Source organism: Lactuca saligna, chromosome 4, assembly GCF_052625555.1.
Source record: "Lactuca saligna cultivar CGN05327 chromosome 4, ASM5262555v1, whole genome shotgun sequence".
NCBI classification, from domain to species: Eukaryota; Viridiplantae; Streptophyta; class Magnoliopsida; order Asterales; family Asteraceae; genus Lactuca; species Lactuca saligna.
In genome coordinates, this window is record NC_136420.1 from 32,621,461 (window position 1) to 32,692,765 (window position 71,305).

Consider the following 71,305-nt stretch of genomic DNA (forward strand, 5'->3'; position numbering starts at 1 on the left):
GGTAGCCTAATGCAAACTCGCCTCACAAATGCTAACCTAACCGATCAACTTAGCAGGGCAGCATCCAAGAGTGGGGAGCAAAAAATGTGGATCGAGAAGAAGGAGTTAGAGTCAATTAGGATGAGAGATGAGTTGGTTTATTTACAGCGAAACAATTTAAAGCTTTTAAAACAACGAAATATTTTTTGTTTAATAGCTAAACGTCTTTACACTAATATTACTCAGTTACACTTAAATTGTGATATTGGCAAAAAGGTTCACAAAATGATTTTTCAGTTTCTTGAATTTAAGGAAGATGAAGTGGATGTAGATTGTTACAATTGTGAATCAATTGTATCATCAGATGAGGTTTCACATGCTTAGGAATTTGTTGGAAGAAAATGACAAGTTGGAAATTAAGACCGAAACCCTGCAAAAATTTCACTCATTGAACACCAAGTTAAATTCAGAACACAAGATAAATGTGGAAAATTCTTCTGAATTTGATAAGGATACTGATATGAGTGAAATTTCTGAAGAAGATGAGGTTGACTATTCTGAATTCCTCAAAAGCGAGCCCGAACCAGCAAAGCCACTCATATCTGAAAATTTTGTTGAGTTCACTCGAGTGTCCAAAGATAAGTCCAAAGTCCTTAGAGAAAAGGCTGTTGTATATCAAAAGGTGCTGACAATACCGAATCAATTGCATACTGTTACCAGAGTTACCAAAAAGCAAACAAGCTAAAAAGCCCCAAATCAACCACCATGGGTGAATCTAGAAGGAAATAACTTAAGGTAATGGGATATTACCTCAGAGATGTACCCAAAACGATGTAGATCCTAGATCTATACGATTTCCTTGATGATAGCCTGACAAACTACAAGCTCTTTTCACCAAATTCCTCTTCCAACCTCTAATTTCATCAACAATGGAAACTCATACGTATCTAGGGTTTGCTGGAACTCACAGGGGGAATAGGGGGCCGAAATGAGGACATAAAGTCCTTTAAATAGGATGCAAACCCTAAAATTTAGGGTTTCTCTTCCCATCACCGACTCGTCAAGTCCAGCCGCCGACTCGGCGAGTCGGGTCACTTATCACATGCCCGACACCCACTTTGACTCGATGAGTCAGGAGTCCTACTCGTCGAGTACTTTCCTTTATTTTCACATAAAACCCTTCAACTTTTTGCTTTTGAACTTGGGATGCTACAATAATGATTACAAACTCGGCGAAGGAAATAGAAATCCATAAGTCGAATTGAATGCAACTTCTTTCAAAACTCCTGAATCATGTGCTATACCCTCCCATCCAGCCCAAACAAAGGTGAATATCATATAAAAATCACAAATTCCTATTACATTTTGAAAACATCCTCCTTTTCCTCTTCCCCTATAACAAGTTTGTTGATCAACGGGTACAACCGCATGTACAAGAGTTCCATCTAATGCACCTATTGCTTCGAAAAAAATTTCTTTTAACCGTCTATGTCGTTCCGAGTTATGTCTTGTTGGATTAGGAGCTCCTGATACTATAATTTCTTTTGCAAAACACATCATTGCAGTTAGGACCTCGTGAACACATTGATGGATCGTTTGTGTGGAGTGATGAAATCTTCCCTTAACCGCGCGAAACGTTCATTATGTCATATAACATGTAAGAACATAGCCATCTTCTCTTCAATGCTTATTGTCCTACTAGCTTGCAACCATTTTTTTTTTGGGTAAAATGGTTGCATAATAATGCAAATCCTCTTGTGTAAGACGCATCATATCGTAACATTGTGTAGGGTATCCGTACATCAAATCTTGCGTATAAACATACTTACTTGAATTGTTATCTATAATTCTATGAATTTTGATTAGCCTGCGCCAGTTTGACCTCAACTAATAAATCACAATTAAAAGAAAAACTACAAGTTCACTATCAGAAACCATACTTGACCTGTTACAAAGAATTAGGTGGCGTGTTAAATTAAATTAAAAAAAATCATGCACCAAAAAAACTAGTAAACATCATCCAAAGTAACAAAAATCATATAACAAAAAACTAAAACTTACAAAAGTCATATTCAATATCCAATAACATATCATCCAAAGTAACAAAAGTTATATAACAAAAAACTAGTAAACATCATCCAAAGTAACATCCAAATAACAAAAAGTCATGCAACAAAAAACTAGTAAACATCATCAAAGGTAACTATACTTCCTACCCACACCCATCACCCATGACTCACAACTAGTATGCGACAGTCGTAACCAAACTTTCTTAACATCGACATTTTCACCAAATAGCAAAAGAGCGGTCCTGTGTCTTTCATCTTCTTCTCCCCATTCCATTTTGTTCAATTTCTCCATACATGCATCAACATCCTTATCCATTTCACCCTTTTCAATTCTTTCATTTTTTTCCACTAACGACCTTGGAAGCTTGATAATCTCCTCCTCAACTTCTAATGCCCTTGCATCTTTTTTTTTTCCACCAACTCTTTTGTTTTCACCAACTTCCTTATTTTTTGAACGCCCCGAAGATTCTCCATTTGCTCCTACATGTTGTGTTAAGGTTTCCATTGGAACATGATCATTAAAATCATGGACACTAAACTCTTCTACATGACGAGGGAGTGTAGAAGATGGCCCCCAACTTTAAAATCCGGTTGAGGTCAGGTGCAAAGATCAGGGAACAACAGGGGTTTAGTTTCAACGACAACACGAACTTGTTTAACTGTTTACATTTTTTTTATAAATATTAGTATTTGTTATAAAATAATCATATTAGTATTTGTTATAAAAAGTATTACCTTCCTCTCTTCCTTCCATTATTCATCAGTCAGATTAAATTTATTTTTTATAAGATAATATATATTGCTGGTTTTGTTTTTCAGTTTCACCCAAGCCACATATTACTCGCATTCTAGAAACGGTAGCTTCCGTGCTCTTCCCGCCTACTGAAATGGATGTGAATGACCGTGACATCTCTTAAAATCCTATCCAGTCTAATTATTTTGATTTGTAGTAGTCAAAGTGGTTTCTTATTTGCTTCTGATCAACCTCTTTACCATGTTCGTTTATCAAATTTCTGCATATTGTCTTCCATGAACTTGCCTTAAGCCCAGAACCCTCACGGCCAGTAGTGGTTAGTTCATGTATGTATGCATCAAGAAACATTTTGTCCTCACTCTCGTTCGAAACCAATATCCTAAAACGTTAATATTTAAAGTAATGTATCATAACTTTTATCAAGATCAAGAACAATTTTAAACATAAATCAATTTTCTACCAATATTCATGTAAAACATCAATATTCAAGTAATTCAAATCATGACAAAGGTATAAACCAACATCCTAAAACATAAATATTTAAACTAGTTTGTCATAACTTTTATCAAGATGAAGATAAACACCAAAATTACTTCAAATTCACAAAAAATAACAAGCTAACAATTAAGGTAAATTGTATCAACATATAACTAAACAATTTCATAACATTTGGATTTTGATTTCATAATAAAACAAACATAATTTCTGATTTTATAGCTTATAAACAAAAAAGAACTTCAAATTCCATATCTTATACACAAAAAGCTTCAAATTTAAAATTTTATACACAAAGAACTACAAAAAAAGAACAAAAAAGAACTTTTAATTCACATACAATTTCAGAAATCATAATATTAGAACAAAAATGTATTTTGTTTTCATATCTTATACACAAAGAACTTCAAATTTCATATCACCAAAACATAAAAATCTGATGATGTGACCATAATAATAGAATTCCATTAACAAAACACCAAAGCATAAATGGATACTGATTTTATAAGTTATACATACATCTTTTCTGATTTAAAAAATCATTAACAGAACAATAGAATGACTTTACCTGTTTGAGATTTTCTATCCGATTGGCGAGATGGAACGAGATGGCGGCTAGATGGTGGCGACCGGCGATGAGGCAATATCCAGCGAGATGGCAGCGACCGACGATGAGCCAATAGCCGACTGTCGATGTGGAGCGGCTGTGTTTTTTTGGGTATGCGGCTTGTGTTTTTAGGTCAGGATGGAAGAGAACTAACGAGGGAAGAAGAATAAAGAGGGAATGCTAGACGTGTCGTATTTCCAATCATCAATGAGTATGAATCTGACCGGCTAAGAAATTTGGGCCGACCTATCTTACCGAGAAAGCATCAATCAAACAACCATTGTCTGACCGAGTCAGCCCAATTTGCTGACTCGACCCAGTCAGATGGGTTTCAAACACACCTAAAGTTTTAATTGGGAGCATTTCATCCTCTTTAATAAATGAAGGTTTTTTTTGCTACATGTCATCTTCTCATTCATTTTGATACTTATCATTTTGTGAGAATTTTAGAAATATTATTTTCCACTTGTTATTTTTTAGGGATTTTCATTTTCTTAAAATAAAATTCCATAAAATTGTAATGAGTTCTATAAGGAAATAAAATCATCCTATTAATTTGGTAATAAATTCTCATAAACACTTCAAACGATTTAAATTCTTTTGCAAATTTTCAGAAGATTATATTTTGTTATTTAAAATATTACATTATAAAATATTTCATATTTATATATTGATATTAAAATTTTATTTTTAATAAACCCGTGTAATATACGGGTCTACACCTAATTCTATAATAGTTTTCGAGCCTTATATCATGTTATACAATTTTTTTAAAATATTAACAATTATTGATCGATAAATTCATAATTTCATATCAAAATAATTAAAGAATAGGTTGCAAAAGAAATCTAAACACCTAATGAGCCTAAATGAGGCATGGCTTATTGGCATTGGCAAGCCGAAGGAAGCCTTGGGCTCACTCTTGGGTTGAGTTATGCCTCTTACTAAGCCCAACCTGCCCAGGCGAAAGGGAGATACAAATTTTCTGTTCACTCTTCAATCTTCATCGGTAATTGCAGATCAACCGAGTTCTAGAGAGAGAAACAGAATTCTAGAGAAAGATGGTGGAAGAAATAATGAAATCGGAGGAGCAGAAGTTGATCGATGTCAACAAGCACAGGGGTGTTCGATCAGATGGAGAAGAAGATGAACAACTGGAAGAGGGAGAGATTGTCGGTGGCGACGCGGATACCCTATCGTCTTCCTCTTCTTCCAGGCCTGGTACGGCCATAGCTCAGCATCCGCTTGAGCATTCTTGGACTTTCTGGTTCGATACTCCCTCTGCTAAGTCCAAGCAAGTCGCTTGGGGTAGTTCCATGCGCCCTATCTACACATTCTCCTCTGTTGAAGAGTTCTGGAGGTATCATTCTATATCTCCTTGACGTTTCTTGACACGATTAATTACGTTATCTCTATTATATCACGAATAAAATTTAAAACGGAAACTGCAACCAATTTCTGAAAGAGTTCTTGAACTAGGGTTTTAACTTTTAACTTCATCTCTTCGGCTCTTCGAGCGTTTCATTTCATGCGCTGTTTTCGATTGCAATGTTAATAATAATAATAATAATAATATAAATAATAATCCCTTTTTAATGTTTCAAGAAAGTTTGAAATATGAAATGAATCAGTAAGACATGATTCTTGCCTTAGGGTTTCACGAACAAAATTTGTGCTCATCTGTATAATTCCTACGGATGCTATGAACCATACGATTCAAATGGTCATTTGATTCTATACATTATGTTTAATGATATCTTTGAATTTAGTCTTTACAACAACATACATCGACCAAGCAAGTTGGCTCAAGGAGCCGACTTCTACTGTTTCAAGAATAAAATCGAGCCTAAGTGGGAAGACCCTGTCTGTGCTAATGGCGGAAAGTGGACTATGACCTTTACCAAAGCAAAATCCGACACCTGTTGGCTGTATACGGTATTTCTCCATTGCTCTTTCTTCTTTCATCATCCATGAGTTTGATCAATTCATACTCTTTCTTGATGTAAAACAGTTGCTAGCAATGATTGGAGAACAGTTTGATCATGGAGATGATATATGTGGAGCAGTTGTAAATGTTAGATCAAGGCAAGAAAAAATAGCTTTGTGGACCAAAAATGCTGCCAATGAGAGTGCTCAGGTATTATTTTTAGACTATAATTTTGTCTGTGTGTTATTTTTGTGATGAGATGAGATATATTGGATTATTTTGCAGCTAAGCATTGGGAAACAATGGAAGGAGTTTATTGATTACAATGATACCATAGGCTTTATATTTCATGTAAGTGATTTAGTTCTCATTTTCTGATCCTAATATTTGGGGGATTTGATTTGTTTTTTTTGAGTTATGTTTTGTGTTATGTTGCAGGAAGATGCGAAGACTCTTGATAGAAGTGCTAAAAACAAATACACAGTATGAGGTGTGTCTATGTTTGTCTAGTGCCTAATATGGAATGAATCTCTTTTGTATTGATGAATATACTTGAATCTTGACTATTTTCATTACCGATTTATGCTACAATTCTGCAAGGAGTTTATCCTATCCTATGGTTAGTTTTTTTGGGTATTATGATGTTAAAAGAAAAGATTTGTAGTGATGAGGAGTTTGAACATTTGGGAATTGAAATGAGTAAAAAAAACTTGTAGCAACTCTCTTTTTTAACACCCTACATTTGGTTTTTGTTTATATATTTGATAAGTTAGTGTAATTTTTAACTTTTTTTGTGATTAAAGATGTGCTTTTTAGTGCTAGAAGTGATTAATCTTGAATCCATTGCACCATTTTTAACACCAAAAAATAGTTTTTTGTTTCTAATTTGTCGGATTTAAAAGATAACCCTTTTATAGTTATTAGACTAAAAACAATCAGATTTAAAAAACACCAAAAAATGGTTAGGTTGTTTTGGGAATTGTTTTGAGTTGTTATGATTTAGATTTGATTTTGATAAGGTTTGAAGTTTTTAAACATACAGAAGAATGTCTTAGAAGATGAAAGAGTATAGGCAAATCCATCGTTTTATATGGTCTTCTGGATAGTCAGTTTTTTTAAAAGCTGGTTTTGATTTAACCTATTAAAACTGATTTTTTAAATTAAAATTTGAGAAATCCGGTCCAAGTTCATTTTTAATTTTTTGTTTTAAAATTCGGTTTTAAATAATCTGATTATTTAGGGATGAACATGTGTCATTTTGGATCGGTTTTTGGCTAAAAACCAAACCAAACCGTAGAAAGTCGGTTTTTCGGTTTTTAAACACATATAGGTTTGGTTTTTACATGGATCGGTTTTCCGGGTTGGGTTAATGGGTTTTTGGTTTTAAATTGAGGGTTTATGAGCTTTTTTTTTTTAGTTCAAACCTAGTGAAAAATACGTTGCGATAAATAATATTGTATCTACTTTAAATATACTAAAATAAAGAGTACGAATTCTAGTATTATAAAAGCATAAAAGTGTTTAAAAGATCAAAGTTTAACACCGTTAACAATTTGTTAAAATAAACATAAAGTATTAAAGAGATAAAGTTTAGAATTAAAAGTTTAAATCATAATATAAATAATATATGTGGGTCGGTTCGGTTTTTATGGGCGGTTTTATACGTCAAAACCGAACCAAACTGTTATATTTCGGTTTTTGTAAAATTCAAACCTAAATCGTCGGTTATTGCTTTGGTTTCGGTTTCGATGATGTCGGTTTTTTTTTCTTCGGTTTTTCGGTTTGGTTTTTGCTCGTCCCTATATTATTAGATTTTTGGAAATCCAGTCCAAATCCATCGGTTCTGTTGTAACAAATTCGATTACTCAAAAATCGGTCCAACCTTTTTGGTTTCTAAAATAGGAATGTCAAATACCTTGGCTTTTGAATGCTTAGATCTATTTATTTCCTAGTTTTTATGCTTTTGGTCCCTTTTTGGGTTGGTTGATGAGTTAAGACATTGTAGGGCATATACTTTTATATATGAGTATGTTATGAGGTTCTTAAGCATAAAGCTGTAAGATTTATGGGTTTTTATGGTCACATGCATGTATTAAGTTACCTATTAAGTCCTTTTTAGCTTTAAGAGCTTCATTAAGCCATACATGCACGTAAAGTTAACAACTTTACGTGATTACCCAACTCAAGGAAGTCAGAGATATGTTTTGGAGCAATGTATTAATGGATTAAGGGTTAAAGATGGAAGATGGCTGAATGGGGAAGTACGTTGGGCGTACAAGCCGATATGCGCCACGTACAAGCCCTAAAGCGTGTATGCTTAGCGTACAACTGAGTACACCCTGCGTACTCAGTCTGTTGGACTTTGGATGTTTGGGTTTTGGTTTGGGCCATATTTTGGGCTTAGTTGTTTGGGCCCTGTTGGGCCATCATGTTTTGGGCAGATAATTATTTTGAGAAGGCCCACAATGTGATTTAGGCCTACTTTGGAAAATTGGGTCAGATTTGGGCCATGGATGATTAACTCTGAATTGGGGCTTTTGGATTGTAGATTTGGGGGTAAATGGGCTTTTTACCCTAAGTATGGAATGATGTTAATGGATTGGAATCCACTTGTTAATTGGATGTTATTTGGTATTGATAGCTCGGGGATTCGTCAAACCAACAGCCAAAGATCTTTCTGTGTGATTCAACAGTTAGATGTGAGTTTCCTCACTGTGTTTAGCGGGTCGAAGGCATTAATGCCGGCCATGATTATGCTATGTTAGGGTGCTAGATGTATGCGTGACTCTTGCAAGTGTTATGTACTTGTATGCTTACCAGGTGGGGCACGCTGACCATTTTGTATATCATGTATCTTTATGATTATTGCATGTGTATGTGTTTATTTGATATATGATATACTTAGAAGTAAACCGAACATCTCTTTTAGAAACCAATGATATCGTCATCCCATGACGTGCCACATCCTCTCTGATATAAATCTCAACCAACTTCTCAGCAGAAATACTCTCTTGAATTGAGATGAAATGCACGCTCTTGGTCAAACGATCCACGAAGACCCAAATCGAATCGACTCCGTGCACAGTCCGAGGTAGCTTCGTGATAAAATCCATGGTAATATATTCCCATTTCCATGCAGGAATCTCCAACGGTTACATCTTTCCTTGAGGTTGTTGATGCTCGGACTTGACTCTCCTGCAAGTCAAACACCCCCCATATACCAGGCCACATCTTGCTTCTTGTAGGGCCACCAATAATCAGGACGAAGATCCTTATACATCTTCGTCGTCCCAGGATGAATGGATAATCTAGACTTGTGTGCCTCCTCCATCAGAACTTGACACACACCACTACTACAATACAGAATCCAAACCTGTTGATGTAGAGTCAACAATCCACGACTATCATAATCAAAGGAAGCCACGTGAACCACAATACACTCATTCTTTTGGTGCTATTCCTTCATAGCCTCAAACTGTGTCTCACGAATCCGCTCCAACGATGGACTAATCACGATCATCCTCAAACATATGTCTCTGATCGGAGTCGTGACCGCGTTGCGGCTAAGAGCATCGGCCAACACATTGGCATTCCCCGGGTGATAAAGGATCTCACAATCATAATCCTTCACCATATCAACCACCAGCGTTGCCTCATATTTAGATTCAGCTGATCCATCAAATACCTCAGGCTCTTGTGATCCGTGTCAATAGTACAACGGACCCCATAAAGGTAATGTCGTCGAATCTTAAGGGAGAAAACCACGACCCCTAACTCCAAATCATGTGTTGGATAGTTCGCCTCATGAGGCCTCAACTACCTTGAAGCGTAAGCGATCATGCGACCCCTAGGTATCAACACTGCCCCAATCCTGTGATTGATGCATCATAATAAACCACAAAATCCTCAATACTCTCTGGCAGGTTCAGAATCGGTGCCTTGCAGAACCGCTCTCTCAAGGTCTCAAAAGCTGCCTGCTACTCAAGCCCCCAACGAAATGTAACCGACTTCTTTGTCAACCGGGTCAATGAAACAACTAACTTGGAGAAATCCTGGATGAATCTCCGATAATAACCTACTAAACCAAGAAAAATCTGAATCTCAGATGGAGACCTCGGAACCTATCATTGAATCACAGCCTCCACCTTGGCCGGATCGACCAGAATACTATACTGATTGACAAGGTGCCCCATAAACTGCACCTCATGCAACCAGAACTCACACTTGGAGAACTTTGCGAAAAATCTCTCCCTCCTCAAAGACTCCAACACTTCCCTCAAGTTCTCCTCGTGTTGCTCATGTGTCTTGGAATAAACCAATATATCATCGATAATACAATCACAGACCGATCCTGCATCGGTCTGCACATGCGGTTCATGAGATCCATGAACACGTCTAGAGCATTGGTGAGCCCAAAGGGCATCACTACGAACTCATAATGACAATAGCGAGTCCGAAAAATTGTCTTCTACACATCCTCATCCCTAAACCTCATCTGATGATAACCCGATCGCAAATCAAACTTGGAGAACATAGATGCACCCTGAAGCTAGTCAAAATGATCATCAATACTCGTGAGTGGATAACGGTTCTTCATTGTTACCTTATTAAGCTCTCGATATTCAATGTACATGTGATGAGACCCTTCCTTTTTCTTAACGAACATGATCTAAGCTCCCCAAGGTGAAATGCTCGGTCGAATGAATCCTTTGTCTAACAGCTCCTGCAGGTGGAGCCAACTGGTACGGTGCTTTGGCTATCAGAGCGACACCAGGAACCAAATCAATCCTGAATTCAACTCGCCTCTCCGAAGGCACCCCAGGAAAATCCTCTGGAAACACATCAGGATAATCCCGCACAATCAGCACATCATCCATGGTCGCCTTACCCTTATCCTGGGTATCCATAACATAGGCGAAATAACCAGAACAACCCTAATGAAAATAACATATGGCCCTCGCTGCTGAACACAAAATCGGCCCACGTTGAGATCTCTCCCCATGAACCACTAACTCTCCCCCACTTGGGGTCCGAACCCGAACTAACTGCTTCTCACAATTAATCACTGACCCATTAGGGTTCAACCAATCCATACCCACAATAACCTTATTCCGACGCAGAGGAATGGGAACCAAATTGACCGGATACTGCTCACTGAATAACTGGAGAGTACAACCCCGATGAACCCTCACAACCTGAATATACCTATCATCTGCAATACCAAAATAAAAATATTGTTCAAGAGGAATGATCCTAAGATAAAGCACATACATATAAGCAACAATTCAATATAGATAAAGATAAGAGAAAGATACATACCTTTCACCACATCTGGTGTCGCACAAGCCTCCTCGGCTGTCAAGTGGAAACCCCTGCTCTTCACCACAGGTGCATCTGCCCGGCCCTGGCGACCATCAGTAATCCGAAGAGTTGTAAGAGCCGGTACTGACGATGGTCGTGCTACAACTAAACTCGGACAATAGGCCTTCTTATATCCCCTTTAATTACAGTGAAAGCAAATCAAATCAGATACAGTGGTGGCGGTGGTGGTAACAGTACAATCCATGCTAATATGACCTGTCCGACCACACTTGAAGCAGCCAAAACAACCAACCCTGCATGCTCCCTCGTGCACCATGCCACACTTGCCACAATGGCTAGGCCCTAATGGCCTCTCGATCTAGAATCAAATACCTAGGGTCTATGGGCCCAACCCTTAGCACTCGACATATAATCTGGCTTCCTCTTCTTCTCCATCTTCATGTCAATCTCCCTCTCCCTAGCTCTCACTATCATATCCTTCAACGTCTTGCAACTGGATCGGCTCACAAACTGCCAAATGTCACTCCTCAACATCTCATGGTACCAGACCTTCTTCATCTCCTTAATCTGCCATATACCGCGGAACGAAAAGTTCCCTATCCCAGAACATTGTGATGATCCCAGTCACCGTCTCAGTAGTATGGTAGAGATCCTGAAACTCTCGTGCCAACCGTTGTACCTCAATCATCGATGCGAACTCAGCATTAAACTTGGTCACAAAATCATCCCAGGTCATCGAATTAACCACAACATTACCAACAGAGCGTCCAACGTCCTTCCACCAATCTCGTGCCCTGTGCTTCAGAAGATAGGAAACAAGTATGACCTTTTCCCCCTCTGGGAAACTATTGGTACGAAAGGCGTTAGCAACATCCATTAACCACCTCTTGCTTGCTATAGGGTCCTTCGTCCTATGATAATCTGGAGCTCCACATGCCCAAAACTCCCTGAAGGTCAATGAATGCACACCAACCAAGGCCACCATAGTTAGAGCGAAAGGCACTTAACCGCTCATCCAGAATCTCCAGAATGCCCTCCTAGACCATACCAAAGATCACAGGAGTCTCCTTGAGAATGCAACGCGTAATCTCAGACGAGATGAACCCCCTAGTCTGATTATCTAGCGGTCCAACTCCAAAACCTGAACCCGAGCCCTCTCCAGCACTAGAACTGCCTACATGCCTGCCTCGCAATGTCACTGTACTGAAAATAGACCATATAAACCATCAGAATAAGCATCAGAGTACATCGAGGGATCACAGTCTCTACAAGCTTCCCGGTTTCATCGCAACCCTCCTTGAATCGAGTACGCATCATCTGCTTCCTGTAGTACATGCCCATACTACCTTCCACATCTATCCGTACTTTCATCATTGTTTTGACTCCACCAAATCACTTATTCCATACAACTTCCCTTCACAGATAAGGCTCCCATCACTAGATCTCATCCTAGGTTTTTCTAGGGCGAACTCCACACCACTCTCCGCCATCAGTTGCAGAAGGAACTCCCATTAACTCCCCCTAGCTAGTTCACAAATACTAATAAATATTACTAAAACCAGATAATTCTTCGAATGATAGGTCTTACACTACAATGGTTGGACTCAAACAAGAGTTACATAATAGAGTTAAAACCTAACCTTCTAAAATTATTTAGTTCCCATAATGTGTAGCTTAGCATATTCGCTTACTAGTTAGCTGAAGTTAGTAAGAAATCCTAAAAGCATAAAGCAAGCAACATTCGAGCATCAAGTATCCAGAACCAAACATCACCTAATCAGGCCATCCTACCACTGACAGATCAGTACTAGCATCCAAGTCTACAAACTGATACAATAGGCATATAAAGGCATCTCTCCTAGCATTCTATCATGAAAAAGAAATTATGTAGATCCTTAGCCCCAACTAGAATGCGATTCACAAATTCACATATCAAACCATATCAGATAACATGTATGGCTATTTTGGGATAACTTGAGCTCAGCTGATTGCATACACCACACCCTTTCTTGTATTTGAAAACTCTTTTCTTGAAAATACATTTCTTTTTGAAAAACTTTACCAAAACCTCAGTTTGAGTTCAGATACACGGGAGAGTATGTCCGAATCCCTCAAACCAAGTGTAACGTCCCAAAAATAAGACCATAAAATTTCATTTTTAATCAAATAGAAACAGTGCTCCAAACATTATCCATACAAGTTTAACAAAGTAATTGTATGAATATTGTTTCAAATCATAGTAAATCATAAAATGCGGAAACATGTGGTGCGTGCCCTACAATCATCCGGAGCTCCATTGTTTGAAAAGCGTAGTACCTGAAACACAAACTGAAAAACGTAAGCACAAAGATTAGTGAGTTCCCCCAACATACCACATACAACACAAACATACTATCAGGCATATCTGGGTGCCCGAACTACCCTGACGAGCATATCTAGGTGCTCGACCTACCCTTTCAGGCATATCTGGATGCTCAAACTACCCTTCCAGGCATATCTAGGTACCCGATCTACCCTGCCAGGCATATCTGGGTGCCCGACCTACCCTGCCAAGCATATTTGGGTGCCCAACCTACCCTCTAGTCTATTTCAACTGGTTACGGGGTCTATTTCACCCATACCACTACCACATAATAGCATACATAAATCACAAGATCATCAAGCAATACGTGAATGATGATAATTATCATACAGACAACTATCATACTATGCAATAAATAAAGAGACGACCTTGGTGCCTTTGAACTGCAACATTCACGAAGGGAGACTCACCTCGAAAAGCTGAATCTCTCATAAAGAAATCTCTAGATGCTGCCCTGACAACTCCCGAGCTATCAATGCAAAATAACAATCAATCAAGATCCAATAACCCATCTTAGGGTAAAAGGACCATTTTACCCCTAGCCTAATTGCATAACGACTAAGGCCCAAAACCATAACATAAAAGGTCCATCACTATATAATCTTCCAAAGTCCTTCAGTGGTCCACTTATGACCTAATTTTCCAAATTGGGGCCAAATTCCTCTAATGGGATTTATCCTAAAGCTCAAACATAAACATAGCCCAAAACCTGATTTCATATGGTCCACAATATCCCACAGAAACAAGGTCCAAGAAAATGGCCCAAGGAAAGCCCATTGTTTGGTCGAACGTTGGGCGTTCACTTGTGGAACGCTGGGCGTTCGTCACCAGTCAACAGACCGTGATCCCCAGCCAGAACGCTGGGCGTTCCGCGACCCAATGCTGGGCGGTCGCTCACTGATGCCAAAAAGTGCTTATTAAGCACTTAATGCCTAAAGCCACACGACCAGAACCTAGATCCAAGTCCTAAAGATCATCTAGAACCATAAAGTCACTGACTTGGTGGCTTTGCATGCCCTAAAAGGTCCCAACTTCAAGGTATAACATTTAACTTCCATAAAAATGGCTCAATCTCATGCATGGGACTTATACAAGTCTAAAGATGCAAACTTTATGAACCTAAAACATCATAAACACCAAGAAAAGCAACTCAAAGATTCTTGAGTGATCATAACTACAAGATCTCAACCATGGGACCAAAAAGGGATCAAAATCCATAAAAACTTAGATCTAAGCTTCTAATGAGCAAGGTTAGAGCTTTATACCTTAAATGTGCTGCAAATGGAGCAGAGAACCAAGATCTAAAAGCTCTTACTTGAACTACCACCTTGCACCAAGTTTCTCTTCCTTGAATGAGCTTAAAACACACACCAAAACACACACAATGAGCTCCCAACACACAAAGAGGCTCTAGGGTTTCGAGATTAAGGATTGAGGCTATGGAGGCTGGAAATGAGGCCAACACTTGGGACTTAAGTTGTTTAAATAGGGTCCAAGACCTTAAATTAGGGGTTCCATCTGATCATACGAACACCCCACGTTCCCAAATCCTCCCGCGTCCACATTTCCCATGTACACCATGCGTACCTACCTTGTATGCCATATGTACTTGCTTTTGGCCCAACACTGCTCTCTCTTCAAATGGTCATAAGTTTTGCATCCTTTATCCATTTTCAACGTTCTTTATATCCACGAAAATATGGTGAAAGCTCTTCACTTCTAACAACTCACCTTCATCTTAAAACGTCACAAATAAAGCCCAAAATCCACAAAAGAATGAATTATCAAATTTCGATTCTACCCTTGACCTCCAAAGACATAATCGAACACTTGGATCACATAAACCATAACACCCACACCCGAGAAGGACCATATTCTTCCTTTCCCAAGTCCCTAAGCCTCATGACCACTGAAGATTGGGCCGTAAACCCGAATAAAGAAGCAAATTGGAAACTGAGTGTTACACCAAGGATCTGATACCAAATTGTAACGTCGCAAAAAGAAGACCAAAAATTTTCATTTTTAATTTAATAAAACTAGTATTCTAAAACATCACCAATACAATCCAGATATAATAAGTGAATCAAACATCATATCAAATCAAAGCACACACCACCTCGTTCCGAATTTTGTGATTTACTCTGATGTGAGATGATGTTTAATACACTTAGTTTATCTTAATTGTATTGATGATGTTTTAGAACACTGATTTTATTAAATTAAAAATGAAATTTTTGGGACGTTGTAGCCTAGGCCCAATCAGTTATCACACTTGAATGCTAACATGCAACGAGTCCAATCGGTCATTAGATAGGAATACCCAGGGTTTGTTAGCCTATCGTCTCAACCCAACCGATATTCTCGAGCCTTTGTGCCTACAACTTAAAGCCGGCCCTGCACCGCGTATCTTGGCCTATAGCACAAAGTAGGACCTCCTCAACCCACTACCACCATATGTCGACATATAAACAATCAAGGATCAAGTAGGCATATAATACATGCAAACATCAATCATACATCTCACTACCGCCTACTAGTCCTCTTACAGCCTGCTACCAGCTAACCTCTATGAAATGTGTAACCATAAGTAACCAGATGTAAGATAGCAACCCGAACATATGATCCTACTCTAGAGCCACAGGAAAACAAGGAACATGAACTAAAAGCCTATATAAAGAGTTATCAAGTATCCTACATGACTACCTACATTCCCTAGGGCACTCCACTAGATGGTAACTAGTCTACTAACACTCTAACCATAATATTATTACAACATCCTATCATATAAGGATATATACACAGATCTAGCAGATCACTACAACACATATCATATAAGGATACATAGCCAACAATCCAAGGAATGCATAAATGTATATACTAAGAGGTGATATAGACACCCAAATATGTGATCCTACTCTAGAGATACCACTAAAAAAGGAACATGCAAGAAATCCAAGATTAAGAGTCCTCAATCTATCTTGTGTGACTACATATATCCCTTATGATATCCCTCCACTAAAAGATAACCAAAACTAGTGGGTTGACATTGGTGCCTTCGAACCACAGTACAATGAGGCAAACCTCACCTGAATCGAAGAATTATGAAACACTATGATATGATCACTTTTTTGCACTGCTTGCACTGATAAATCCACTAACACTAGAACTGGATAGAATCTTAATCACCAGTTAAACCCTCAAGTTTGACCTAAAGTCAAACTTGGTTAGAAAGTCAACAGTCAACTGAAGTCAATAAAAGTCAAAGTCCAAGGTTGCCTGAGTATGCCCTGTGTACTCAACTTATGCACAACGTATGTGGTTCAGGCCTAGTATACCCATTGTACTTCTAGGTATGCCCAACATACGCAAGCTGGCTCCAACATTTCCATTAGGCACTTTATCCCTTAAGACCTTACGTACAAAGCTCATATCTACATCTAAATGATGTCCTAAATCATAAAGTTTCCAACTTTATAAACTTGCATGGATAGAAAGGGTTCAAATCCAGAACCCTAACTTGTCATAATATTCTAAGCTTCATAACACATGCATGAATGTAAGAACAAGACCAAGATCACATTTTTATGACTTAACAGCCTCATATAAACCTAGAAATTCACCTCACGAGATTTGGAACAACCCACATTCAAATGGACCAATTTATGGTGTAAAAGGACATAAATTTAACACATTAAACTATATCTAAGGAAACATTCATAAAGCTTCTAACTTTATACCTTCTGGAGATGAATGAGAGAGTGTAACATACCGATGTTCAGGTACTTCTAAATGATGGGTTTTGAGCATTCTAACACTTCCTAAGTGTACATGCAACCCTAATAACCTTGGATCTATGTTTGTCTAATTATCATGCAAAGTTGAATTCCAAGGCTATATTCCTATCTAGCATACATGGGGAACAATTTTAACTTGAATGATAAATAGAATAACTTACCTTGTTGTTGCTTGTGTTCCTTGAAACCTTGTGAGCCTAGCACCCTAAGTGTGATGCCTCAAATGCTTCACACAACACCAAATGCTCTTGGAAAAACTTATGAGAGAACACACACTTCTTGAAATCGGCCAAGCCCTCTTGTTTCCTTAGTGTAGCCGATTTTGGTGGAGAATGAGATCCTTATATAGTGTTGACACATCTAGGGTTACACCATGTAAACCCTAATGTGTCATGACTCTTCATTTCCATGACCCATGGGTTTGTAACTCCCATGGAGCATCCTATGGGTAGAACCCAACTTGATAATCCATGGAGCCTCTTAGCCCACTATACAAGATATGGATGATTTACATAATCAACCCATATATTTAATTAGTTCTCTTTTGACCACTTAATTAATTCTAAATTAATTATTGATCAAACTAATCAAATAATATTATTAATATATTAGAACTTATAATATATTAATAATCTCCAAGTGTTATTTCTCTCATTTAGTCTATCCAATTGCATGGTGCCATGCAACCCAAATGGACCATGCCGGGTCGGGTCAAGTACATACCAGAAATAGTTATGGACTCAGACACCTTACCCAACACTAAATACATCCCTATAATTCGATTTCATGCCAATTGGTTAAGTTGTAACACCCTTGGGTATAATTGAGGATTGGACACACCATGTTGGAGGCACTAGCACGACGTGTCCAGATATGTGAAAGCGTGGGTTTCATTTTGGGCAACACAATGTGTTCCTCTTGAAACACGATGTGTTGATGGCTAGAAAGAAACCCTAATTTCCCGAGTTTTGCTTCATATTTAAAGGAATGAGGAGGCTAGGGTTTGTTCAACTTTAGCCCCCATCAACCCCTTAAGCCTGAAAGTAACCCTAATCATCATTCCCTCCCATTTTCGAAGCTATCTTGGTGTTTTTGAAGCTAAGTAAGGAAGAAGGTTGAAGAAGGAAGCAAATATCCAGAAAGCAATCCCCATTCTTCAGTTTGACACTCTTCTGGACCTTTTTAAGTGTTCAGGACCCAATTTTTATCATATAAAGTTGTTAGATCTTGATTTTTGTCCCTTTTTCTTCTTGTTCTTGAATGTTGAAACAATTAGATCTCATAAAGTTTGCAACTTTATGAATCTCCAGGTCAAGGTGACCTATTAGTGTCTTGGATTTGGCCTATAATCGAGTTTTGATGCCATGCATAAAGATTAGGTCATAAATTCTCATTTTGACCTAATATGGGTCCAATACATGCATTAGACATGTATGTCTAAAAAGTAGCAACCTTTGGGATGGTTTAGGTATTAGAATCTCTTATAGAAAGAGTGGACTTCATACCTTAAAGATTAAGTGTGTATTGGTTAATACCTTGCATTATCAAGCTTATGATTTGGGTTTTTGGACCTTTTTGGTAGTCCCAATGGATAAAGTTGGAAACTTTATCCTTCTTAATCACATTTTGCTGTAGATCTGAGCTTTAGAGCTCTTAGAGTCGAAGAGGCAGCTAAATGTATTAAGCTATTGGAACTCAGGCAAACACGACGTGTTTGGAAGTCAACACGACATGTTTTCTGAGGTTTCCCTGACTGTTTGGATGCTAGTGGAACATGGTGTGGCTAAGGGGAACACGACGTGTTGGGTCAACATGGACTGTTGACCTTGACCTTTGACTTTGACCAAATTAGAACTTAGGGGTATTTTGATGGAATTGGTCACTTGGTGGAAATAGTTATCAGTTAGAGAGCTTAGCATAGGAGTCAGACCTCATCAGTTGTGTTCAGTCTGCGAGGTGAGTTTTCTTCACTATACTTTTAGGTCAAAGGTACCAAGGCCGGTCCTTTTTGGATTGTTATCCTAGTTTATCGCATGTGGTATGTTGTAGTGATCGATTAGATCTGTATCTTGGAATATGTGATTATGATATGCTTGTGATTTGTTAGGTCTTTATAATTGTCTGTATATGTTAGCTAGAGTTTGATATGATATATATTGATATGTGATGGTGTGTGGTTGGTATTAAGGCGATCCTTCTTTGTGCTGAAGGCCAACATACCAAGGGTGTCCTGGGTAGACTGATGGGTAGTGGGGTGTACCAGTCAGGCCGAAGTCCCGAAGAACGTTCCAGATAGGCTGAAGTCCTGGTGTGGTGTAACACTCATGCTGTAGCTTATGTGGGCGTACCAGGTAGATTGTAGGCCGACGGGGAGTTCCAATAAGAATGAAGGCTATGTATGCATGCTGTTTGTTGTTCTTGTTATGATTATGTGTGGTGTTGGTATTTTGGGGAAACTCACTAAGCTTTGAGCTTACATTTTTGGGTTATGTTTTAGGTACCTCAGATGATCGTGGGAAGGTAAAGGCGTGATCGTACACCTCCTCATGTTTTGAATTATGATTTTGGGAAGACTCTGATATTAAAAAAAACTAAGTTGTAATCAATGATGATTTTTGCGATGGTTTTAGAAGTTTAAACTTTTCGTGAAATTTATGGATGATACAAGTTGGTATCAGAGCCTTGGTTTGAGTGAATTGGATGAACACTCATGTGAATCCAGTCTTAAACTAAAGAAAAAGATTTTTCAAATAATTTTCAAATAGTTTTCAAAATAATCAAGGAGTATGCGGCGTGTACGATCTGCTAGAGCTAGTAATTAGACCCCAAATTACCATCCAGTTATTTGAGATTATGATTTGATATGTTAGAACAACATGCTAGTAATTGGATAGGGATCTTCAGGAATGGTATGATAGAATTGCTTGATTTAAGATGCCTTATCTCTTATAGAACCCTTGATTGATTGTTTTCTGAGTCCAACCTTTGTAGGATTGAGTCTTTTAGTCTAAGATTGTTTAAGCTATGAGACATGTGATTGTATTCTTATGATAGTTATCTAGCACCAAAGAAGGGTCGTGTGGCAATTAGTGGTAGGATGAGTTGCATGGGGTCAGACGGCCAGTCTCGAGATGTGTAGTCTTCCTCTAGGATGTGAGGATCTCGTATGTGATCATGATAGTATTTATTGTTAGGGTTGTTGTGATGATCCTCTGAGACAAATACGGGTAAGTGTGGAAGGTAGTATGGGCCCGTACTACTAAAAGCACAGGACCCGTATGCATATCAAGGAAGTCACAAACCTTAGGGATTTGTTGGGAGTTGGTTCCCCTGTTATGATATGCATGTTATCTGATATCTCCATGGTGTATTTTCATTATGGTGACGACAAGACGATTTGTGGCTGGATCTGGATCGGGATCAAGAGTTTGTAGGCGGGGTGGTCCAGTTGTGTCTGAGGATAGGATTAGGGAGATCCTCCATGAGGAGATTGTGGCTATTATATGGGGTCAGATACCGGAGCTTTTTGGCTCTATTAAGACCGCGATGATGGAGTTCTTTGATGAAATATATGTTGCTTTGTCTACTGCTGTCACACCCCCAAACCAAGGATGGCAGAAACGTCCGGGGGTGGAGGACTTCATGTATAATATCATAACCACAATTGCAATAGTAATTTAAGCAAACACAACCAACATATATATAATTGAAAGAGTTACATCATTGTATGAATTACATGTTTCCAAATCAATTACAATATGCTGACAAAATATGAAATGTTGACGCCTTAACGTCCCATCCTCAAAATGCACTTGAATACCTATTTAGTGATTTCCTAAGAATACAAGTTGTTTGAAAAAGTGTCAACACAAAGGTTGGTGAGTTCATAATCTTTTGTTTTGTATAGATAAAATCCTCTCTCTTGTAAATGTAATGTTTGTTCCAGAAAAATCCGATATTTTCCTTAAAATGTGTAATGTAGTCTTATATCGAAAGACCGAAATGTATAAGTAACCTTTCTTATAGAAAATATTGTAAGTTTAAATCGACATAAACACGTTTGATTTCAATGAAATTCCAGTAAATTCCTATGTTTGTTAATACTTTCTGTGAGTTATTATAACCATGCTATGACCTAGTTGGCCTGAAATGATGTTCTTCAGGCATCAGAATTGTTATGACATTAGTCACCCCAGACCTGTCGGTCTAACTGTTGCATGCAGTTAAGGTGTGGGTTTGTCAAACCCAATATAGATCTATATACAACTATCACGCTCTCCCTCCAGGAGACGCTGGTTACAATACATGACTTATTGGTAAATGTGAAGCGAATGTCTCACAAAGTCATTAACGAATTTACGTGTAATGTAATGAAAATCCCTTTCTGTATAAATGTACCATTTTTGTATGAGTGTGTTATGTAATGTATCATAAACTATACCTATTATAGTTTATCAAAACAAGGGTAGTAGTGGTAATGTACGTAAACTATATTTAACATAGTTTATTCAAATGTTTGAATGAAATGGATGTACTTTGATTATAACAATTTTGTTATCCTTTATATTCCATATATATATATATATATATATATATATATATATATATATATATATATATATATTAAAATCTATTTATTAACTGATTCATGTCTATATACCGAGACAAAATTTCATTTATTTGCAATAACATACATTCACATAAAGATATACACCTTGCTCGACATGTTACAAGGTGAAATGAAATTGTTAGCATTTTTCTATTATCAATAGTTTCTATTACTGTTCTTAGAAAATTTATAGAAAATTCATAACAGATCTAAATCAGAATCCGTAAATTTTGGTAGTTTGTAAAATTAGTCTAGTTTGTTCATAAATTTTCCCATGATTTTTAGTGACCTCCAACTTAGGTGAAAACATCCGTAAACACAGACTGATCCAGATTGGTTCTTTAAATGATAGACAATTTTGTAAAAATCACCATAAATTGCAGAAAACTTGTATGGAAATGTGCAAGTAGCCATTTTAAAGCTAAGAACTTGAACTACATGCACCTTGTACAGTTTTAAAAACTAAAATGTTTTAGTTGACCAAAAGAATCCGTGAATGGAGTACAACTTTTCTGATGAAAGCTGTTAGAAACATTTAGTTGTGTTCTTGGTGATTTAACTTGTATTCCCCCCCTTAAAACTTAATAAAATATGAAAATATAAGGGTATGAACTCACATTGTGTATTTTGGTGGATGGATGTTGGAGAAGGGAAGTGTTCAACTCAAGAACACTTAGAAGATTTCGTGAAGATTCGAAAATCTAACACAAATATGATGAAGTTTGTGTAAGTAACCCATGAGTTGAGTAGAATGGAGTGTAATAATCACAAGGAGTATGAATTATACTTACCAAGAGTGTAATAAAGCTTGATGATCAGCCTTGGAATCTCGAATTTTTAGAGAGAGAAAGTGAGAGGAAAGTTGTGTTTGATCTTTGGTAAAATGAGAGGATATGAGTGAAGTGAGGAGTGAGGAGTGTTGTTCCAGCTCTAAAAGTGTGGGAAAAGGTTGGAAATGATGAAAAAGTACATTGACATGACCTAGGCATGGTAGAAGGATTGTGGCTGGTCAAGGAGTGGATGTGAGGGGTTGCTTGTGTTATAAGCTAAAGGAAAGTCAACACTCCACCTTTATTACTTCAACCACTAAATCTTGGATAAGATTTGCATTAAAAACGTGATTAATTAAGACATATGGGTCTTAATATGTTAAAATAAAGTTTTGGGTGAAAATCCCACTTTAAAATGATAAAAAACGGGCTTAAAATGCTAAAAATATTGAAAACCGGGCAAAAGTTGTAAATTTCCGAAATTCTGGACGAGAATGCGAGGGTTCGGCTCCTTAGGAGCTTAGAACCGAAGGTGGGGCTCGATTGATCATGGGGACTGAGAGTAGAAGAGAAACCAAGAGAAGGGAAAGAAAGAACCGAAGGTGCGAAGGGAAGGGCCGAAGGTGAGATTCGATCATCAGGCGGGTTTCGGTTCTCAAGGGTTTTGGTCCTCGGGGTTTCGGTTCTCAGGGGTTTCGGTTCTCGGCTGCTTCTCAGTTCCAGGGTTTCGGTTCTCCTAAGGTTCGAATCTTAGTAGGGTCTTGGCTCCTAAGAGGGTTTCGGCTCCTTAAAGGTTGTTTTACTTGCTTTTACCCCGTTTCAAGCCGTTTTTGACCCGGTTAAGGGTCGGGATGGCCCGAAAGACTACGAAAAGTTACGAGAAGTTTTGAGAGAGATTTAAAATAGAGAGAGATAGAGTGAATACGATTAAGAGAGGTTTCGTTTGTGACATGTTTGAGTGTCCGGCTTCGCAAATGCAAGGTCCGTAAACCCCATTAAGCCATGTTTTAGTGTCCTACACACTCCCGATGAGTGTGTAATAATGTTTTATCGCTTTGGTTCATTGTTTAGCACTATCCCGACTAAGGAAAATTAAACACGCGAATTGTCCAATTGATGTTTTCTCATCAAAATAGCGGGTTGTTTAGTAATTACACAATGTAAACCCTAATATACAAGGGCTAATTGAGTCGTCTGATTTGACTTGTTGAATTTGTTTGACTTTGACTTGACCCGAAATTGACTATTGTCACAACTGCTGCAGCCATCGTGGGAGGTGTGATAAGGTGCATGATGGGGCTTGTTGGTCAGGAGGTGTGTGCCACACATGTAGCAAGGAGTGGCACTATGCGAGGGATTGCCGCCGGTCAACCCCAACTCTAAGTACCCGAATTTTCTATCATTGAGATCAGGTTGGCCATGTGAAGGTCAACTGTCCATTTCTTGCTGCCAAGCCGACATAGACGCCAACGCTTGCTACTTTGAGGATTACAGATGGGTGCCAGGGGAGGGCGGAGCCCTCGATAGCTTGAGGTCATGCTTTTTAGCTCACTACTGAGGAGGCCATAGTTGCTCTAGATGTTGTGACTAGTGTGTTTCTATCTACTATCTTGTTCATTATGTTTTATATTATGCTTATATATGTTTCTCTGTTAGGTACGTTTCTAGTGAACCATTTCCTTCTCTAGTGTTGTTTGAGTCGGGTGTGAGTTGGTCATTTGTATCTCGATTGTTCATTAGAGAGTTTGTTATGCCTATCGGGTAGTTAAGGTGTCTGTAGAGGGTTTCCATCACCAACAAACAAGCGGTTTCTATGTCTTCAGTGTATCAGGGTTGTGTATTGGAGATCTTTGGGGTGCCTTATCCAATCAATTTGATCCCTATTCCCATGGGGGAGGTATGCATGATTGTGGGTATGGATTGGCTGAGCCATTTTAGTGCTAGAATTGATTGTCAGGGCCAACATGTGGTAGTTCGAACCCCAAGTGAGGGAGAACTGGATATCTATGGAGAGGGGTCTAGGATGGGTTCAGGGTTTTGTTCAGTGACCAGGGCATGTCCGTATATTCAGCATGGGTGTGCGGGCTACTTGTCTTATGTGGTGGATATGCATTTTAGGGATCAAATTTCGGTTTCAGGGGTTCTAGTGGTTAGGGATTTATTTTATGTATTCCTGGAGGAGTTGCTTGGTGTACCTCCCGAGAGGCGGGTTGAGTTCAAGATTGACCTTATGCCAGGTACGACCTCGATTGCCAAGGCACCGTACCGCTTGGCACCGCCTGAGATGCAGGAGTTGTCATCTCAGCTTCAGGAGATGTTAGGCAAGTAGTTCATAAGACCGAGAAGTTCTCCATGGGGTGCGTCGATATTGTTCGTCAAGAAGAAAAATGGTTCGTATCGGATATGCATTGATTATCGGGAGTTGAACAAGTTAACAGTGAAGAATCGTTATCATCTCCTACATATTAAAGACCTCTTCGATCGGTTATAGGGTGTATTTTGGTTCTCCAAGATGTATAAAAGGTCTGGGTATCATCAGGGTAGAGTGAGGGAGGAGGACGTGGAGAAGACTACGTTTCAAACTCGTTATGGCATTATGAGTTCATGGTGATGCCATTTGGGATCACCAATACGCCTGCTGTGTTTATGGATTTGATGAATTGAATATGCAGGCCGATGCTCGATCATTCCGTTATTGTGTTTATCGATGATACCTTGGTGTATTCGAAGACTAGAAAGCAACATGAGGAGCATCTTCGCGAGCTTCTGGGGGTTTTGAGACAAGAATGACTTTATGCCAAGTTATTGAAGTGCGAGTTCTGGTTATAAGAGGTCCAGTTCCTTGGGAACCTCATTAATTAGAATGAGATTTTGGTCGATCTGGCCAAGATCGAGGCCGTTATGCAGTGGGAGGTTCGGAAATCTTCCTCGGATATCAGGAGTTTCTTGGGTTTAGCAGGGTACTATTGGAGATTCATTCAAGATTTCTCCAAGATTATGGTACACCCTCACTCGCCTGACAAGGAAGGGGGGATTTTTGATGGCGACCTGAGCAACAGTCGTCATTTGAGACTCTTCGATAGAGGTTGTGTGAGGCCTTGGTGTTGACCCTCCTGGAGAGTATTGAGGATTTTGTGGTCTTCTGTGATGCTTCCATCACTGGTTTGGGGGTAGTCCTCATGCGGAGAGGGCGGGTGATTACTTATGCTTCGTGGCAGCTAAAGTCGCACGAGACACAATATCCCACTCATGATTTGGAGTTGCGGACGGTGGTTTTTGCCCTCAAGATTTGGATATGCTATCTTTATGGGGTCTGATGTACTATCTACATAGATCACAAGAGTGTGAGGCATATTATGGATAAGCTAAACCTGAACATGATGTATTTCAGGTGGCTGGACGTAGTCAAGGATTATAGCTGTGAGATCCTTTACCATATGGGTAAATCAAATGTAGTGGTGGATGCCTTGAGCCGCAAGTCGACTGGATCTCCAGTTGGGGTGTCGTGTATGAGGATATCAGTGGATTCCCCACTTATGGGATTAATCAAGGAGGCTTAGGCTGAGGGTGTTTGGGAAGAGAATTGGAAGAAATAGAGGATCAGGGGTGAGATTGTCAGATTCGTCTCGGATAGTCGTGGGTTGTTGACCCGATGTGGTTGGGTCTGGGTTTCGATGTCTGGTGGGGTTAGACAGATTTTGTTGGAGGAGGCTCATAAGTCTTGTTTTTCTATTCATCCAAGGGAAAACAAGATGTACCGGGATCTGAGCTTAAGCTATTGGTGGCCGTGCATGAAGAAAGAGATAGCCTGATATGTGGAGAGATGCATTACCTGCAGGATGGTCAAGGCTGAGCATCAGAGGCCGCATGGCAAGTTGCAGCCTCTGGAGGTTCCCATGTGGAAATAGGACCAGATCTTGATGGATTTTATCACCAAGTTGCTGAAGACGGCAAAGGGTTTTGATGCTATTTGGGTCATCGTGGATCCATTGACCCAGAGTTCCCACTTTCTGGCGATTCGGGAGAGTTCTTCGGCCGAGAAGTTGGCCAATGTGTATGTTCGCAAGATCGTTGATTGTTATGGGATTCCGGTCTCCATTGTTTCAGACCATGATTTTCGATTCACCTCCCATTATTGGCAGAAGTTCCATGAGAAACTGGGCACAAAGTTGTACTTTAACACTGCTTATCATCCGCAGACCGATGACAATAGTAAGGGGATGATACATACCATTGAGGATATGTTTCGGGCATGTGTTATTGATTTCGGTGCCAACTGTGACTACTACCTACCTCTTGCGGAGTTCTCCTACAACAACAATTATCACTCCAGCATTGGTGCTCCACATTTTGAGCTCTTGTAAGGGAGGAGATGTCGTACCCCAGTTTGTTGGGGCGAGGCTGGTCATAGGGTTATGGGACGGACGGAAGTGGTCCTTCAGATTACAGAGCTGATTCAGCAGATCAAGCAGAGACTGCAAAACACTCAGAGTCGGCAGAAGAGCTATGCCGACCATCGTTGATCCGAGTTGGAGTTTCAGGTCGACGATATGGTATTAATGAAGTTCTCACCTTGGAAAAGTGTGATACGCTTCATGAAGATGGGGAAATTGAGGCCCCGGTTTAGTGGACCTTTTTGGGTGATTGTCAGGGTTGGCAAGGTTGCTTACAAATTGGATCTTCTTAAGGAGCTTAGTTAGATTCATAACACTTTCCATGTTTCACAGCTGCAAAAGTGCATATTAGATGTCAAACATCCCGAAAATCATGACCAAAAATTTCTTTTTAAATCATTAATAAAACCATAGCTAACAATTCATCACATAAAACTCATAAGTCATGTATCTCAAAATATCGTAAACAAATGTTGACATATCAAAGTAAAAACATCCCAGGCTAAACAAATGGTTTGTACACTGCAGTCATCCCGAGCTTTTCGCTTTGCTACCGTAAGTACCTGAAACCAAAACTGAAAACTGTAAGCACAAATTCTAATGATGCTCCTCAAATTACCACATACCATACACATAATCATACTACTAGGAGATATGGCCCCCACCTACACTCAAGGAGATACATGTCCCATCCACACTCGGCTAACTAGGAGATATAAACCCCGCTCACACTCGTCTAACTAGGAGATACGAGCCCCATGAGCAATTATCTAACTAGGAGATACAACCCCCTCCCACACTCCGCTGGCTACGAGATACGGGCCCGCCACCTACACTTGGCTAACTACGAGATACGGGCCCCGCCAACACTCGGCTAACTAGGAGATACATACCTCACCAACACTCTGTTGGCTACGAGATATAGGCTTGCGCACACTCGGCTAACTATGAGATACGGGGCCCGCCCACACTCGACTAACTAGGAGATACGGGCCCCGCCCACACTCAACTACTAAACATGCATACAAGTATCATACATGAAACAAGTATAGCCAAATATATCAATTAGTCCAATATACATACTCAAATAATGCTATCAGATACGGGCCCTGTCCACACTCAACTATCTATGAGATACGGGCCTCGCCCACACTCTATGAGATACGGGCCCTGCCCACACTCAGCTAATGATGAGATATGTGCCTTGTCCACACTCACATTCCTAACAACACATACAGGTATCACACAGACAACAAGTATAGCAATCTAACAATCTGACTAATATCTATACTCATGTAATAATGAGATACGGGCCCCGCCCACACTCGGTGTTCCTATCAGGAAAAATTCACTACATGGGCCAACATTGGTGCCTTCGACCCGTTCAAAGCAGGTGAAAACTCACCTCGTACTGTAGACGATCCCTGGCTGCTGGCTGACAGATTCCTGAACAGTCAACATCAAAATAAACCCAATTAATAATCGGGTTCCAATGCATAACCATAAGTCCATACTTGGGGTAAAAAGAGCATTTTACCCCTAACCAAGCTTGGTCAAGAACCAATGCCTAAAATCATACTCTGAAGGCTCAAAAGTCAAATAATCAACCAAGGCCAAATTATGGCCCAATTTGCCAAATTGGGTCCAAACCCCTTACACGGGCCTTGCCCTAAGGACCATCCAAATATCATAGTCAATATAATTATTCTCAGATAGCTCAACATGAATCCAAACACCTAAGCCCAAAAGAAAGGCCCAACTTGAAGCCCAATCATAATTAGGTTTTTCACATAAAATGACGATTAGGTCTAAGTGTTATTACTTAACCCATTTAGGACTTAACCCATTAAGGACCTAATCCATTAAGTCCATCACTCAACTAGGCCATTCATACAATGCAGTCGGACATAATTCAAAATCCCAGTCTAACAGACCAAACGCGGGTCCCGACAAAGCCCAAACTAACTTTCCCAAAACATAAGGTTTTTTCTAAACCCTAGTTAGGGTTTCCAACCCAATCACAAGCCAACTAGGTCCAAGATTAATCTATTGGGCCGATTAGGATTTCACTATGTCGAGCACCACCCACTGCCACCTCGGGCGGTGGTGGTCGACGGCGACTCACGACGGCAGCCACCACCTCACGGTGGTGGTGGGGGTTTTCTTTGATTTTTCTCCAGGTAAACACACCCATACAACATATAATCTTATAGAAAATATACAAACACACACATACACACACACCTTGTAACATATACAACCTCACATAGGGTAGTAGGCGGTGGTTGGAGGTGACAACCACCACTTCACGGTGGTGCTGGGTTCTTTATTGGTTCCCAAACAAGCCAACATTCACCAAACACAAGCTAGAATACTCAGATCAAAATGCAACAATGAAATGCGTACCTATTCTCGGTCACCCTCGTGGTGGCATAAGGCAGCCAAAAAAGAAAGGATGTCCATCGCGACTGCTGCTTGGAGTAATGTCGACGTTTGTGCATCGACAGAAAAAGCGGTGGGGATAAGAATTGTTGCAGGAAAGAACCGGAGGTTGTGTCCTTGCCAAAGAACGACAATAGCGGTCACGCCTCTCAGCTCTGGCGACCCATGTAACATTCTGCGTTGTTCACAATGTCTGACAAATGTGGTGGCGCTTCGATGGCGAAGTAGCGGCGACAACAGGCTCGGTAATGCAGCGGTGGCTGAGGGCACTCCAATATGGCGGTTGTAATAGTAATGTTAGGGTTAGGGTTATACGTATCCAAAAACGGGAATGAAGGAGTGACGGGTTTAAGTCCCGTGTCCCATACAATCTTGATACATATTTGGCACTTCTAGTCCCTCCCATTCATAACCTTTTCAACATTAGTCCAATAATTACCAAGCAACTGCTGCCCTCAGAAATCTTTACAAAGTGGCTCGGAAATTACACTTTAACCCCCAAAATCCCAAAATTATGACATTTAACTCCCATGGATAAAAATCCATAAATTATTATGGATTTAGGGCTTCAATAAAATAACGTAACATATCATTTACATTTCGGGGTTTAGGGATTATTAGTTATTTACTTATTTTTATTTACTTTAAATGGGATGTTACAATTCTCCACCACTTAAATTAGATTTCGTCCTCGAAATCATTCCTTATCATTCCCACCACGCCAAAACAACTTGAACAACACGACCATGACCCAGAGCATACGCCAGCCTTCCCAAGGTAACCAAAAACCAACCCTTGCAGGGTTTATAAACTCGAAAATGAATGAATTCTTGCAATGTGATCACATTACTCAACCTAAAATCTGAAGTCTGGAGATATTTTGACTCCCAGACAGACCACCCATATTGAACCATTGTTGAATCCAACCCACTTGTTTCCCAACTGGCTACTCAACTTCTGATAGCTTGAGGTTCTTACTAGAAAGCAGAATCACAGACCAAATTTCCCTACAGTACACTTATACTTGACAGAAGGCTCAGATAATCCTTCGAGTAGGAAACTCGTCCCTGCAATGGTTAGACTCAGACGAGAGCTACGAAATAAGACCAAATCATATACTGTGAGATTATCTAAAATCATCTGCAAGTGACATGAGATATCCTTTGAGTAACAAGTGACTCCACACTCGAGTTCCAAATCAATAGTATTTCCTTGACTTATGTTGATGTCCTTTACCAATAGAACCATTCCAATTCACGACACCAGAGCTTGAGCTATCATCATAATTGAATCCATTCATAACCCTTGAACCCTTCAATCGATGCCCTCGACATATAGATACCCTGATCCTTAACCTACATAAACAAAAATGCTGAATAAAACACACACGTTACTCGGCTCGAGATCTTACCCAAAATCCAACCTGATGCTCAACTCATAAACCGAGATCCCTAACTCAACACTTGCATTTCACCCAATACCTTTTGTTAACGATAACCCCTCACTAGACTGAGATATAAAGGTTCCCAAACCAACGTTGAGACTACCTATCTCGCACCTGGTCCAACCACCAGGTTCCCAAGAGTCCAAATAACAAAACTATCTAGCCTATGCACCCTTCTGGGTCATACACCCTAACCACTCATTGAATCCTGAAACCATGAATCCAATACCTTGACCCAATGGTCTCTACCAGGTCCCACCTGCATTGCTATAAACAAATGGACCTTTCCTACAGGTCTCACCCAAACTATACCACAGAGCGGCCTTGCCCACAGTTCCCACCCATCTAGGGTTACACATTCCCATCTCCACTTCGGACCCCAATGGTCCTTAACCCATAACTTAGAAACACTCCATGACAATCTTGACTGGCGTGCCCAAGGCACAAACTTATTCCACCATTTTGCTCATATCCACTACCAATGATAGTCTACCTCGAACAGATAAATGCTACGATCCATCGCAATCCCACAAAACTTCTAACCAATCATGATTACCACCCTGGTTTTCATCACTACCTAACCATCTCAATCCCAATGTCCTGAATCAAATTCCTACCAGTCAATAAAAGGCAGCGATGCTCTACAAAACTCTCGGTCGGGGTTCATCCACAAACCTGCTATGCATAACAAGAAAATGCTGACCAAATGTCGGGTGTTTCTCTGAGCTCCCAATTACAAAACCTCGAACTAAATGGTCATTTATGTCGTCTCTAAACTTGACCAGGATGCAAAACTTGTCCTATTTCCACACCCGATCCCATTCCCAAAAAAATTCTGATCGATTCTCCCCCACTTGGATTCAGTGAAGCTCTTTCATCCTATAAGTCTGATGGATTCCCAACCGATCGAACCTCATATAATAGGAACTGCCTATAACCTGCTATTACCAATCTAGCGTTCCATGACTAACCAAATCTCAACGATTTCCCAACTACTAGAATCCGAGAGAATGCTCTTGATACCTTAACCAATCTGATGATCCAAACCACCTCACATGGCACCATGTCATTTCCTTGAGTTCCTATTCCTGCGACTAAGACCTGTAACCCTTGCCACGCACTGACAAACCTCTATTCTAATTTCTATCCTCAAGGAATCATTGAACTCTAACTGACTTCGGTCCATGCAAAAATACAATCCTCTTGACACATCCAATGATCGAACAACTCATGCAACTGAAACCATCATCTTCCTACTACCGTTCCCTTCGCAGCAACGGTGGTGCGTTGAACTCTAAAGTTCTTCTATAGACAACCGTCGATCATACCCGACTGTTGATAGAACCACTGAACCATGACTCCACTGGAGAACTATCACAATAACCCTGGCCAAAGATCCTCCAAGAAACACCCCAGAATTGATCCTGCCAAGGCCCATGATAGAAAATGGAACACACTGGAACCCACTTGACAAAATACAACTCTCTAATGATTCATTGAAGACTTTCTGCATGCATAATGGCATATCACACTTCTTAATAATATAATCCCGATAATAGCAGAAAATCCATCCAAGATGTTGCTTATCCAAATCCCAAGCCAAAAGTCCCACACATAATAAATTCATGATAATCGCCCAGAAGAAAACAGAAGATATCATATCTGCAAAAGTATAATAAGGAATCCCAACCTCTTCCCACCAATCACGTGCCCTGTCCTTTAGGAGGCAGGAAGCAAGTTGGACATTGTACCTCTCGGGACAACGAATGGTACGAAAAGTGTTGGCGACAACTGCCAACCATCTGCTGCTAGCAATGGGGTCCTTAGCCCCATGATAATTTGGAGCTCCATGAGCTCTAAACTCTCGAAACATCGACGTGCGCATCCTTATCATGGCCGCCGTTTCGGTGCGAAATGTACCCAACCTCTCATCACAAATCTCTAAATTTCCCTCCTTGATCGTACGAAGATCACCAGAGTCTGGTCAATGATACTTCACGTAATATGAGATGAGGTGAAGTCCCTCATGTGACCATCAAGCTGCCCGACTTTAGAGTCCGAGCCTGATCCCTCGAGAACTACCATCTGGTCTACCATGTAGCGTCACCATACTCGGAAATACACCATAGCAACCATAAGAATACTCATCATAACTCAAGGGATCTCACATACTACAAGTTCCCTGGGTTTATCTCAGCCTTCCCTGATTCGAGTACGAATCCTCTGCTTTTAGTAGTACTGGCCCATACTACCTTCCACATCTATTCGTACTTTCCTCAAGAGTTCCCTTGACTCCACCAAGTCCCTTCTACTACTACTGATATCATCTAATATCATCCTAGGCTTGCCCTAGGGTAACCTCCGACCCACTCTCCGCCATCAGCTGCATAAGAAGTCCATGCTATCTCCCCTAACTAGTTCGCAAATACTATTACATATTACTAAGACCATATAAATCTTTGAATGAGAGATTCTACCCTACAAAGTTTAGACTCAAATGAGAGTTGCAAAATAAGGCTAAACCTAACCTTTTGAAATTATTTAGTCCTCGTAATATGTAACTTAACATATTCGTTTACTAGTTAGTTAAAGATAACTTGAACTCCTAAAAGCACAAAGCAAGCATCATTCGAGGATTGAGTAACATAATCAAGCATGTCCTTCTCAGGCTATCATATTAATACCTAATCAGTTCTAGCATACAATTCAATAAGCTCATACAGTAGGCATATAAGGCATCCTTCCTAGATCCTTAGCTCTAAACTAGCATGCAGTTCTCATACACATATAACATGCATACAAGGCATCATTCCTAGATCCTTATCCCTAATCTAGCATGTAGTTCTCATAATCATAACATAACAAGCTTGTATAGGTCATTTGGGAGAACTTACTTGAGCTTGGCTGATTGGATACACCACACCCTTTTCTCTTTTCAAAATCTCTTTTTGTAAAAAAATGGTTTTACTTTTAAAAATTGTATACCAAGATCTCAGTTTGAGTTCAGACACACTCGAGAGTGTGCTTGAATCTCTCAAACCAAGGCTCTGATACCAACTTGAAACATCCCAAAAATCGTGACCGAAAATTTCTTTTTAAATCATTAATAAAACCATAGCTAACAATTCATCACATAAAAATCAGAAGTCATGTATCTCAAAATATCGTAAACGATTGTCAAACATATCAGAGTAAAAACATCCCAGGCTAAACAAATGGTGTGTGCACTGCAGTTATCCCGAGCTCTTCCATTTGCTATCGAAAGTATGTGAAATCAAAACTGAAAACTGTATGCATGAAGCTTAGTAAGTCTCCCCAAACTACCACATACCATACACATAATCATACTACTAGGAGATACGACCCCCACCCACACTCAATGAGATACAGACCCCGCCCACACTCAACTAACTAGGAGATATGGGTCCCACCCACACTCCTATGACTACGAGATACGTGCCCCGCCCACACTCTGCTAGCTATGAGATACGGGCCCCGCCCACACTCGGCTAACTACGAGATATGGGCCCCGCCCATACTCGGCTAACTAGTAGATAAGAGCCCTACCAACACTCCGTTGGCAATGAGATACGGTCCCAACCCACACTCAGTTAACTACGAGATACGGGCCCCGCCCACACTTGGATTACTAGGAAATACGGGCCCCACCTATGCTTAGCTACTAAACATACATAAAAGTATCACACAGAAAACAAGTAGAGCCAAATCTATCAATCAGTCCTATATACATATTCAAATAATGTTATGATTTATGGGCCCTGCCCATACTCAACTATCTATGATATACGAGCCTCTCCCACACTCTAAGAGATACGGTCCCCCTACACTCAGCTAATGATGAGATATGGGCCTCGCCCACACTCACATTCCAAACAACACATACAGGTACCACACAGACAACAAGTATAGCAATCTAACAATATGACTGATATCTATACTAATGGAATAATGAGATACGGGCCCTACCCACACTCCATGTTCCTATCGGGAACATGTTTACTACACGAGATGACATTGGTGCCTTCGACCCATTCAATCCAGGAGAAAACTCACCTCGCACTGTAGACGATCCCTGGCTGCTGGTTGTTGGCTGATAGTTTCCTGAACTGTCAACATCAAAATAAACCCAATTAACAATCGGGTTGCAATGCATAACCATAAGTCTATAATTAGGGTAAAAAGACAATTTTTCCCCTAACCTAGCTTGGTCCAAGACCAAGGCCCACACTCATACTCTTAAGGCCTAAAAGTCAAATAATCAACCAAGGCCCAATTATGGCCTAATTTTCCAAATTGGGACCAAAACCATTCCTTAGGCCTACCCCAAGGCCCATCCAAATATAATAGTCCATATACTTGTTCTTAGATGGCCCAACATGAATCCAAACACCTAAGCCCAAAAGAAAGGCCCAACTTGAAGCGCAATCATAATTAGGGTTTTCACATAAAATGACGATTAAGTTTAAGTGTTCTTACTTAAACCATTTAGGAATTAACCCATTAAGGACTTAATCCATTAATTCCATCACTCCACTAGGCCATTCATACAATATAGTCTGATATAATTCAAAATTCCATTCTAACAGTCAAACGCGGGCCCCAGCAAACCCGAAACTAACTTTCCCAAAAGTTAGGGTTTTTCTAAACCCTAATTAGGGTTTACAACACAATCACAAGCCAACTAGGTCCAAGATTAAGCTATTGGGCCAATTAGGGTTTCACTATGTCGAGCACCACCCACTGCCACCTCGGGCGGTGGCGGTTGCGGCTCAGAGTAGTAGCCACCACCTCATGGTGGTGGTGGGGGTTTTCCTTGATTTTGCTCCAACTAAACACACCCATATAACATATCATTTTATAGGAAATGTACACACACACACCATGTAACATATATAAATTCCCATAGGGTGGTGGGCGGTGTTTGGAGGTGATAACCACCACTTCACAGTGGTGGTGGGTTCTCTATGGGTTCCCAAACAAGCCAACAATCGCCAAACACAAGCTAGCATACTCAAATCACAATTCAGCATTGAAATGCGTACCTATTATTGGCCACCCTCGTGGCAGCATAAGGCAGTTGGAGAAGAAAGGACATCCACCACGACTGTTGCTCGGAGTAGAGATGACGGCGGCAACATAGTGACAGAAAAGGTGGAGGGGAAAAGAATGGTTGCAGAAGAGAACCAGAGGTTGTGTCCTTGCCGAAGAACGACAACAACGGTCACATCTCTCAGCTCCGATGACCAACGTGACGTTCTGCATTGTTCACAACGTCCGACAGTCATGTTGACGCTTCGATGGCGAAGTACCGGTGGTAGCGGGCTCGGTAATGCAGTGGCGGCTAAGGGCACTCCAAGGTGGCGGCTGCCATAGTAATGTTAGTGTTAGGGTTATACGTATCCAAAAACGAGAATGAAGGAATGACAGGTTTAAGTCCCGTGTCCCATGCAATCTTGATATAGATTTGACACTTCTAGCCTCTCCCATTCATAACCTTTTCAACATTAGTCCCAATAATTACAAAGCAGCCGCTGCCCTTAGAAATCTTTACAAAGTGGCCTAGAAATTACACTTTAACCCCCAAAATCCCAAAATTATGACATTTAACTCCCATGGCTAAAAATCCATAAATTATTATGGATTTAGGGCTTTAATAAAATAATATAAAATATCATTTATATCTTGGGGTTTAGGGCTTATTATTTATTTACTTATTTTTATTTACTTTTAATAGGATGTTATAGGATGAGGATGCAGTGCATTCCTTGAATATCCTGAATGTATTAAGCTGTTAGAACTCAGGAGAACACGGTGTGTTTGCAAGTCAACTCATGCGAACACAGCGTGTTTCAAGGGAGGACGTTGGGAAGATGGAGGCTGAGAATGGAAAGGTTTTGTGGAATTTAAGTACCTTAAATAGGGCTCAAAACCCCAAAATTAGGGTTTGGGTTCTGGTCGCGTACGCCCAACATACCAAATAATACGCCTAACGTATGCTTCTAAGGGTGCGACTTCACAATGCTGGTTCGCCCAACGAACCACTTTCCTTCCTAAGTTCAACACACTTTAAAACTACTGCAACTTCTTCATTTCAACTCTGATTTTGGTGTTACTTATATGTATGGAAAGGTGAAGAACCCCATAATATTATCTAGATATCTTGGACTAAAAACTTCTCGAATAAAAATTCATATTTCATGCAAGAACCCAACCTATGACTTTTCCCTTTCTACCCTTCAGTCAAAGACACAATTCAAGGGTTAAATCTCTTAACCATGATTACATCCTTCCAAAAGGTCTAAAATTTACCTCTTTAAGGCCCAAAGCCTTAATACAATCGACTTCTGGCTCACGACCCTGAAATAGGAAATGATAGGAAACATGATGTTACAACCACCATTCTCCACCACCACTGCTACTACCACAATATGGATGAGCAGTTTATACCAAATTTGATCACATACCGACACAAAACCATATCAAATTTAAAAATATGAGATGATACTCGGTACTCCAAAATCACGAAACTCGAGATTAGGTACCATTGATACCGATACTAGTACGGAAAAGAGGTACCATTCCCTGTACCGATACTAGTAACGTTAATTTTGTATGGTATTCAGAGTTCATTTTCGATCAAATTCAGTATCCAGGAAATTGGGAATGGTATCGGTCGATACCGGTTCCATCTTATACTCATCCATACACCACAATCCGCTACCACCACCGCCATCGTTAACACTACCACCACCACTGCCACCACCACCTCTACCATCACCCACCATTGTCGCCACCCCTACCACCATTATCGTTGTCGCTGCTGCCACCACCATCTACCACCATCACCACCACCACTACCAACCACCATCACCACCGCCACCACCATCACCGCCACTATCACCCACCACCACAACCACCGTCACTGCTACTACCATCACTCGCTACCACCGCCACCACCGTCTCCACCAACTGTCACCGCCAAAATTTTACTATTTTATCATTTATTAATGTATCTTTACATATAAGTTATAAAACAAGGTAAAATTAAGCAAAAGAGACAAAAGATAATTTTGTCATTTTACATGGATTCCAATTTTAGAGACTGCAAATCAAACAAAATTTGGAATTAATTCCAATTCTATTTCATGCCAACCACACAACATATTAAATTGGTTAAATTCCTGATAGATTCTTTTTCAAATTCTAATTGCATTTCCTTCAGAAACATTTTACGAACCAAACAACACCTTAAGAAACATGAATCCTTAAACATCAAAACCTAAGTAAGAAAACATATACACTCAAATAGGATTACATAAAATCATTATACCACAATATCCATGTTTGAAAATTTTAAAAATAGCATGTCCATATTCAAAATAGGTAATCGATTTCACAAATAGCAAATTCACAAGCCACATCAATAATTTAATATATTTCTATAACTATAACTATATATATATATATATATATATATATATATATATACACACACACACACACACACACACTAGCCGTTTGCCCGTGCAAAGCGGTAGCGGCGAATAGTTTCTTTCAAGCAATTAGTTCAATTCGGAGACATGTTATATTTCTAAGAACATTTGCACCATTATCGATCGGTTTCACAAAAATAAAAAGTGCAATGTCAAAACCAAAAAATATTGTGGTGGTAGATTCCATGGAGGAAAAGGAGATGGAGATTTGAATTAGTCTCCGATCAACTATATTTTATGCAAAAAATTAGGGAACTCCAATTTGAATGAGCTTTTAAATTTCAAACGAATAATCGAATTTTTTTTTTTCAGATTTCGAATGCACCAGATACCAGAGAAGAGATATTTTAGAAGTACAAGTTGGGTCAAAATTGATGAAAATACTAATTCAATCCCTAAAAATAAGGAAATACTAATTTAAATGTGTTATTAATACTTGTATCCCTAGCATTATCATTTGTAAGATATATATTATAATATTATTATATTAATAGTTAGTTGTACTTTAAGCTTAAAGACTTGAACGTCTTAAAAAATATTATTATTATATTGATTCTATTTATAAAAATAGTAAGATTTCTTTTATAAGGTATTATATATATATATATATATATATATATATATATATATATATATATATATATATATATATATATATATATATATATATCATTAACCAATGAATATTTGGAGTCTTTGAAGAAGTAAGACTAAACTGCAAATTTGGTCCCTATGGTTTGCAAAAAAATATGGATGAAGTTCAAAATCTTTTTAATTTGTACCAATGGTCCAAAAACATTTTGTGATTTTGGTCCCCATCAAACATAAAAAGACTATAATACCCTTTAAACTTGCTTTTATTTTATAGTATTCACTTTATAATTTTATAATTAGAAATAAAAGAAAAACAAACTCTACCCCTTAACCCCCAACCTACGGTACCTCTCTCTCTCTCTCTCTCTCTCTCTCTCTCTCATATACGCACGACTGGAAAAAATGTATCGATTCATTTTCACTTTCACATTCTTACTCAATAAATCCATGATCTCGTTCCTTTATGCGATTATGATGAAGAAAAATACCGATAATGTCTCTTTTTTCATGCGATTTTCTCTCTGATCACCTCTATGTATTATATATGCCATGGTTTCTTCATGTATCATCACAAATTGTAAGATTCCATGAAAGTTCACCCCAGGACCTCCAAATAAATGTTATTAAGATACATAAATAAAACCGATACATTGATACAATGAATATTGATTTGGAAAATTTAAAACCCCTAATTAGTTCATACGAAACCCAAACTCAAAGAAGTGTTTCTTTACAATCTTTGGTTTCTAAAACTCATATTGCAACAAACTAAAGAATCAGGCCATCGATTGCTTTACAGGGTGTGAAGAGGATGGAGATTATGGAGGAATAGTTCATCGGAGGTGGGATTGCATCAACGGTAACGGTGTATAGGTTCCTATTAGTGAGAAACCTCACCTTCATCTTTGCACTGATAGTGAGGATGTGGAGGATTTTATCTATGAAAGAATAACACGTCGCCCACAACGATTTCTCTATACCTTGCCAGAAACCCAGATAAGCATGGCTGGAGAGGATGAGGAGGGAGGAATGAACATCGATAAGAGAGAGTGTGTAAGAGAGTGAGAGAGAGAGAGGTTGGGATAGATATACTTATCATTATAGGTTGGGTGTGGACAAAATCCACAAAAACTCAAATTTAGGAGGGACTTAAATCCACAAAAAAAAAAAATTCTATTTTGGATCATTGGTGCAAGTTGTAAAATTTTTGGACTTCATCCACATTTTTTCGCAAACCATAAGGAGCAAATTTGCCGTTTCATCAAGAAGTAAGAACACAAACACAAAAATATACTTGAAATTGTCAATTGGTTGAATACGTGAATAAGTCAAATTACCTGTACATATATAATCTAGGTTCCATCATTCCAATAAAGGAAGTGTCAAAAATTATTTAGTAATAGTAGATAAATCATTCAATCAAAATCAAAATCGTTTGAAAGAGTGATCAGGGTGAAATCATGAAATATTTCAAAGTATATGAGTTCAAATCTAAATTTTTGGTTGTGTGATTTTGAGTATTATGTGCTTTGTGACTATACACATTGCTCTAGATTTTCATTTAAGGAGAGAAAGGAAAGGAAGCGGGAGGATTGAGAAAAAAATCATTGCTTCCAAGTTTATTTATTGAAAGGAAGAGGAGAGAAAGAAAAGAAAGATTTATGTTAATCTTTACTAGAAATTGTCTTCCTAAATTAGGAGGAATCAAAGAGAAAGGAAAAGAAGATCATTCCCTTTTTTCTTTTCTTTCCTTTAGTGAAATCGAGAGCGGAGCCTTAGAGATAAGAAACGAGAAAGATATTAATTAATCATGAGAAAGAGAATCAGAAATCAAGTTTTGTTTACCCATTTAATTTGATGATATCGACTTTCCCAGAGCGATGTACCTTTTTAATTATTGTTATGTTTTAGTTTTGTTTTAATTTTGATGTAATTTTTATTAGTATTTTGAATTAATGAAAATTTCGCTTTTTATTAATTTTGAATTTGTTTATGAGTAAATTATATTTATTAATATTTATATATTTTTTAATCTAAAATCTGAATGGTAGTAAGCTGTTAATATTTCGTAGGTGTGGGGAGACAAGTTTTGTACTAAGCCATGGTATTTTCAAAAAAAATATTTACCAGTCTCTTGTAGTTGTAAACTAATTTACCAAAACATGGTAAATTTATTTTTGTAAACTTTCACTTGAACTAAATTATGTTAAATATCGCGTGACTATCTATTTATGATTATTTATACAGCATACATTATTTTTTATATTATAAAATTAAAATAGTAAATAATCTTATTATTATTATATTAATTCTTTTTCTTATAGTAAAAATCATTCTCATCAACTACATTGGTTTGATTGAGTGGTTATTAGAAAAGTCACATACGTATTAAAAAATATTGAGCTAAATCAAACAACAAATACCAAAAAATTGTTTTTTGTTTTTTTTTTTTAAATTTTTTATTGTCCACAGTTCATTTTATATTAAACTTTATAATTTTTATGAATAAAATTAATAACAAAGCTAAAAGAATATGCAGCAGCAAAAATTGATGCGGATGTTAAACAAACTAATAAAAAAAACCAACGATGCGAAAGATTACCTACGATAATGGTGTTAAGGCCATGATGTATGGAAGTATTTTCACACGTAGAAATCCTATGTGGATCCTATATGGAGAAGATATTCAATAATGAACACCATCTGAAGGCCTAGTGGTTATCTTTTGGAGTGGTGGTTATCACAAAGGTTCACCAATTATCTCTCTCTCTCTCTCTCTCTCTCTCTCCATTGGTTCTTCACTAGTGAACACTATCCCAAAATGTATAGTGGACTTGTTGTGAAAGAAGATATGATGATGTTGAACGGTTTTCACTCGTAAATGCATTGTGAATATACCTCATAGTCTAAGCAGTTACAGGAATTTTCTGGTGATTAAAAATGGGGTTGCATGCCTATCAGATGTAGGGTGCGGCATAGAGACACTACAAGAATAAACATCCATAGCGACAAAAATTTGTAAAATCTGTGCAGAACCTATAGGGACGACTTATCGTTTCTATTGGGATATGTATGACGACAAGAAGTCGTCGCAATAAGTTTACTTGTGGCGACAACATGTCGTCGCTATAGGGTGGGCTATGGCAACGACAATAGCATCTATAGTGACAGATCTATGGCGATGACATGTTGTTTCCAGGGTCTATAGCGACGACCTTGAATGCTATGGTGACGACTTTTGTCGTCCCCATAGGTCTTTAATCTTGTAGTGAGAAGACCAAGTAAAGATAGTGTTAGCATCATACGGTTTCTTAGAAAAATAATAGGGTTTTTATTTTAATTTTAAACAAAACTACGGTTACTTTGTAATTAATTTTCAGACTGCCCCATTTAAATAAATATTTTTTCAAATTACTATGGTCATGTAAAAAACTTGTGGGGGAGAGTGCAGAGAATATAATGAGAATATACATACCGTTAAGGAAAAAAATGAAAGGTGCGGTGAAAGTGAACGTGAAACCACATCTAATAGTATAATCAGGACCGGTCCATTGTTTTTTACTACCCGGGCGAGATAAAAAAATTATGCCTTTATATGTGTACCGTACAATAACAAAAACATATAATCAAACAAATGTAGTAATTTCTAATATAAAAAATGCAGTAATTTTTATAATCAAACAAATAACACAACCAAAATATACAAAAAAATCACCTAAAACGATGTCTTCACGCATTTTTTGAAGCGAAAACATCTCTTATTTTACAATAATCAATATTTTTTAAAAAATCACTTTCAATACTTAAAATTGCTAATTCATTCAATCTTTCTTGAGTCATGGTACTTCGGAGATACGATTTCAAAATCTTCAATTTTGAAAAACTTCTTTCCGCGGAAGCAACCGTAACCGGCACCGTCAATAATATCCTATATGCAACCAACACATTAGGGAACATATCCATTCTTCTTGCATACTCTATTATTTGAATAGATGTCCAAGGACTTCGACTTTTGTATGCTTCATCCGGCAACATTTTCTGTAAAAGTTTTAACTCAATGAATAAACCATCTCCATCAATATCATAATCTTCACCATTTTTTCAAATTGGACTCAAGATTTAAACAACATTTCTTTAATTCATCATCAACTAAAGAAACTAATTTGGAACCATCAAACAAAAAACCAAATATCGATTCAAAATATTGCATTTGTTCAAATCTACTTTTCAATTGAACAAAAGCCATATCAACAAGAATAAAAAAATAATCCCTTTTAAATGCTTCTTGAGAAGATTGGTGTTCTCTTTCGGTATTTGGAATTTCATCAAAATGTTGTTTTCTTTTTTTATTGCGTTTTTAAGAAAATTCGGGTTTAACTTTAACACTATTTGCTATTTCTTTTGCTTTACTAATAGCAAAGTCAAACCCACTTTCCCTATATTCTTCAAAATAATTAATTAACCATTCTAAATTTTTTACAGCGAAATCAAGAAGCATTTCTTTGGATTGTAACTTTTTGCTTACCAAATTAATTTTGTACAAAATATCATACCATATAACTAAACTTAAAATAAATTCAAAACTAGAAAATTCACCATTTACTAGTGAATCAGCATCTCTACACACGTGTCAATTATCACTTATTATAGATGGTTTTTTTTAAGCTTTTCTTATTTGATAAAATTGTGTTTTTATTGTTTTAACACATTTAATATGTTTTTCCCAACGAGTAGCTGATAATGATTTAAATGTTAGATCATCAACAAACTCAAGTAAAACACTCCATCTTTTGGTTGAATTGGAAAAAACATTATAAATCGTTTGACATGTACCAAAAAAAGTTTTTGCCTTTTGGCAAGAATTTGCCATATCACACAAAACCAAATTTAAACTATGATATCCACAAGGCATATAAAAAACTCTATTATTTATATTAAGCAATCGTTTTTGAACACCTTGGTGTTTACCTTTCATATTTGCCCCATTATCATACCCTTGACCACGAACATAATTAATATCCAAATCAAGAGATTTTATGGCATCTTGTAAAACATTAAAAAGACCTAGACCGGATGTATCTTCTACAATTAAAAACTCTTCAACTTTTAATGGAACACTTTCCAAATCTACACATTTTATAATCAAAATCATTTGTTCTTGGTGACTAGCATCCGGAGTACAATCAAGAATTATAGAAAAATATTTTGCCCTTTTGATTTTTTTTATAATTGCACATTTTACCTCGGATGCTAACATTTCAATTAATTCATTTTGAATTTTATGACTAAGATAATAATTATGTGTTTCTTTGTCTTGAATCATTCGAAAATGTTATTTCATTACCGGATCCCACTCCGCAATTGATTCAATTACACTTCAAAAATTGCCATTTGAGTATGAAAAATGCAAACAATAACTTAAAAATGTATCTTAAAAAATGCAAACAATAACTTAAAAATGTATGAAAAATCCTAGAAAAAACATCAAAATCCATTTTAAACGAAACCTAAAAAAGGATCAAAACGACATGTTTTCGCGTCGCACGACAAGAATGGTCGAATTCCTTGACCGGAGTTTGTATGTTGGTTTTCTCGACCCTTCAACATCCTGCTCTCTGTCACTACACCCAGATTTATGATCTAATCCTCGATACTTCTATTAGCACATCGCACATGTTTGGTTGTTTATAAAGGACGCATCCATTTTTTACAGGTTTAAGTTTAAAAAATACCAAAATTCAAAATGTTTAAACTCTGAACTACTTGTATTTCTACATATATTAAGAATATAGTTAGATATCACAACACTATCTCCTCCAAAAAAAAAAAAATAATAAATGAAGTTAAAGGGCTTTGGCTATGACGACTCTGAGGTTCTACCCTCAATTCCTTGTCTCGTATGATATGATCGACTTCTGTTATAAAGAAAACAAGAAAGAAACATAAGTGACAATACATATGTGTCAACCATGAATTAATATAAAAACTGAACATAAATGATAAAAAAAAATTAGCATAAAGAAAGAGACTCTTTTTGAGATTGCAAGGAAGATAATTAGATAACCGACCTTCTGATATTTACCTACTGGAGCCTGAGCACAACTCAAATAATCCACAGCAACTCTTCCAAGAAGTTTTTTCAGGTGCTTGAGAAAAAGGATTTGGAGATAACAATGGCTGCATATATGATTGTAGAAACATAAGAACACAAATTAAGATACAAGTGTTAAGAGGAAGGGCATACATATTTTTCAGGGCATTCAGGCGTATCGTGTTCTTTCAAACGATCAGCGCCACCCCTTCCACAAAACGGGCAGTTTAACGTTGAAGCTGTTAAACAGTCCTTCGATTTTGGAGAAGCTTTCTCGTCTACTGAAACTAATTTCTCAACCAATTCCGCAAGTCCCGTTTCTTTTGGATGAATAAGATTTGAAGAATTCTCATCCACACCTGTTTGTTTCAATGGCGATTTGGTGTTTTTCTGTTGACGCTTTGTTTTGTGATTTACTGTTTCAGGCGAAGAGTTAGCAGGTTCGATTGCCACCGCTTTCTTTTTATCGCGAGATTTGTTAGCTGAGCTACTTCTAGGAATCAAACTTTTCTCTTGTGACCTTTTATCGATCTCAATTTTGCTTTCTTTCTCGTCGGTTTTTTTGTCTTCGCTTGTTTCCAGCTTGACTGGTGGAAGGGGAGAAGTATGTTGACTGTTTGATGTTGAAGAGCTAAATTCCCCATCATCGCTCTCTCCTAACGAATCCAAATAACAAATCACAAATCACAAAATAGAAACCAGCGAAATGCAAAGTAAATGAACTTCAAGATTTCAAATACCCATGGCCAAATTCACATCTTAATTGTTGGAACATTTCATGAAACACCAAATATATAGGCATTAAGCATCGAATGTATAACTCTTTTAGGGAAAATACCAAACTTGAGAGAAATTAAAAACCACAAACATAGAAACGAAAAAGCATCGAATTAACAAGTGGGCATGGCAATTGGTAAGAATTGAGAGAGAAACGTGTGCATTCATACCATCATCAGGGGAATGTTCTGGTGTGGAAGCGGAGCTTTTTGAAGGTTTAGCCTTCTTTTTCTTCTTCTTGGTAGATTTTCGCTTGTTGGGACCGGGTGACATGGTTGATGTATGATTATCAAATGGGTTGTTGTTGTTATTGTTATTGTTATTTCCACTCTTTTGGGATCAAAATCTATGAATCTATTATGTATAAAAGTATATGCTGATTTTGTTGTTGTTATAGAGAATGCATGAATTTGAAGGTAGTAGGCAGAGTGGGCATGCATGTTTGCAATATGATACGGAAACGGGGAATCATGCATCAAGTTTGTGGCGTCATTTTGGTAGGCGTCCCTTGTTTTACGTTTGTTACAATTTTGTGCATCAGTAAAATATATGTTTGATATTGTTTCTTATTATTTTCTTAAATTGTATTATATAAAAGTACAAAGATTTATCAATTTACAAACAAACATCGAATGTGAAAATGAAAAATTCAAATCCCTAGTAGGAAAGAATGTTTGACAACTACGACATTTATCTTCAACCGAATTCTATTTAGAATCTTATAAATACATATAATCACACGAAAGAAATTAATAAGAAAATGTGACTTTAAACATGAATACTCTGCAACACATGTATGTGATTCAAACTCATGGATCCATATAATTGCCTTGATCATCATCCGTAAAGAACAATTGTATATAGGAATTGAGTAACCGAGAGGATAATCGAGAATGCCTCCATTGTTCTCTGGAAAACGCACAACAAAAACGGAAAAAATTAAACACAATTAAATGCATAATAATATGTCATCAACTTTATGATATGAACCAAATAAGTATGATTTTTTTTCAATGTAAACTTACCAGTGTCGCGTTTCTGCCTTCAAGCTCGATTTCCTTCCATGCAAACCTGCCATGCATGTGCAATTGTGCATGCGTTAATACAATACATTTCTTAACCTTTTTCGTGTACCATTATTTCAATTTTTTAGAAAAGAAACGAAAATATTCAGGAATAACACAAAGATCATGTTAAGTTTTGGATAAAATCGTTATAGTGAAGTGTTGAATATACCCCATGGAAAGCAGAGTAAGTGCCCATGCAATAAGGGCAGCAGAAGTTGCTGAAGGTCGGGAATCAGAATTCCAAGAACGAATATAGTCAAAGCCGGCTATGGAGGATGCAACACCAACAACACCAGCAATTAATGAAAACGTCACAAAGAAACCAGTGGCTGCGTTTCCCATTGGGAAGTATATAGGCGAGAAATGAGCAGGCAAATCGAACCCTTGACCTGTTTAATTACAACACATAATTAATTAACCCTACACCCCATCAACGAAAGCCACAGAATTTAGAAAGATTTAGGGTTTAGGGTTTAGAGAGACATGACATGCATATATATACCAATGATGAAACCATGATCGATGGCTCGGTTCATGGCCCAACCACCAAGGCCTAGAAGCACGACGTACATGGAGATATTGAGGAACATAAGGAGGGTTGCAACTGATCTCATATCATTAGCAGCCATTGTACGTGTTGGATACAAGAATTAATGTACCTAGCGAGCTCTGTGTTGTATTATGATTTATGGGGTGTTTTTAAAGATGTGGAGAAATTGGTTATTGGGTTCTTTTCTTGTTGAAGGTGGTTGTTTTAAGGTGTAAAGGTGAAAGGATTGGGGTGTTATCGAGTTCAAGGCAAGGCACTTTAAGATTCTTGTCTCTTTTGATATTCTTTGATTAAGGCTTTTGCTCAGCTCAACCTCCTTTAACAACTCTAGAGTTTTATATTTTTAAAGGACAACAAATAATTGATCCATTGACCATATTTTTATATATGTTCGAAAATCGAAACAATAATCACTTTTTTTTTTTTCTCTCTTTTTTTTTTTTTCCTAAACGACCATATTTTTAGAAAATTTGGATTTCTAACTATTTGTTTTATTCTCAAAATACTTTTATTTTCTCTTGTTCTCTCTTATTTTCTTCCGTATTTTCTTCATTCAAAATCTTAGTTTTTAACGAAGAAGATTGGGTTTCTTTTTTCTTTATTTTATCATTAGCTTATAACATGTGGAAACTATGGTTACAAAAATATTTAAAATTTTAAAATAAAAATTCATAATTATTAATTAAACAGTATTTTATAGAATTTTCAATATAGAAATACAATTAATTATCAACAATCATAATCGATACTTATTCAAAATAAATTTAAATTTCTTTTAAAATCAGTGATCAAATAAATAATTGTCTAACTTATTAGCAACATCAATACTTTTTAAAAAGTAAAAGATTATGAGAAAATAACAACTCTCAGTTAAATTATATAAAAATGACAAGTGATACTAATAAATCTTTTATTAGTATATAAAGATTTCTATTATAATATGAATAATTAGTTTGAAACTAATGAACAAATTAGAAAAATCATAAAAGTAAAAACCATGAAAAACAAGTTTGAAAATCTTGAACAAGTTCTTAATTTTCTAATTATATATGGATTTCCAACCGAATGAAAAAATTGATTTGAAATTTCAAACTATTTTTTTCTAAAATACAAATACTTTCTTTTTCTGAATTTGCTTTTTGTAAAGAAAACAATGTTGAACGTACAAATTTTATGGTTATTTTTCGAAATTCATGCTTTTTCCTTTGTAAGGAAAACACTATGTTTTCATTGAATTCGATATTGTAACGTATGTAGATCCGTGCTATTCAATTTAGAGACGATAAGCATCAAAAATGACTTTTTGATGGAAGATTATTTAGAAGGGGTAATCTTAAATAAGTTGTAGTATATGTTACAAGGATTCCGTACATATAAAGAATGCCGAAATCCGAGTTATCACGAAGAAGTTATGACCTGTCGAAGTTTCGCGACAGAACCAGCACGACACAGTGCGATGTAAATAGTGAATTTACGTTAGATCAATATTTGGCCTTAGCGATCTAAATGAAATTCGTAGAATACGTTAAACCAAGAGCGTGCATAAAAAGAACGTCTAAATATGACTTCGTATAAGGAAGTTATGATTTTTTGAAGTTTCAGCATCAGCAGTATGCAGCCCGAAACTCGAGATTGAGGTCGAGTGATATTTAGCCAAAACTTTCTAAATGAGAATTGAAGATCTCATCAATAGTAGTCCAACGATAAAAAGACAGACGAAAACGGAGTTCAGATGAAGGAGTTATGAATTTCTAACAGAGTTTTCCTGTCTCGGCCTACTAAAAATAATATATTAATAATATATTAAAATTAAAGTCAAAATTAGCCGACGAATTCTAAATGAAAGTTGTAGATATTGTTTTTACCTACGCATGGATATAAAGAACGTTGAAAACGGAATTCGTATGCGAAAGTTATGAATTTCTGAAGTTCGGGGCGGTAACCCCAAAACTGTCAGAGTTCACGACGTGAATACAGTGTTCACGATGTGAACTCAGTATTTATGACATCTGGAGCCTGGAAGACGCAACTTGCGATGAGCATGTAGTGACGACTGAACTCACGACGTGAATATTTGAGATTCACGACGTGAATCCATAAAATCACCCCTATAAATAGAATTCAAGGGGCAACCGAGTTTGGTTGCTCAATCTCTTCTCTCCCGCTCTCGATACTCTCTCTAAGCCCTATTTTAACCCTCCGAAGCCCCGGTATCATCCCGAGACACGAAGCAAGTCCCGAAGTTCCGAAGATCCCGAGAAGAAAAGAGTTTCCGAGCCGAAACTCTGCCCGCAAGAGGCCCGGTGTGTGAAGAGATCATAGTTTAACCGAATAATACTACTTCTACAAGCCGTAGTGTTGCCCGGCCATCTTCTGATCAGGTGAGTGTGTAGTCCCTTTCATAACACGATTTTAATACAAATATTGTTTGAATGTATTAAGTATATGTTTTGTGTGAGTGTGTAGTCACTTTCTTTTAACACATAAATATGAACTATTTGTTATGAAATACGTGCTATGTGTTTATATATTGTTGTTTATTTGAGATGAGTGTGGAATAGATGTTTTATATAGTTTTTAAATGAGTTAAACTGTATATGTATTTTATAACTACAAATATGTTGGGTAGGACATAGGTTGATAAGATTCGTGAGTATGGATCAGATCAAGAGGTTAGTTTTAGATCTGTGAGTATGGATCAGATCAAGAGGCTAGTTTTAGATTCGTGAGTATGGATTAGACCAAGAGGTTAGTTTTAGATCCGGGAGTATGAATCAGGTAAAGAGATAAATCTTGTTATTAGTCCGGGAGTATGGATTAAGACTAAGTTAATTGTCCCTAATTCGGGAGTATGGATTGGGCACAATTATTGATCCGAGAGTATAGATTAGATCAGGATTAAGGTATAGCTAAATGTCCCTATTCTAGGAGTATGGATTAGGTACAATTATTGATCTCAGAGTATGGATTAGATCAGGAGGTTAGTTTTAGATCCGTGAGTATGGATCAGGTAATTTTAGATCCGTGAGTATGGATCAGGGGAAAAGGTTAGTTTTAGATTCGTGAGTATGGATCAGGTGAAAATGTTAGTTTTAGATCACTGAGTATGGATCAGGTGAAGAGGATAATTTTAGATCCGTGAGTAGGGATCATGTAAATAGGAAAATTTTAGATACAAGATCATGTCGTTGTAAGGATCGATGGAGTGGGATAAGAGTTTCCTTTATATGGTGAAATTGTACAAGTTTGAATGTTATATATATATATATATATATATATATATATATATATATATATATATGATATAACATTGTGGGATGAAAACCTTATATGCTCATCAGGCTCCCAAGCCTGACCCACTCAATTTTCTTTGTATCACATGTATCAATATGAAGACATATTTCACTGAGAGATTAAAGGAGATGTAAATCACTAGTGTAAATAAATGTATGTTCCGTTTATGCTTATGTGTCTGTATCGGAACATGACATCCCGAGATTTTGGTATATAATGAAAATACATTTCTTTAAGAAATACTTTGATAAATTCTTATCATATTTTGCTTTGGGAATAAATTCTGCAACCGTTTTCTTTGAAAGATTACTCTGATTTTTAAAAACAAAGCATAAACAAATCGGTCTTTTCTGACCGTAAAATTGAGATGTCACAGATATAGCTCATATATATATAAAAAAGAAAGACTCAGTTATTATAGCCACTTTATCTAAAACTCATTAAGATTTAATATGTCTCCTAAAAACTTTTATTTTTACCTTCTAGTTTTACCACAAGTGTCAATTCACCTTAGCGGCTACATAAGCAAAGGTTGCAAAAATTAACTTGAACCATTTCTCTGTTCATAGGTGTGGCCGAATGTAATGGTTTTCTCTTATGTTGCTTCCTGTTAATTCAGTGTTTTATGGTGGATAATCATATTGGGCTTATTTTGAGCTTTGGTATCCGGGATGCTCTCTTCCCTTGTTGGTGATTTTTTTTAATCTGATAGAAAGTTTTGACTTTGTTTCTTGCATGCTTATGTTGAGAGTGGTTATTGTTAATATTCTAGATAATGTTTAATAGTTCATGGGATGCATTTGATGGTTTGCTCTTGCTTTTTCTAGGTGCTTCTTAGGCTTGGTATCCTTTTTATGGAATTTTTTTGTAGTTCCTCTATTGTTTTGTTTTGTTTGGTTTCTTGATGTTTCTTACAGTTTTGACCATTAGTTTTTGCTTAATATTTCATAATCAACCCTTTTAAAATAAATTTATAGTTTTGGTCATTAGTTTTTGTTTTATATTTCATAATCAACCCTCCTTTTAACAAATCAGTTTTTAAAAATTACATAATCAACCCTTGAACTTTTTATTAAGTTCCATATCTTTGTTTTTAGTTAATTTATTTACTTTTAAGTTTGTTTTCCTTATATATTAATTTAGGATCCTATTTTTCTTCTTAGCACAGGGTCCTTAAAATCTAAAAGCCAGCTCTGTATATTATTGTGAAATTTAAAAAAGACCAAACAAAAAAAATCATGATACAGTTTTTACTTTAATAATTAAAAAGTAAACAAACCATGCAATTGAATATTTACTTTCGAAATATTTGGTATTAAGTTTTTGATGAAACAAGAACATGCATGCAGACCCGTCTTAGATGGTGTACACTAGGGACGACCGTCTACCGTCCATGACCAATATTTTAAAAGGGTCCAAATTTTTTATAGACTTTATTAATATAATGTTAAACATTATTGGTTTTAAAGATATTATTAGTGATTTTGCATCTCAAAAAGCTAGAAGAAATATTTTTCTTTAAATATGCGTTTTTATAATCGAAAATGTTATATTTAAAAACTAGAATAAATATTTTTTTAATTATTAAATTAATATAAAACAATTGATGAAATTTATGTATTTTAAGAATCTTTTTTTTCTTTTTCGTCTTAAACCCAAAATATGTTTGAAATGATCATGGTTTAATGTGGTGATTTCTATTTGTAATTCATCCATACTTTTTTTTTGTAACGGAAATGGTTTGTGATTTCTATTTGACCAAATGATCGAAAAGGCGATTGACAAAAAAAATAAATAAACTTTAATATGATCGAAAAGGCAATTGGCAAATAAATAAATAAATAAATAAACTTTAATAAAAATAAAGACTATGTTTTAACACATCTGTAATCATGACCTTCTTGATTCAGATTGTAATCTTGTCCACCTAAATTTGTGACATAAAGTTATAGTGTATACATCTTCATTTATATAGAGACGATAATGGTTGGTAATGACATTAAATTTGATATTCACAGGATGACGCATTAATCGTCAAGCATCATGCAGTCTCCATCCAGCTATTAACTTATATTTTCTTCCCCACGAACCATTAATTATATACCTTTTCTCAATTCTCTATGTTAATCGGAAAATCCAACAAGTTCATCTAAACAATTAAAATATAAGGACTTTTACTGTAAAAAAAATCTCTAAACATGATTTCGTTGGTGAAAGATTCCAAAATGTAGAATAATATTGTTTCTTGACAAGACAACAACATTTACATTCTATTCTCTCTAACTGATGTTGAAGCGAGCAAACGACATCCTTGAAGTTTCGGAAACCAGTTCATTCAAGAACTTGTAGACCAATATAAACAATCATACATGAGTATGTTGATTGTAAGTTTGCTAGTGCTGGATTCTTGCTCTGATCACTGGAAAATCCGAGAACAAGGGAGGAAGAAAGAAACGAAACAGAGGAATAAGAACAGGGAATTGACAGTTACTTGAAGCAACTGAATTACACAAATGGTCCTTGTGGTCTAGTGCTATTTACATGCACAGTCCCTAACTTATACTTTTAACGTTGTACTTAATTTATAATTTCATTACACATTTGGTTTTTGTATTTAGGGAAAACTGAACCGGATCCGTATCCGACGGGTAACGGTTCTAATATCGGGTACCCGATTCGTTATATCTTTTTAATTTTTAAAACTTATAAAAATATATCTATTGTAAACTTGCAAAAGGTTATTGATAAAATCATATGTAATTCGCTATGTGTTAACAATAAAGATTATAAAATATAAATAATTTGAATAAAAAATAAAAAACATCAAAATCGCACATATATCTATCAATTCCTTGAAAAAAATTTGGATTATATATATATATATATATATATATATATATATATATATATATATATATATATATATATATATATATATATATTAGTGAATTTATACTTAGATATGTGATTTTAATGTTTATAAAGTAAAAAAAAAGATATCTCAAAGTATTTTTATGTATTTCTAGGGTTTTCGAGTAGGAGCTTTGAGATCTGGGTTCTTTGCTCCATTTCCAGCACAATTCGGGTATAAAATCCTAACCTTGCTTAATAGTTGATTAGATCTCCTTATTTTGGGTTTTGTTGTGTTTTGGCATCTTTTTTGGGATGATGATGGAGTAAAGTCTTTTAGGGGTTGTTCTTTTAGATCTGGGTTGGTTTTGGTACCCTTAAGCTTAAAGGTGCAAACTTTATGAGGATTTTGGTGTCATGCATGCATTAAGTCAATTATTAAGTCCAATCCAAGCTTAAGAGCTTCATTTAGACATGCATGAGCGTAAAGTTGGCAAGTTTATGGGGTTTGCTGGCTCAAGGAAGTCAGATCTATGTTTTGGAGTCATGACTTCATAGATTAAGTGCTTAATGTGTTAAGAGGTGGTTTCTAGCGAACTCGGCGAGTTTGTTGGATAAACTCGTCGAGTTAGCTCAGTTTCCCCCGATATTTCAGATTGATAGAGGAACTCGGCGAGTTGACTTGGTTTTTCCAAATTTGTGCAGATTGATGGAGAAACTCGACGAGTTGAAGGACAGTAGGGCGTACCAGTCAAGCCGAAGGCCAGGAAAATGGTCCAGGCAGGCTGAAGGCCCGGTGAGGTGGTCTAGACATGTTGAAGGTTCTGTGAGCGGTCCAGACATGATGAAGGCCCGGTGAGGCGGTCCAGACATGATGAAGGTTTTGTGAGCGGTCCAGACAGGCTTAAGGCCCGTTGAGGCGGTCCAGACATGCTGAAGGCTCTGTATGCATGCTGATATTTGTATATGTTATATGTTTGTGTGTTGGTATTTTGGGGGAACTCACTAAGCTTTGTGTTTATAGTTTTGGTTTATGGTTTTAGGTACTTAGGTGGATCGTGGCAAGGTGAAGGCATAACCGTACACATCCTTGCGTTTTGGACTCATGAATTATGGGAAACTCTGATAATGTGAATGTTCTGAAAACTATGTTGAAAGAGATTCTGATTTTTTAATAATGTTTTGGGAATAACGGTGTTTGTAAACATTTTAAAAGAAAAATGGTTGTTTTGAAAAGTTCAAATTTTATAAAAATTTTGGGGTGCTAAAAGTTGGTATCTGTAACGCCCGTAGATTCGGGCTAGTCAATTTAGAGATAATAGGGATCGAAAATGACTTTTCGACAAAAGATTATTTAGAATAAATAATCTTAACCAAGTTGTAGAATATGTCACAATGTTTCCGTACATATAAAGAGCGTCAAAATCCGAGTTATAATGAAGAAGTTATGACCCGTCAAAGTTTCGCGACGGAACCGGCACGGCACCGGGAAGCGTAAATAGTGAATTTACGATAGAGCGAGATTTAGCCTTAGCGATCTAAACGAAAGTCGTAGAATACATTAAACCGAGAACATCGATAAAAAGAACGCCCAAATCTGACTTCGTGTGAGGAAGTTATAAATTTTCTAAGATTTAGCTTAGCAATACACGACCCGAAACTCGATTTTTAGTTCGAACGGTATTTGGCTTACGTGACCTAAATGAGAGTTGAAGATCTTATTAATAGGAACTTAAAGGTAAAAAGATAGACGAAAACATATTCCGTATGAAAGAGTTACGAATTCTTCGCGCTCATTTAGCAGTCTAAACTTTTCATACTGTTAAATTTGAGATCGGTCGGGAATTAGCTGACGAAGTCTAAATGAAAATTGTATATCGTGTTTTTACCTACGCGTGGATATAAAGAACATCAAAAACGGAGCTCGTATGCGAGAGTTATGATTTTTCTAAGTTTGAAGACTGATACACGATAGGGGTGACATGGCACCACCAGAATTAGACACGTGGCACCACCAGAAGGCTGCCACATGACCCAATTCGGCGAGTAGGTCCTCTTACTCGGCGAGTCCATCAGTCAGCATCCCTATAAATAGAGGTGTCGGTTTCCCTCACTTTCTCTTTCTAGTTTCTCTCCCTAACCTCCCTTAAGCCCCCTAAAGTCTAGGTAAACCCCCTAGCACCCGAAGGAAGCCCCGAGGCTCCCGGAGTCCCGAGAAAAGAGCCTTTCGGCTTGGAAACGTTGCTCCAGCGAAGCCCGGTGTTCGAGAAAACCCGTTGTAAGTGAGCACATCTAACCTATCTTTAGTATAGCTTATGTTTCAATATAGTAATGTTATTAGGAGCTTAAATTAATTATTTGGGCTATTATTATGAGTTATATTGAGTGTTATTTAACGCTTATATAATAATAATAATAGCTATACTATTAATTAGTCGCGGTTAACGTCAGACCTTCTCCAAGCGCCTAGTCATATTGGTACTAGGTTTTGTCGAGGAAAATTGTGTTAAGAATAACGAAGTGTTGTCCAAGCGCCGAGTCACCACCTTCTCAAGTGAGTTCATACTTACTTTAATATTACACATAGATATGAAGTATTTTATATAAATTACGTGCTATGTGTGCATATTATCTGAGTACTTGTTGTCTATGCTAGATGAACGATTTTATACATGTTTTAAATGATTTAAACTGTATATGTATTTTATATCTACGATAATGTTGGGGTAAAACATGGGTAGATGTAATAGATGGAATATGAGTTGGATGATGAGTTGAGAGGTGTTATAGACCACGAGGTGAGGGTGAGAGGTGGACGATGTGAGAAACCTTTCCCAAATGATGGCCTCGTCATTCAACAAAGTATGGATGACAACCATGGACTATTCTAGACAGTCCAGTGGAACACTAGCACTCTTGCAACCTGTAGGTGTTGTGAACAATGTGTTCACCCGGTGTACTCTAAACCCTGGTGATCATGTAGACTTGATGCCTAAACCCTGGTGATCATGCAGACTTGATGCCTAAATCCTGGAGACTATGTAGACTTAGTGTCTGTTGTGTAAACCGTGGCAGTAATGGACTTCGTGCCGATTCCTTAGGACAATCCTTAGGAATGAGTGAACGAGAAATAGTTGATTCTTAAGTTAAATCCTTAAGACTAAAGAAGATAATGGGGATGGGTAATTGGGTTGATTGTTTAAACATAATAATTATATTATTGTGGGTTGAAAACCCTATGTACTCACCAGGTTTCCCAACCTGACCCACTCAGTTTTTTTATATCACAGGTGTCGATATGAAGTGACATTATACTGAGAGATTAAGGGGATATAGATCACTAGTGTAAATGAATGTAAGTTCTGTTTATGCTTATGTTTCTGTATTGACGATGACATCCCATATGTTTTAAAATGAATAAAATGCGTTTCTTTGGAAATGCTTTGATAACGTATTTATCGTGTTTTTCTAGGAATAAATTCCGCAACATTTTTATTAAAAGATGTACTCTGATTTTCAAAAAGCATAAACAAAATCGATCTTTTCTGGCCGTGAAAATGGGGATGTTACAGTTGGTATCAGAGCATTAGTTTAAGCGAACTAGGAATTTGTAGAATTTCTAGAATTAAACTTAGAATGCTAAGTAGGGATGAGCAAAAGGACCGAACCAACCGGAACCGACCGGAACCGGACCGGAACCGGGAACCGGCTTCGGCCAAAATCAAGAACTGAACCGGCCCGGCGGTTCTATCGGTCCGGTACTACCGGTTCCCGGTTCCTACCGGTTCTTGTCGTGTCTTCAAATGTTGGAACCGGTCCTTGAAAAATAGCATCATACGGTTCCGGTTTTTGCCGGTTCTACCGGTTCCGGTTATATCGGTTCCGGTTCCTACCGGTTCCCGGTTCCAAAAATCTACAAAAATAATGTCCCGGTCCCGGCCTGACCCGACCGGTTCCATCGGGTTTCGGTTCCGGTGCCGGTTTCGGTTCCGGTACCGGTTCCGGCCGGTTCCCCGGTCCATTTGCTCATCCCTAATGCTAAGCGGTGATTGTGAGGTGTGAGCACTAGCTTATTTTAGGAATGATGTCTAAATTGCGTTTACGTGCTAAATGATTTGTTATTCTTTATGCTATAGTTTGATCGGATCTATGGTCTGTTACCGACCGGATCTGGAAACCTTATGTGTTTAGGATTCTAAACGTACGAATACGATATTAGAACTAGCATATAAACGTTTCGGAGTGATAAGGATAATTTAAACGTTAATCCTAAATAAAGATCTAGATTCACCTTATTCGGTGTATAGATCAAGATGGCAAGGATCCATAGCAGAAACGTGAATGCAAATGGGAACCGAAACCAACCCCCAGTGATTGAGCAAATACCGGTTGTGATAGCCGTTGCTGAGCTAATAACAATGGCCGGAGTGCAAGCGATGATCCAGGCGATGTTGGATCATGAAATGAAGGAAACCAGACGTTTAATCCAGCAAAATCAAGAGGAAGCGACCATATGGATCGAACAGCCCGAGTTGAACGAAGGGCAGACTGAGGAGGGAAACTACAGTGGGACATTGGTCAGTCCAACCCACCGATAGTTAGGCAAAACCACTAGAATGGAGGAAATGACAGATCTGGATGAAAATACAAGGATTTCATGGCATCTAAACCACCGAGTCTATCTAGAAACCCGGCACCGGTGGAAGTCATGAACTGGATCTCTGAGATGGAGACGATGTTTGAGATTTGTGAGAGTAGCAACAGGCAGAATACCGCTCTTGCGGTTCCTCTATTGAAATCTGGAGTACTAAGCTGGTGGAAGCTACTAGCTGATTCAATGCCCAAAGGTGAAGCAAGCAAGATGTCGTGGGAGGATTTTCTGGTGCAGTTGAAGATGCAATACTGCTCTGAGCAGGATCTTCTCGAGATCAACAACGAGTTCCAAAATCTGAAGAAGGGAAGAATGAGCATTACTGAATACGCTGCAAGTTTTACTGAGAAGATGAAGCTTGTTCCTCACCTCGTCCCAACTGAACTCTCCAAGGTTAACAAATTTTCCCTTGGATTACCAGTGGACTTTGGTCCAATGGTTAAGCAAACAACCACTTTGAAAGCCGCCATCTGGGCAGCCAGGAATGTTGAGACCCAGATTAGGGAAAAAGGTCTAGAGAGAGCTAAAGTTGGCGAGAAAAGCACGCATGAAGGATCTTCAAAATCCAACAAAGATAGGAAATTCTCAAAGACTGAAGAAGGAGGAGGAGGTGAAGCCAAGTGGTGTGAAAAGTGTAAAAAGAAGCACTTCGGGAAGTGTAGCGAGGAGGTGACTTGCTACAGATGTGGAAAGACAGGGCATTACGCCAGCAAGTGTGCGTCCAACAAGAAGGTGTGCTATGGATGTAATAAAGAAGGGCGTATTTCTAGGGATTTCCCAAAGAAAAATGAGGAAGCAAGGCCAAACACGCCACCAAGGCCAAGGGCATTCCACATGATCCTCGACGAAGCAGAAAACAATACGAGGAACCAAGGATGAGGAATTCATATCCGAAGATCAAGTTATGCGGTAGCCATAGTATCGTATGATGTAGCCTATTAAAGGCATAGTCTAGGGTGAGCTTCAACACCTATGTAATAGTTTCGAGAAATAATAAAGCCCTCGTTTTGTTATCTGATGTGTTACACTGTTATGTGATTTTCTTGTATGGTGACTTGGAAAACTGCAAGACAATACTTGGGATGAGTATGAGTAGGTATGAAAGGTAGTAGATGCATATACTACCGGAAGCACAAGACTCACCCTTGGATCAGGGAAAGTCACAAGGTTACCAAGAAGCCAATAATTGAGTCCGTTTTATTCAAGCATGTCGTTACCATCGTTTCAGTAATGACTAAGAAGATTTTTGTTATTCTGACCCTAGTGGTCATATCAAATTGAGTCCGAATACGATGAGTATGTTACGTGGTTCAGAGAACCAAGTTCGACGTAACATCTAACTTAATCCATAGGATCGAAGTAAAAGATAATTGAAGTGATCGGTAGAGGTATCGCGATGGTTGCTTGTAGCTAGAAATACTACCTTTTAAGATGTGATTAGAACATGAAGGAAGGTATATCCTGTTCTGGAATTTGACTCTAAAAGACCTGAGTCCAAGCATTGCAACATACGATGATAGGTCATTAGAATATGACACATCGTTCCATTGTAGCAATAAAAGAACTTATATTAAGCTTGTGTCCATTAAGTATCGAGATTGTGACTTGAAGGTCATAATTTGGAGTCTAACCAGAGATAAAGAGCAGGTGTAAGATCGAGTACTGCTTGCAGTCAATAAGTCTAAGAGATAGCTCCGAAGGAATATAGAAGTTATAATTATTACCTAGGATGAAGATATAACGTATGGAGTCATTATACGAGCCCTGTTTCGTTGATGATTATGGGACGTAATCATCCTAAGGGGGAGATAATTGTAACGCCCGTAGATCCGGGCTAGTCAATTTAGAGATAATATGGGTCGAAAATGACTTTTCGACAAAAGATTATTTAGAATAAATAATATTAACCAAGTTGTAGAATGTGTCACAAGGTTTCCGTATATATAAAGAGCGTCAAAATCCGAGTTATAATGAAGAAATTATGACCCGTCGAAGTTTCGCAACAGAACTGGCACGACACCGGGAATCGTAAATAGTGAATTTACGATAGAGTGAGATTTAGCCTTAGCGAGCTAAACAAAAGACATAGAATATGTTAAACTGAGAATGTCCATAAAAATAACGCCTAAATCTGACTTCGTATGATGAAAGTATGTATTTTCTAAGATTTGGCTTAGTCGTACACGACCCGAAACTCGATTTTTAGTTCGAGCAGTTTTTGGCTTACGCAACCTAAATGAGAGTTGAAGATCTCGTTAATAGGAACTCAATGGTAAAAAGATAGATGAAAACATATTCCGTATGAAGGAGTTACGAATTCTTCGCGGTCATTTAGCAGTCTAAACTCCTCCTATTGTTAAATTTGAGATTGGTCAGGAATTAGCCGATGAAGTCTAAACAAAAGTTGTAGATCTTGTTTTTACCTACGCGTGGATATAAAGAACGTCAAAAACAGAGCTCGTATGCAAGAGTTATGATTTTTCTAAGTTTGAAGGCTGATACACGATAGGGGGTGACATGGCACCACCAGAATTGGACACGTGGCACCACCAGAAGGCTGCCACATGACCCAACTCGGCGAGTAGGTCCTCCTAATCGGCGACTCCATCAGTCAGCACCCCTATAAATAGAGGTGTCGGGTTCCCTCACTTCCTCACACCTTCAAACCTCACTTTCTCTCTCTAGTTTCTCTCTCTAATCTCCCTTAAGCCCCCTAAAGTCTAGGTAAACCCCCTAGCATCCGAAGGAAGCCCCAAGGCTCCCGAAGTCCCGAGAAAAGAGTCTTTCGGCTCGGAAACGCTACTCCAACGAAGACCGATTTTCGAGAAAACCCGTTGTAAGTGAGCTACGCCTAACCTATCTTTAGTACAACTTATGTTTCAATATAGTAATGTTATTAGGACCTTAAATTAACTATTCGGCCTATTATTATGAGTTATATTGAGTGTTATTTAACGCTTACATAATTATAATAATAGCTAGACTATTAATTAGTCGCGGTTAACGTCAGACTAAACCCTAGTCATATTGGTACTAGGTTTTGTCGAGGAAATTTGTGTTAAGAATAACGAAGTGTTGTCCAAGCGCCAAGTCACCACCTTCCCAGGTGAGTGCATAGTTACTTTCATCTTACACATAGATGTGAAGTGTTTTATATAAATTACGTGCTATGTGTGCATATTATCTGAGTACTTGTTGTCTACGCTAGATGAACGATTTTATACATGTTTTAAATGATTTAAACTGTGTATGTATTTTATATCTACGATAATGTTGGGGTAAAACATGGGTAGATGTAGTAAATGGAATATGATTTGGATGATGAGTTGAGAGGTGTTATAGACCACGAGGTGAGGGTGAGAGGTGAACGATGTGAGAAACCTTTCCCAAATGATGGCCTCGTTATTCAGCAGAGTATGGATGACAACCATGGACTATTCTAGACAGTCCAGTGGAACACTAGCACGCTCGCAACCTGTAGGTGTTGTGAATGATGTGTTCACCCGGTGTACTCTAAACCCTGGTGATCATGCAGACTTGATGCCTAAACCCTGGTGATCATACAGACTTGATGCCTAAACCCTGGTGATCATGCAGACATGGTGCCTAAACCTTGTTTATCATGCAGACTTGATGCCTAAACCCTGGCGACTATGCAGACTTAGTGTCCGTTGTGTAAACTATGGCAGCAATGGACTTCGTGCCGATTCCTTAGGAATAAGTGAACGAGGAATAGCTGATTCTTAGGGTAAATCCTTAAGACTAAAGAAGATAATGGGGATGGGTAATTGGGTTGATTGTTTAAACATAATAATTATATTACTGTGAGTTGAAAACCCTATGTACTCACCAGGTTTCCCAACTTGACCCACTCAGTTTATTTATATCACAAGTGTCGATATGAAGTGACATTACACTGAGAGATTAAGGCGATATAGATCACTAGTGTAAATGAATGTAAGTTTTGTTTATGCTTATGTTTCCGTATTGACGATGACATCCCAAATGTTTTAAAATGAATAAAATATGTTTCTTTGGAAATGATTTGATAACATATTTATCGTGTTTTTCTAGGAATAAATCCGCAAAATTTTTATTAAAAGAGGTACTCTGATTTTCATAAAGCATAAACAAAATCGGTCTTTTCTGGTCGTGAAAATGGGGATGTCACAGTATCAGAGCCTTGGTTTGAGTGAATTGGAGGAACACTCGTATGAATCCAGTCTCAAACTAAGGAAAAAAAATTCAAAATGATTTTTTTAATTGGTTTTCAAAATACTTGAGGAGGATGCGATGTGTACGATCAGTCGGAGCCAGTAAGTAGAGCCTAAAATACCATACTGTTATTTGATATTGTGATATGTTAGAACAACATGCTAGTGATAGGTTAGGGATCTTCAGAAATTGCATGATAGAATTGCATGATTATATGATGTCTGATAACCTAGGATTCTTTTTTATATGAAATTGACATAATTATTGTAGTTGCTTAGTGTATGCATCATAGTTGTACATAACTAAGATTCTATAGCCTGAGAATAGTTGGTTTGGCTGTATTTCCTATTCCTTGTCTGGTTGTGGGATTATAGTAGGACCGAGTATTCAGCTGTCTCTAGGATCCAGTGTTATGTATGGCTAGTGTACACGAGTGTTGTAGGGTTGGTAGAAGTTTCATTAGTGGGTGTAGTGTTTAGCGGGCCAGCGCGAGGAATGATTAGCCACTATTGAGAGAGTGAAGGCATGGCGAAGGTGTACCTGTGGTGCTAGGAGTTGGAGATCGAGGATTTTGCATGAGGATGTGTCTGTTTTTTATTGCATTTTAGTGCTAGTCGGCTTCTCTGCTTGAATGTTGCTTTCTTTGTGCTTAGTAGGACCCATGTTGATGGCAGCTAACGATCAAATGAATACATTAGATTATATGCTATGAGGGTTAAATAATCTTAGAATAAAGGACTTGGGCCTATTTCGCAGCTCTTGTCTGAGTCCAACCGTTGTAGGGCGGAGTCCTTTAGCCAAAGGATTATTTAATCCTGGTTGCATGTAATTGTATTCGTGAAGTGGTTGGCTGGTGTTAGTAGGGGTTCTTCAGTAGCTGATGGCAGAGGGGGTGTGGGTGAATCTTAGGATAGCCTAGAGAGTATTCTGGTGCAGTTTTTCATTGTTGAGTAGATTTCAGGAGTATTTAATGATTAGTTCTTAGAGGACCCTAGAAGATTCTTGAGGAGAGTATGGATAGGTGTGGAAGGTAGTATTGGACCTGTACTACTGGAAGTATATGATCCATACTCAAATCGAGGAGCATTTCAGAGATTCTAAGGACTGGTCAGGGTAGATAGCATGGTTGGATACTATGGTTCGAGACAGTGCTTCCGTATCTGTTGATCTTTTGGCTTAGTCCGCTAAGGCGAGGATGGGTTTTATGTTTTTTAGGCCCCTGTGGTGATATTGATATGGGTTGAATGGTTCAGACCCAAATGAGTATGTTGATTGGAAGTCTCAAGGGTTTTGTTAGAGGTCGTGCCTCGAGCCTCGAGATACGGGGAGGAAGTGATTGTCAAGATCGGTTTGGAATTGCATCTGGGATTTAAGTGGTAGATTATTGGTTTGGGTTGTCGTTATCTGTGGCAAGGATTTTCCTTTCAAATTTTTTGAGTTAGAGGGAGTGGGCAGGCTTTTGACCTCCCGAGTTAGGTTGGATTCTCAGCTTGAGGTCTGTTGGTCATGGTGGTTGGAGCACAATGTCAGCGCTAGTGTGCGCAAGTGGATTGATGTGACACGAGTATCTTAGCGATGTGAGCAAGGTTTGTATCTTTGGGAGATAGAAAGGCCAGGTGTTGGATTGTCATGTGGGTTGCATGCAGTGGTGTATGTTTGGATCGTAAACTGGCAGTTGCATATGCTTTGTAAGTGGTTATTATGGGAAGATATGAGGTCTTCAACTGTACTTCAGGTTCCTCGTAGGGTTCGTTTGATCCATACCTGGAGGAGCATTCTGCGAGTGATATTTGTTCATGGTCAGGTATGGTTGTACCTGGATGGGCTGCTTGGGTTATGTTTTAGTTCATCACCAGTGGGTAGTGATTCGAGTTCTAAGTGGGGGAGAATTGGGATTCCTAGGTTGAACGTCAGTCATTGAGGGTTCTGTTAGTTTGCTGGTTGGTTTGCTGCTTTTAGATTTGTTGGGCATATGTTGGTTCGTGGACCCTTTTTAGAAGCAGGTATGTTCAGCTCCAGGTGGGTTGTGGTTTCTCTGGTTTGGGTGTCAAGGTATTCGAGGCCATTGGCCGTTGAGCTCGTTATTCAGTGGGAATTATCTGAAGGATTTAACTGGTGCAAGTTAAAGGTCAAGGAATGTGTCAGCTACCCTCCTATTCCGTATATTCTAAGTCCATTAAATCTTCAGGTATGCTTACCCTTAATGGTAGAGTGGGAGCTTAGTTCATAGCATAATCAGGTTTTGGTAGCCTTCAGGATCATCTTGAAGGTTTTCTCGAGCTAGTGGGGTAGTGATGGAATCCGTTCAGTCCAATATGGGTCTTATTTTGACCAATCGTGAAGATGTTTTCTGTTTTGATTAAGGTGGCATGTCGATTATCTCTGGTGTTTCTTTTCTCTTCGGATGATATTTTGGGTCTCTTAAGTATGTGTATGGGGGTGTCCCATGTGAGTTGGGCAAAATGGCTTGTAGGCTCTTGGTTAGAGTTGTGTGCATGGTTCTCTTGGGTTTCAGCTTCTGATTTGGATCAAGAGTGTAACCGTTATCCTTTTTGTGGATCGGGTGCGGCTTTATTTTTGTAAGGATTGCTTGGGTAGCAACCATGTGATGTGCAGTGGCACTTAGAGAGTGTCGTCAAGGTCTATGTGTTATCAAAAGCATTCCAGTCATAGGGTGTAGGCCTAGTGATCATAATGGTTCATTTCTTCTACTTGTAGTGTTTTCGGAGTTGACACGCCGATGGGAATCGAACGAGTCACAAATCTATCAGTGAAGTAAAGTGAGCAGTAAGGGTTCGGTGGAGTATCAGGCAGGTATCAGAAAGTCTCGGCAGGTTGTATGTAATAATTTTAGTTGTTTGCATGCGGTTGTTATAGTTGTGACTCTCAGGTTGGATATTCCTTATGCAGTCGTAAGTCATAAATAACTAGTCTCTCATGGATATATCTCGATAAGGACCATCCGATCATGTGTCTCAGTGAAAACCCTCCTGTCTCACAACTCGAGTTGGACCCTCCGGTCCTAACCAATAAAGCACAAGACAATATACAACATAAATCATGAAGACAAATGCATAATATCGCGTAACTCAATATAAGCATATAAGACCCTCCGGTCGCACAATATTACCAATCAGGTAAGTATAGTGAGAAGACTCACCTCGTAAGTAAGCAAGTAGGTCTCGTACTCCACGAACGGTTTAGACTCCGCCTACATATCATAATCACCTCTAATTAACACTTAATAACCACAACCCTAAAAATTAGTCTGACCCCTTCTCTAACTCATGGAAAGGTGAAAGATCATTTTACGCCTCCATGGTCTTCACAATTCCCGTCTTGACCAAACCCTAAAAGTCAACGAAAGTCAACACTCGAATCAACAGTCCATGTTGACCCAACTTGTCGAGTGCATCTATGCGACTCGTCGATTTCCTTCGTTTTATCCGAAGTTTCGGGAAAATCCAACTCAACTTGTAGAGTTGTCTCACCAACTCGCTGAGTTGCAATGCATCCAGACTGTCGGGGAAAACCTTAGCCAACTCATCGAGTTGGCTCATCCACTGGTCAAGTCCCTCCAGTAATTCTCTCATTCATATGTTTTTAAGTAGAACTAAGGCCTCATACTCTAGATCTAGCCTTCTAAGGCTGATATATCATGTAAAGTTGAAAGCTTTACGTCCATGCATGACATCTAGGGCTTAAAATGCCAAAACTTGCTCTATAGAGGGTTTCATGCATGAAGGCTGTCCATTAGCTTGATAAAGCTCGAATCTTTAGGCCCAAGGGACCGTACACTATCCAGATCTGAAGTCACAATCCCATAGCAAGCTTAAGTAACTCAAGAACCCAAAGAAAGGATGAAAATGGCCCTAAACTGTCAAATGATGAGATCTAACTAAGCAATGATCAAGGTGAAAGCTTTTTACCTAAAAAAAGCACCTAGCACTGGAAGAACACCAGATCTAGAGGCTTCTCCTTGTTCCAAGCCTTTTTGCACTTCAATCCCCTTTCAAAAATGTTGGATTAGGTGTCTAAGTTCATAACTATTTCTAGAATGTACTTGACCCGGTTAGCATGGTCCATTTGGGTTGCATGGCATTGCAACATTTGGATAGACCAAAATGAGAGAAAGGACAGTTAAGGTTTATTAATATATTATAAGTTCTAATATATTAATAATATTATTTACTTAGTATTGATCAATAATTAATTTAGAAATAAGTAAATGATCAAAAGGAAACTAATTAAATATATAGGGTTGATTGTGTAAATCATCCAATCTTATATAGTGGGCTAATGATCCATGGTTTAGATGAATTGGGCTAAACCCATAAGGTGCTCCATGGATAGTCCATGGGAGTTATAAACCCAAGGGTCATGGAATATGGAAAGTCATGACAATTAGGGTATACATGGTGTAACCCTACTTGTGTCACAACTATATAAAGACCCCATGTCTAGCAAAATCGGCCACTACAAGCAAGTGTAAGAGGGCTAGCCAAATTTGAGTGTAAGTAAACTTCTCTCAAGTTTATTCTAAGTGTTGTGGTGTTGTGTGAGACATTTGAGGCATCACACTTGAGGTTCTAGGCTCACAAGGTTATCAAGGTATCCAAACAAAGAAAGGTATGTAATTTAACTAGCTATTATGTTTAAAAGTTGCCCATGCCATGCTAGTTAGGTTAATAACCTTGGAAAATCAAATTTGCATGTATCTGAGTAAAACATAGATCCAAGGTTTCTAGGATTGCATGTACACCTTAGGAGTGTTAGAATGCTCAAAACCCTTCAGTTGTATTAAAGCCTAGGCTTGTTTATTTGATACTTGATGCAAACTTGTTAAGAAAATCGACAAACTGCTTTTTGCATGGGTGAGCTTGCCGATTCCATGGGGGGGGGGGGGGGGGGGGGGGGACTCGACGAATCCATGCCTATATTCAACTAACTCATCGAGTCAGTTCTTGCGCTCGACGATTTGGCTTGTTAGAGTGTAGTTTTTCGACTTTTGCTGCTGAAAATGGACTAGAAACATTACCCTAAACTATTTTGCTATTATAAAACTTGTTTTAGATGGTGTAATGGTTATGTTAATCCATTTTCAATGCCTAATATCAAATTTTCAAGTTTTGTATGGTTTATTTATGATTCTTGAAATTGTTGATATGAACATTCATGAAGTTATGAGTTCAGAAGATCATATGAATTATTTGTAACTTGATTTTTAGTTTAATTCTTGATCTTGATGTGTTTTAATGGAATCCATAATTTGTCCTCAAGTTATGGATTACCAAAAGTCACACTTTTAAAGTCTATTATGAAACACATAGGTTACATAAAATGAAAAATCTCTCATTTTAATAAACCATTAACTCATAAGTTATGAAAGATGAAAAGTTTTGAATGTTACAAAACTTGCCCTCAAGTTTTGGAACATGTAAAGTCTCTTTAAAAACTTTAGTTCCAACCCCTAAAATTTTAAAAGTTAAAATTCAACCCTTATACATTATAATATTATAAGTTAATAATATATATATATATATATATATATATATATATATATATATATATATATATATATATATATATATATATATATATATATATATATATAAGAACAAAAGTCGTTTCACCGTTAGTAGGTCTCATTCACGAAGTGGGTCTATAAAGGGGGTATAAGGTTGTTGCCTATAAAATGGCAGCTTAATGGGTGTCCACTCTCACTCACCGCTTCCTTGATTGGTGGTGGGTCGTTACCCGAACGGGTAGAACAATGACTTTAAATTCTCATGAAAATTATGTTGAATGTAAAGTAACTAAATGTTTTTAAAAAATTCTCAATCTTAGTTACTTTAGGAAAATGTGAATAAGTTGCTAGCCCATGAAATTACACTTTGCACTTTGCTTAAATCGTTAGTGGAGCATGTGTGGTTAACCGGCACACTAACTTGAACTTAACAAGGTAGGCAAAGGGTGGATTAAGGTATATCATAGGTCGGTGGAACGCGTGTGATTAACCGGCACATCGATTGAGTGATAAACATTAAGGGTACCAAGTAATTTGCATGGTTACTTCACACCTTGTTTTGTGATCCTGGGCATCCAAGTCACAAAACTTGAAGGGCACACTCGAGACTGAAACATATCATTGAAAAGTTCAATGAATCTCAAAGAATCTAGGAGTTTCAAAACCAATTAAAACCTAATAATTTATTTCAATTTTCATGGTGGAAATAGGTTAATCATCATTCACCTACCTTCAAATATTTTATAGCTTGGATTACGGCATCCCTCTTCTAGGTTATAAAATATTGTGTTGGGTCCTAGCCTTAAAATTACATTTGGGTGTTTTATCAAGGACTATCTTTATATCTAATCTAGACTTGTCTTTCTTCTTTTTCAGATGTCTTCAAACAATCTTGCTTCTGGCTCAAACCCTACCGGCTCCTTCTCTCTCATGAACCTTTATGGGAGAGTCATCATTGATGGTTCCAACTTTATGGATTGGATCCGAAACATCAGGATGGTTACTCATTATGAGGACAAGGAATATATCCTCGATAAGGAGCTTAAGGAACTTAATGAGTCGTTTTCTACTCCTGAGGAGATCGATGAATTCTGGACACATGAGAGAGATGCCACGAAAGTGGCATGTATCATGTTGACCATGATGACAGCCGAGCTCCAAAAGTCCTATGAGGACTATTACCCTTTTGAGATGCACCGAGACTTGATGGACTGCTACCATCAAAGTGCTAGCCAAGAGAGGTATGACATTATCTGCTCGATGATAACAACCCGGATGAAGGATAGTGAACCCATCACCGACCAATTGCAGAAAATGCAAAGGTATGTGGATCGGTTGTCGAATCTAAATGTGAAATTCCCTGAGGAATTGGAAATTGACATCATTTTACACTCCTTACCTTCTTGTTTTGTTCAATTCCGAATGACATACCACATGAACAAGGAGGAAGTTACACTCAGCAAACTTCAAGGACTCTTGAAGACTGCCGAAAGTGGTCTTAAGGGTAAGTCGGTTGTTACCACTCCTACTCCTATCGAGGCCCCTGTCTTTGCAATCGGGCAAGGTAAAGGGAAGAAGAGGAAGAGTCCATCGAAGGGTACCAAGGGAAAGTCCTTGAAGGATCCTCTTAAAGTGGAACCAAGAAAGGTTTTGTCACTCCTTCTGCCAACCTTAAAGAGGCTGAATGCTTCTATTGCCACAAAAAGTTGCAATGGAAGCGAAACTGCCCAAAGTACCTACAAGATGTAAAGGATGGGAAAGTGAAACCCAACCATGCAGGTATTTACACTATATTGTCTAATAACTCACCCTATTATAATTCTTGGGTCCTTGATATAGGTTGTGGTATTCACATAGGTTCTGATTTACAGGGACTAAGAAGAAGTAAGAATATGGATCGATAAACTTTATCATGGGGAATAGGAAAGCATCACCAGTCACCAAGAATGGAGTTTATACTTTGTTGCTAACTAGTGGGTTAACATTAGATTTGAATAATGTTGTTACTCATCTGAAATGGCGAGAAATATTATTTCATTTCATGCTATGTACAAACAAGGGTTTACCTTTTCTTTTGATAATGAATGTGGTGGTATTAATGCTTTATTTAATAATGTTCTTTATTTTAAAGCATTACCTTGTGATGGTGTGTGTGAAGTTGTGTCTGGTGTAGATAACCTAGGAAATAATGTGTTGTATATTGATTCCTTTACTAACTTGGATAAAGCATCATTGTGGCATTATCGTCTTGGACATGTAAACAAGAAACACATAAGCCAACTCCAAAAGGATGGAGTCTTGGAGTCATTTGAACTAAAGTTGGATGATAGTTGTGAATCTTGTCTACTTGGAAAAATGAAAAAATCACCCTTCACTGGTTCTTGTGCTAGGGTGAAGGTTGGTTGGATCTGGTACACACTGATGTGTGTGGACCCTTCAGAACCGCCACAAGGGATGCTAACCACTTCTATGCGAATTTTACTAATGATTATAGTATATATGGATATGTCTGCTTAATCAAGCATAAGTCAGAAACCTTTGAAAATGTCAAATAATTTAAGCAGGAAGTAGAGAATCAATTGGGAAGGAGCATTAAGATGCTTCGATCCGATCGAGGTGGTAAGTATTTTAGTACAGAGTTCCTTGACTATCTTAAGGACTGTGTTATTGTCTCACAATTGACACCTCCCAGGACACCACAACTTAATGGTGTGGCTGAGAGGCGCAATCGAACGTTGTTGGACATGGTTCGTTCCATGATGAGTCGAGCTTCGCTACCAATCTCATTCTGAGGGTATGCCTTAGAGACTACCGCCCATATTCGTAATCTAGTCCCTACCAAAAAGGTTGCCAAAACACCTCATGGGATGTGGATTGGGAAAGTTCCAAATCTGGACCACATCAATATTTGGGGTTGCAAGGCTTTCGTGAGGCGCGAGACTCACGATAAGATCGAACCTCGAAGTGAGAGGTGTATTTTCATCGGCTACCCACAGAAATACTTTGTTTACCTCTTCTACAAACCCAATGATAATGTGGTCTTTGTATCAAGGAGAGGAGTCCTTCGTGAGAGAGAATTCATAAGCCAAGGAAACAGTGGGAGGCAAATTGACCTTGAAGAAATTCAAGAGTCAAAGTGGTGAAGGAACCTCAAACCCTAGCAATCAACCTGAGGAGGAAACTCATGTTGACCCGACGGACGATTCT

The 71,305-nt window shown here is 38.0% G+C and overlaps 3 protein-coding genes across 3 annotated transcripts; 1 reads left to right on the plus strand and 2 right to left on the minus strand.

Moving 5' to 3' along the window:
• Positions 1–4,871: 4,871 nt before the first annotated feature.
• LOC145041529 (eukaryotic translation initiation factor 4E-1) lies at positions 4,872–6,550 on the plus strand. The gene is made up of 5 exons (XM_078989641.1): positions 4,872–5,264; positions 5,674–5,839; positions 5,916–6,041; positions 6,117–6,182; positions 6,270–6,550. The coding sequence occupies exons 1-5, from the start codon at positions 4,966–4,968 to the stop codon at positions 6,318–6,320; spliced, it is 708 nt and encodes a 235-aa protein (XP_078845767.1). The 5' UTR covers positions 4,872–4,965; the 3' UTR covers positions 6,321–6,550.
• A 38,004-nt stretch (positions 6,551–44,554) lies between these two features.
• On the minus strand, positions 44,555–46,354 carry LOC145038408 (uncharacterized). The gene is made up of 4 exons (XM_078986780.1): positions 46,115–46,354; positions 45,321–45,823; positions 45,145–45,253; positions 44,555–44,991 (listed from the first exon to the last, which is right to left on the minus strand). Exons 1-3 carry the CDS (start codon positions 46,215–46,217, stop codon positions 45,155–45,157), a joined length of 705 nt encoding a protein of 234 aa, XP_078842906.1. The 5' UTR covers positions 46,218–46,354; the 3' UTR covers positions 44,555–44,991; positions 45,145–45,154.
• Positions 46,355–46,574: 220 nt separating this feature from the next.
• Positions 46,575–47,732, minus strand: LOC145038409 (membrane protein PM19L-like). The gene is made up of 4 exons (XM_078986781.1): positions 47,514–47,732; positions 47,181–47,400; positions 46,970–47,015; positions 46,575–46,853 (listed from the first exon to the last, which is right to left on the minus strand). The coding sequence occupies exons 1-4, from the start codon at positions 47,638–47,640 to the stop codon at positions 46,782–46,784; spliced, it is 465 nt and encodes a 154-aa protein (XP_078842907.1). The 5' UTR covers positions 47,641–47,732; the 3' UTR covers positions 46,575–46,781.
• Positions 47,733–71,305: the final 23,573 nt, after the last annotated feature.

Excerpts from the sequence above, each read along its gene's own strand:
- LOC145041529 (XM_078989641.1), top strand. The coding sequence starts at position 4,966 with ATGGTGGAAGAAATAATGAAATCGGAGGAGCAGAAGTTGATCGATGTC. Across the intron at positions 5,840-5,915 it reads ACACCTGTTGGCTGTATACG|TTGCTAGCAATGATTGGAGA; the intron begins GTATTTCTCCAT and ends GATGTAAAACAG. Across the intron at positions 6,042-6,116 it reads CTGCCAATGAGAGTGCTCAG|CTAAGCATTGGGAAACAATG; the intron begins GTATTATTTTTA and ends ATTATTTTGCAG.
- LOC145038408 (XM_078986780.1), bottom strand. The coding sequence starts at position 46,217 with ATGTCACCCGGTCCCAACAAGCGAAAATCTACCAAGAAGAAGAAAAAG. Across the intron at positions 45,824-46,114 it reads AGAACATTCCCCTGATGATG|GAGAGAGCGATGATGGGGAA; the intron begins GTATGAATGCAC and ends TGGATTCGTTAG. Across the intron at positions 45,254-45,320 it reads CTGAATGCCCTGAAAAATAT|CCATTGTTATCTCCAAATCC; the intron begins GTATGCCCTTCC and ends TCATATATGCAG.
- LOC145038409 (XM_078986781.1), bottom strand. The coding sequence starts at position 47,640 with ATGGCTGCTAATGATATGAGATCAGTTGCAACCCTCCTTATGTTCCTC. Across the intron at positions 47,016-47,180 it reads CTTACTCTGCTTTCCATGGG|GTTTGCATGGAAGGAAATCG; the intron begins GTATATTCAACA and ends CATGCATGGCAG. Across the intron at positions 46,854-46,969 it reads AAGGCAGAAACGCGACACTG|AGAACAATGGAGGCATTCTC; the intron begins GTAAGTTTACAT and ends TGCGTTTTCCAG.